The 72,089-nt window shown below is 42.1% G+C and overlaps 1 long non-coding RNA gene and 1 other non-coding gene across 2 annotated transcripts; both read right to left on the reverse strand.

The window, feature by feature from the left end:
- Window positions 1–23,412: 23,412 nt before the first annotated feature.
- On the reverse strand, window positions 23,413–23,485 carry Trnag-acc. Its single transcript has one exon. It is a non-coding gene; the product is annotated as a tRNA-Gly (tRNA).
- Window positions 23,486–26,651: 3,166 nt separating this feature from the next.
- Window positions 26,652–43,299, reverse strand: LOC124596566. Its single transcript, XR_006978321.1, has 3 exons — window positions 43,158–43,299; window positions 33,844–33,988; window positions 26,652–27,363 (listed from the first exon to the last, which is right to left on the reverse strand). It is a non-coding gene; the product is annotated as an uncharacterized LOC124596566 (long non-coding RNA).
- Between the last annotated feature and the right edge of the window lie 28,790 nt (window positions 43,300–72,089).

The following is a 72,089-nucleotide window of genomic DNA, read 5'->3' on the forward strand; positions in this document are numbered from 1 at the left end:
AATTTAGCAACTTCGCTTCAGCCTTGTACAGTTTTGCGATGGCTTCATATTAGCGCAGTTGCTAAATTACAGGGAAAATCTTTTATTTGCCGTAATCAAACATTGTGAACCTATGTTTATATGAACTTTTTTCTTTACTTTTATTTGTAGAATGACATATTAAAATATTTGCATACCTTCGTGAATCACCCTATATATCTACTTGCTTGTTATCGGCTGATGAATAGTTACCGACTTACTCATTTTGTGAGTCGGTGTTCTGCACTTCAGACTGGTACATTTACAATTGCTCATCATTCGTGAAAGTTTGTATTTTCATCAGGCAAACATCCTATAGATGACGTGCCCGTACTAAAAGACACATAGCCGGCCAGGGTGGCCGAGCGGTTCTAGGCGCTACAGTCTGGAACCGCGCGACCGCTACGGTCGCAGGTTCGAATCCTGCCTCGGGCGTGGATGTGTGTGATGTCCTTAGGTTAGTTATGTTTAAGTAGTTCTTAGTTCTAGGGGACTGATGACCTCAGCACTTAAGTCCCATAGTGCTCAGAGCCATTTGAACCAAAGACACATAAAGCTCTTTACTACATAAGCTTAAAAGTTATTTTTTGTTAATATGAAAATGGCGAGAAATGCTAAAGAAAGATTATATTTGGAAAGACAGGTAGCAGTGTGAGCTGAAACGCGCTTAAGTAAAAAGTAAGCTTATACACAAATATTCCATTGTTGAAGATGTCAGGATTTAACTTAGTCTATAATATTTCTTAGTGAGAATGTTGAGTATTAAGTGCTCTGGGACTACACGGGGGGAAGACACGTTGGAAAGAATAGCCAATGATATACTCGTAAATATACGGAAAATGCTACCAACAAGAAGCGACGCGGAGGAATACTTAGATTGTCAGTTGATGCAAGAGTGAAACGGAGAAACTTTAGGAGCAGGCAAAGATCACAATACGTGAAACAGGTTATCGAGGGTGTCGTATGTACTAGATGTGTACAAATAAAATTATTTGTGACCTTTAAAACAATGAACAGAAATAAATATATTCACATTCGCTGTTGTTGCGATATTAATGACCTACAGCGGCAGTTGAGGGGATCTGAGCCCGTGAAGGATTCGAACCCAGGTTTCGTGCTTATCGCGAGCAGTCGTCTTAACCAAACAGTTCCACAAGTATCAAACTTTCAACATCACTGGTGGTTCCGTCCCATCAATACGGAACACTACAAATGTTAATGAGTCAATAGAAAAAGTTGAAAGTCTGGTTATAATAATAATAATAATAGTAATAACATACAGCGTACACGGAAGAATATTTTGAATTTACGTTACTTCTCCTTTAGTGAACGATGGTTTGCTCCTCGCTTGTCTCTAAAATAAAACCTGTCTAAATAATTACGAAGGAAAGACGGTAATTTAACAAAGGATCCGTGACTCGAGTACCGGAAACCCACACGTCAGCGTGACAGACAGCTGTTGCGAGTACGTGGGCGGAAGTTATGATTTCGCCGTTACGTCAGAACGGAGGTAACGAGAAAGTGCTAATTCTGGGAGGTACCAGCGTGAAACATGCTGCTGCCAGATCCTGCGCTAGCGGAGAGGCAAAGAGACAAAGACTATTCAGCAATAGCTAAAAACTTCTCTGTGTCCAAAAAACATGAAGATTGGCGGGATTTTCACCACTGAAGCTTCCATACCATATACTCATACAAAGACTAATTAAACAGCAATGAGCTCAACAGACTTTTTCTCTTGGTCACCGCCTTAGCCAGCTGAAAGGTAGCTTCATCGATGTACTAACGAACGTATTCGGCTATATGAAAATATTCCCCGCCAAAACCGGGGAAAAAGAAGTAAACTTGCACATTGGCTAACGCATGAGTTATAACAACTCAAGAATTTCAGAGGCGCTGCATATTATCATAAAAACTACGCCCTACCCCTGAAAACTGTATTGCTTACAAGCAGAAGTGGAACAAAGTCAGCCATTCTGTGAAACACGCTCGACTCAAGCATGCCCATACATTAACCAACAAAAGCCATAGACAGACACACCTGGTGGAACAACCTGCATGTTCTAGCTGTTGACTATGTACAAGCTGCAGCTGATCCCATTGTCCCGGTCGAGGAAATAAACCAATACTTCACTTTACTGACATACACAATTGAAAAGCCGTCACAGAGGAGAGATACTGATTACCTCACGGGAATAAATGACGCGAGACACGAAAAAATCCGTCTGAAGGATGTTACTTGCAATACTGTCAAAGAAGTCATCATGCTTATGAGATCAGTATTTACTGAACACGACGATATCGCGGTCCAAATGCTGAATCTTATTATTGACCTACTACTGCCCACAATAACGGATAACCTCTACCACTCCTTGACCACAAACGTTTCTCTGAAGCCTGGAAACAGGGAGTTATCAAGTCACACCCAAAAAGGGTTTGGCCGCAGCACCTTCTGATAACCGATCTGTCTGTGTTCTTCTGTCACTGTCCAGGGGCTTACAATAAATAGCCCACAACCTGGTAAACACCTTTTATACTATAAACAACGTGCTAGACGAATACCAGTCACGTTTCCGCTAACATCGGAGCACATCTGCTTTTAAAAAAGTAACAGATTTCCTGAAAAGGGAGCTATCGTGTGTTTTTTAGATTTTAGCAAATCCTTCACAACAATCGGCTTCGATGTTTTACTTGCCAGACATGACAACCTAGTTAAGTACGACGCAATGATTTCACTCCTGCCTGATGCCTCGATAAGAATCTGTCACGTCTGGGACCATCGAGACAGTGGAGACAGGCAGTGTTAGAAGTCCCTGAGGGTCGATATTAGGTCCCATACTCTCCTCATTGTACGTCAGTGATGTGCCACCAGTTCTGCCATACTGTAAATATCGCACGCACTGATGACCTCCAGTTACACCCAAGTAAAAACCAGTCAGCCTGAGGGCAGCTATCGAAAACTGTAGAACCGGCCTGAGTGCATCATCAAAATGGACACAGCATATAGGGGTTAATCTTCAATCCATCCACAGCACGGGCGATTCTGGTCGCTGATTATAAGCTCATTGGTCCAAAACATCGGACTCCCTACCGCATTGAAAATTCTAAATGCGAGAAATATAAATTTATTTCCCTTAGCAAAGAGCCTAAAAGCAATAATAGATGAAGTTCTGAACTGTGCTGAGCACCTAGCAACAATACGCATGAAGACATCAGCATCTCTCTGAGCCCCTACAAAAATAGAGAAAGGTCTTCCCTTTTGAGCTAAAACAGAAACTCTCACAAACGATCGTACTTCCAGTTGTTGATTACAGCCGTGTTATTCTGCAAGGTCTTTCTCAATGTAGCACAAGGTGTTTGGAGCTGATGATGAACGCCTGCGTACGACATACCTGTAACTTTCGGCTTTTTCGTCGTATTTCACCATCATACGCAAAACTATCCTGGCTAAGTGATGACAAGGGCAGAGATTTCCATACAAAGTGTCTCATCTGTTATCTAATCAATGTATACAGCCCCTCATATCTGTCCTCGCTCTTAACGCTCTTGTCTGAACAACACAGCAGAAACAGTCGTTCCAATCAGAGCAAAATCTTTTCTGTCCCACTCTGTCCCTCAGCCACCTTCTGCAAGCCCTTTTCAGCAGCAGTAACGCGACTCTGGAATGATGTAATTCGCTGTACCAGACAACTGAATAACATCTGCAGCTTCAAAACATAACTAGTCACTTATGTACCTAGACAACAATGTCTGCCTTTATTACTGTACGCATACCTTACCCCATTATAAAAAAATACCTTTCTTACCATTAAACCTTCCTCATTTCTCAAAGTCCCTAGCTGGTGCAGTATATCTAATTTTTTCTCCCTTAGAACTCTTTATGTCCCTCTAGTATTAACACTTTTAGTCCTTCGCCAGTGCCGTTGTTCACAATTGTCATTACATACATTGAAAACATGTTCCAAATCATTTTTAATTTTATTACTGGTATTTTATCATTATTTATCATATTAAAATTATTATGATTTTATGTAGCGTATGTTTTGGATGGAGTTGAGTCGGGGCTGCGTAGAGAGAGAGTATAGTAAATTTCTTCTAGATGGGGAGGTATTGAATAGAATTGGGGAGAAGAGAAATTTGTGGCACAACTTGACTAGAAGAAGGGATCGGTTGGTAGGAGATATTCTGAGGCATCAAGGGATCACCAATTTAGTATCTGACGGCAGCATGGAGGGCAAAAATCGTAGAGGGAGATCAAAAGGTGAATACACTGAGCAGATTCAGAAGGATGTGGGTTGCAGTAGGTACTGGGAGATGAAGAAGCTTGCACAGGATAGAGTAGCATGGAGAGCTGCATCAAACCAGTCTCTGGACTGAAGACCACAACAGTTAAACTAATCATTACATTACAACTTATCGGTGAATAAGAAAATTAAAATCTAGGCGCACAATTAAACAAATAATGAACTGGAAAAGCTGCTGTTACCAGAAATACAACACTACTTCGCCCATACCGATATGTAATAATTCTTAACTCAAATAACAGCATATTACAGAACGTATCCTAAAACACGTCTATATAATACTTAAATTAATCTTTCTCTGTGCAGATAACCAATACAAGCCGACATCAACTAAAATTATAACTTGATTAAGTTCGTAATGAACTTTACAAGCAGGCACAGAGCATCACTGTCACAAACAACTGCCTCACTGTAATATCTACGATCGATGTCCACGATCTAATGCTACCAACCTTCATCATATGTTAGACCAGCTCTAAAAGACAACACAAGCACACAGAACCAACCACTACATGGATCGTAGGAAAATACAGTACAGAACACGGTAACTTATTAACAGTACACAATTAGGGAATCACTCGCCGTGTATATTACTTCACCATCAAAATATTACAGTGTCTTACACGACGGCAATTCTGGAATTCACTTCACAATAATCCCCACGGCCTCGCCGTGCTTCTATGCAAGCTCACTTACCCCACGTCGGCACACGCCGCTGCACTGTGATGATGTTTGGTTTGTGGGGCGCTCAACGGCGCGGTTATCAGCGCTCATACAAATTCCCAACCTTTGCTCAGTCCAATCTCGCCACTTTTATTAATGATGACGAAACGATGAGGACAACACAAACACCCAGTCATCTCGAGGCAGGTGAAAATCCCTGACTGCGCAATTTTCCAATCTGTAGGTACAGGTCTATCGGTGAGCGAGCGGTTGCATATGATTGCTAAGTAGGGGACTGCCCCAACTGGTGCAGTGGCTTGCTGATACATGTGTCCTGTGGTGCAGACACATAGTCTCACCCACACACGTACAACCGGCTGGACGGACGGAGAGAGAAATGTGCCACAGGATAACAATTTCATAGCACAGTTATTACAATGAAAAAAGTACAGTATGTGTAAAATCCTGTTCAGTATGAACTCTTGGACAAATGACTGTACCAGGTGTAGAAGTATGAAACCGGAATTTCCCTATAGATGGTGCTAGGCGTCAGTGTAGAGCCCGTGAGACCGCGTCCGCAGCGCCATCTATTTCCTGTAACGGCTGACGACGAATGTCAACACACAGCAACCCAAGTTCCATACATCAGTATCTGTTTCAAGTCCGTAAACATGTCGAGTTTTGTGCCTACGAACTGCGATTTGCCGACAGCATTGGTTATCTATTATCATTTGAAGAAAACTGTAGCAGACTCGCATCGAATGCTTGTCGAAGCTTTCGGCGAACATGCTCTCGGGAAAACACGGTGTTTCGACTGGTTCAAAAATTCAAAAGTGGTGATTTTGTCGTGAGAAACGACGAGCGTGGGAAACCACCACAAAGTTCGAAGACAACAAATTGCAGGCCTTATTGGATGAAGATGATACTCAAACGCAACAGGAACTCGCAGAACAATAGAATTTGACGCAGAAAGTCGTTTCTCTTCGGTTCAAAACTATGGGAATGGTAAAGAAAGTGGGAAAATGGGCTCCGCATGAACTGAGTAAAAGACAGCAAGCAAGTCCAAAGACCACTTGTGAAATGCTGTTCGCTAGATACAAAATAAAGTCGTTTCTTCATCGAATAGTGACAGGCGATGAAAAATGGATATATTTTGAGACTCCTAAGCATCGTAAATCATGGGTGAATCCAGGCAAAACATCGACATCCACTGCAATACCAAATCACTTTGGAAAGAAGACGATGTTCTGTGTCTGGTGAGATCAGAAGGGTGTCATCCATCATGAACTGCTAAAACTTGGTAAAACCGTTAATACTACATCTACGTCTACATGATTACTCTGCTATTCACGGCCGGCCCGTGTGGCCGAGCGGTTCTAGGTGCTACATTCTGGAACCGCGTGACCGCTACGGTCGCAGGTTCGAATCCTGCCTCGGGCATGGATGTGTGTGATGTCCTTAGGCTAGTTAGGTTTAAGTAGTTTTAAGTTCTAGGAGACTTATGACCTCAGAAGTCCCATAGTGCTCAGAGCCATTTGCCATTCACGATAAAGTGCCTGACAGACGGTTCAGTGAACCACCTTCATTCTGTCTCTCTACCGTTCCACTCTCGAAAGACACTTAAATTTTTCTGTGCCCTGATTTATTTTATTTTATTGTGATGATCATTTCTCCACATGTAGGTGGGTGCCAACAGAATGCTTTCGCAAACTGAAGAGAAAACTGGTGATTGAAATTTCATGAGAAGATCTCGTCCCAACGAAAAACGCCTTTGTTTTAATGAATGCCACTCCATTTCACGTATCATTTCTGTGGCACTATCTCCACTATTTCGCGCTGATACAAAACGAGCTGCCCTTCTTTCAAAACTGATCGCTGTCAACAGCGCCGGCCGCGGTGGTCTCGCGGTTCTAGGCGCTCAGTCCGGAGCCGCGCAACTGCTACGGTCGCAGGTTCGAATCCTGCCTCGGGCATGGATGTGTGTGATGTCCTTAGGTTAGTTAGGTTTAAGTAGTTCTAAGTTCTAGGGGACTGATGACCACAGATGTTAAGTCCCATAGTGCTCAGAGCCATTTGAAGCTGTCAACAGCAAATGATCAATTTAAATCGAACATTACGTGAAAAACAAGCGGAATATGGAAAAAGGCAACACAAAGGTATATTGCTCCGTGACAACACCTCATCACACAGAACAAAACTGATCAGGGAAACGATCGAGGCGTTTAGTTGGGAAATACTAGGGCAAGCGGCTTATTCTCCAGACTTGGCTCCGTCCGATTATAATCTGTTTGCATCACTGGGAAACGCTGTTCCTGAACAACGCTTCAATTCGTATGAAAATGTACGAAAGTGGCTCACTGACTGGTTCCCTTCAGAAGAATTGTTATTCTGGCGCGGCATTCATAGCCTGCCGGAGAGGTGGGAGAAATGTATAAATAGCAATGGACATTATTTTGAATAAGATATTGTTTATCAGTTTCAAACAACAGACGTGTAGTTATTGCAACCAAATTCAGGTTTCATTCTTCTACACCTGGTATGTACATATGAGGTATGGCTATAAAGCAGGAGTATTGCTGTAAAACATGAAAAGAGTCCACTGGAGTACATTTGTATGTGGCATCCGAATATGATAATAACACAATAAACCATGTATGTCTCTGATAGGCTTTATAAAGCGGATCGCTGACTGTCCACCTCTGAGATTTTAGTGTTGGAGTAAGAGAGCGCTTGGTGCACAGTAGTGGGTACCTGTCGGTGAGCGAAAGAGGATGAAGTGGGCAGTTTTTGTGGTGGGCTCGGTAAAGCCACCAAGTGTTAGATTATCATACAAATTACGAGAACGTGTAAGCAGAAGTCTTCTCGCAAGCAAGGTAAAGATATTAAATTAATATGACTCTCGTTTTGCCAGCGCGTTAGTGTTGATGAGTTAGATGATAATTTGTAACTGTTGAGTAACCCCAGAATGTACGTAATCTGATTTATGAAAGGGTAGTTAGATATTTCCATCTTGTAATGTTTCTAAGATTTGTTAACACAAGTATATGTAATTTGATCATTCGTACACTACTGGCCTTTACAATTTCTACACCACGAAGATGACGTGCTACAGATGCGAAATTTAACCGACAGGAAGAAGACGCTGTGATATGCAAATGATTAGCTTTTCAGAGCATTCACACAAGGTTGGCGAAGGTGGCGACACCTACAACGTGCTGACATGAGGAAAGTTTCCAACAGATTTCTCAAACAGCAGTTGACCAGCGTTGCCTGGTGAAATGTTGTTGTGATGCCTCGTGTAAGGAGGAGAAATGCGTACGATCACATTTTCGACGTTGATAAAGGTCGGATTGTAGCCTATCGCGATTGTGGTTTATCGTATCGCGACATTGCTGCTCGCGTTGGTCGAGATCCAATAACTTTTAGCAGAATATGGAATCGGTGGGTTCAGGAGGGTAATACGGAACGCCGTGCTGGATCCCAACGGCCTCGTATCACTAGCAGTCGAGATGACAGGCATCTTATCCGCATGTCTGTAACGGATCGTGCAGCCACGTCTCGATCCCTGAGTCAACAGATGGGGACGTTTGCAAGACAACAACCATCTGCACGAACAGTTCGACGACGTTTGCAGCAGCATGGACTATCAGCTCGGAGACCACGGCTGCGGTTACCCTTGACGCTGCATCACAGACAGGAGCGCCTGCGATGCTGAACTCGACGACGAACCTGGGTGCACGAGTGGCAAAACGTCATTTTTTCGGATGAATCCAGGTTCTGTTTACAGCATCATGATAGTTGCATCCGTGTTTGGCTACATCGCGGTGAACGCACATTGGAAGCGTGTATTCGTCATCGCCATACTGGCGTATCACCCAGCGTGATGGTATGGGGTGCCATTGGTTACACGTCTCGATCACCTCTTGTTCGCACTGACAGCACTTTGAACAGTGGACGTTACATTTCAGATGTGTTACGACCCGTGGCTCTACCCTTCATTCGATCCCTGCGAAACCCTACATTTCAGCAGGATAATGCACGACCGCATGTTGCAGGTTCTGTACGGGCCTTTCTGGATACAGAAAATGTTCGATTGCTGCCGTGGCCAGCACATTCTCCAGATCTCTCAGCAACTGAAAACGTCTGGTCATTGGTGGCCGAGCAACTGGCTCGTCACAATACGCCAGTCACTACTCTTGATGGACTCTGGTATCGTGTTGAAGCAGCATGGGCAGCTGTACCTGTACACGCCATCCCAGCTCTGCTTGACTCAATGCCGAGGCGTATCAAGGCCGTTATTACGGCCAGAGGTGGTTGTTCTGGGTACTGATTTCTCAGGATCCATGCACCCAGAATGCGTGAAAATGTAATCACATGTCAGTTCTAGTATAATATATTTGTCCAATGAATACCCGTTTATCATCTGCATTTCTTCTTGGCATAAGAATTTAAAGGCCAGTAGTGTATTTATAACTTTCTAGTGAGGTCAGGTAACACTGGCTGTATAAATCTCATTGTTTGTCAATTAACTAGAAAAAATGATGTAGTTTCAACTGTCAGGTATTTTTTAAAAGCCAAACTTAACTTGGAATATGATTCACTAAAACAAATCACTGTTAGCAATTCACAAAATCAGTACCGCCTCCCTGTCCAGGTCATACATTTTTCAAAGACGTTGTTTCTTTCTTAAAAGTTTTCATTTATCAGCCAAAAGAATTTCATGTGCATTTCCTAGTACTACCGCCAGCATTGTACACCGCTGAGCTTGTAGGTATCATAGCTTTATTTTTCGTGAGAGACCACAGTATATCGCGTTCCACCGTTGCTGCTTTAGAGGAAGACAATTCATTTACTTGTTATGTGAAGAGTGGACAAAGTTATAATTTTTTAACAGGGCCAGAGGATTCAGTGCCTAAGGGGCTGAATGTATTTTGCAGTGACTGTATTTCTTTATTGGTATTGGGAGTCGCATTGCCCAATCGCTTCGTATAAAATTTTTGCTAACAGTAACACAGGGTAAGCGCATCACATGCAGTTACAACAAGCTACACGATAACTCCAGTTTCCGTTCATTCATTCGATAGTAAATATCAAAAGAAAGTTGCAGACATTTATTTCAAAAACATACCTATTGAGTTATGGTCACCCTCAGTGTACTCCCGTCCTCTATCTCTGCAACGTTACCTCTGAATTTTCCATTGACAGAAACTGCGCTGGAAATCTTTCTCTGGAAACTCTTTGACGACGCGTGCCGCTTTTTCTTTCCCTTTGTCAACGGACTAAAATCGTGTTCCCTTTAATGTAGATCTGATCTTCAGAATAGATAAAGGTCACAAGCAGCTAGGTCAGCCAGGTGAGGTGGGTAGTCTAACAATGGGACGCTGTACTTCGCTAGGATGAGCTGGTGCGCCCTCTTGACGCAGAACCCATGATGTGTTCTTCCACAATCTGGGTCGCTGTTTTCTTATTTTTTTATGGACTGAGCAAGAACCTCAAGGTAGTAGTGTTGATTAACAGTTTCACCTTCAGAAACCTAGTGAAGGTACACAATTCCATCAATATCGAAAAGAAAACATTCATCATCACTTTGAATCCTAATTTGCTCACTAGAGTTTTTTTTTCCTTTCCGTGAAGATGAGTGCTTCAAATGCAAGGATTGGCACTTAGTTTCTGGATCATAAGCGAAAACCCAAGATGCTCCACATGTTATCACTCTTTTAGAGAAATAAGGATCATTTTTAGTGACATTCAAAGTGTCAGTAGAAACATGAATTGGCGTAACTTCTGTGTCACGACATTTGCGATATGGGGACAGGCTGTGAAACTTGAAGCATTATTCTACACTGAAGCGCCAAAGAAACTGGTATAGGCATGCGTATTTAAATACAGATCTATGTAAACAGGCAGAATACGGCGCTGCGGTCGGAAATGCCTATATAAGACAACGAGTGTCTGGCGCAGTTCCTAGATCAGTTACTGTTGCTACTCGTACAATGCTCTGAGGTAGCGATGAAGTGGGGATTTTCCCGTACGACCATTTCACGGGTGTATCCGGTAAAACATCAAATCTCTGACATCGCTGCGGCCGGAAAAGATCCTGCAAGAACGGTGCCAACGACGACTGAACAGAATCATTCACAGTGGCAGAAGCGCAACCGTTCGGCAAACTGTTGCATATTTCAACGCTGGGCCATCAACAAGTGACAGCGTTGCTAACGATTCAGCGAAACATAATCGATGTGGGCTTTCGGAGCCGAAGGCCCACTCCTGTACCCTTGATGACTGCACGACACAAATCTTTACGCCTCGCCTGGCCCCGTCAACGCCGACATTGCACTGTTGATGACTGGAAACATATTGCCTGGTCAGACGAGTCTCGTTTCAAATAGTACCGAGCGGATGGACGTGTACAGGTATGGAGACAACCTCATGATTCCATGGACACTGCATGCCAGCAGAGGATTATTCAAGCTGGTGGAGGCTCTGTAATGGTGTGGGGCGTGTGCCGTTTCATTGATATGGGACCCCTGATACGTCTAGATACGATTCTGACAAGTGACGCGTACGTAAGCATCCTGTCTGATCACCTGCAACCATTCATGTCCATTGTGCATTCAGACGGACGTGGGCAATTCCAGCAGGACAATGCGACACGCCACACGTCCAGAATTGCTACAGAGTGGCTCCAAGAACACTCTTTTGAGTTTAAACAGTTCCGCTGGCCACCAAACTCCCCAGACTTGAACGTTACAGAGCATATCTGAGATGCCTTACAAAGCGCTGTTCAGAAGAGATCTCCTCCCACCCCCCCCCCCCCACCCCCCGCACTCTTAGGGATTTATGGACAGCCCCACAACATTCATGGTGTCAGTTCCCTTCAGTACTGCTTCAGATATTAGTCGAGTTCATGCCACGCCGTGCTGCGGCACTTCTGCGTGCCCTCGGAGAAGCTACAAGATATTAGGCACGTGTACCATTTTCTTTGGCTCTTCAGTGTATAAATGTGGTTTTCGGCACACATGCCGCCGCACACATACTTCTTTCTCCGATGGGTGTGTACCGGTGTTTGTGCTTCGGCAGCCCAGAAAGGAATAACAGCACGTTGGTCCTGTTTGGACGTCGCCATAGCTCACGTTTCCGCGTTTACCGCTCGCACGTCGGAAAGACACGAATGTCACACTGTGTGAAAAAAATCAAATGTGTGTGAAATCTTATGGGACATAACTGCTAAGGTCATCAGTCCCTAAGCTTACACACTACTTAACCTAAATTATCCTAAGGACAAACACACACACCAATGCCCGAGGGAGGACTCGAACCTCCGCCGGGACCAGCCGCACAGTCCATGACTGCAGCGCATGAGACCGCTCGGCTAATCCCGCGCGGCGATGTCACACTAATCCGTTGCCTACGTGTCGGTGCTTATATACCCGCATCGGAGTCGCTCTACGTTGTCTACACGCTGCAGCAACACCCTCAAAAGGAAACTTTTTGATCGTTCCTTATACATATTGTTATTTGCCCAAAACATACCTATATTTTCGTATTGTTCGTATTACACAAGCCCATACGCGTTTTACATAGCACGTTAATCACTTTATGAATTAGTTAACATGTTTATTTATTTATCACGATCACGTAACGGCTTTTAGGCCGTCTCTTCCGCATACTGTGCTTTTACCATTAACAGCAACTTCGAAAATTATATTAATTTTCATATGGTAAACAGCAACAAAGTCTCAACATTAAAATGAAAAATTATTTGAAACAAGTTTTGAATACATCTAATGAGCTACGAGTGACAGTAGTCACTAAGAATTAATAGCATTAATACGAGTAGTGCCCAGTGGGTTCTGAGCTCATCAGGCGTTCTACCCACGCACCAGTCCTGCAGGGGTAGCGGACCATTAGTGCCCTCTGCCACGCACCGTACAATGGGAGACAGCACGTTGTGTAGTTACAGAAACCGCTGCCTGGGAGTGACTCGAACCTCGAACTTTCTATTGTCAGTCGGGCCGTGATCTGTTCGGTTTGCTCAACTGGCGCAACGTTGCTCGCCAAACTCACGAGTTCCTGCTTCGAGACTCAGTTTTGTACTCAGGTGCTAACGACGGTAGGGTCACTGTGACTACTTTCATTTGACACCGCTGCTGTGTCTTATTTAGTCTCCGCTAGAGGGACAATATCTCCTGTTAACGTCCGCAGAGGTAACTGTCCCGCTCGTGCTTTTGTACCTCTCCTGAATTACGCATTCCCTCACTTTATTCTCTCCGCTGCATACAATGGACCTGATGAATTACGCCCTCTTTTACACGCATGTCGTGTCTCCTAATTCTTCTGTTCTATTATTCTCGCGGACAGCTGCCATTGTTAACATAGCTTACAGATATTCCCTGAAAGAGACGCAGAAAGAAGTACAAAGAGAGAGAGAGAGAGACAGACAGAACCACTTCAAAGTCGTATGGACCGCGTGGACCGCCGAAGTGCGGTGCGATACAATTATTGTGTGAAAAAATAAAAAGAAAGTCCCCCCCCCCCCCCCCCCTCTGTAGCCGCATCGTGCAAATGAGCTTTATTCAGCCGTTGTCACCTTGATGTGTGTCTCTCTGTGACAGATGCGGGTGATGTAAAACTTTTGTATCCAAACACTCTCCACTTGTCATTCTCTCGTGCTGGCATATCGATGCCTTTGTTCTCGGCGATCAAAAGATAACGAGTTGCTACTCTGAGGGCATCAGTTTTATCTGAAGGTGAAAGGACTCTAATCGACATATAGGAGATATTTTGTGACTGCTTTTCAAGTTGAGCGCTGTGGTATAGCTATCGAACTCGAACCAGCGGGAACCCGATACAGCTTTCAGAAATCCCATCTCAGTGCGTTGCAGCAAGTGATACGGCCGTCGTCTGTTTGCTAGTGGATAATATTAATTTTTCCTTGTTTCATCACTCGAAAGGTCATCTTTGTATGTTCTGCAATTGAAGAGTTATCATGCTAAAGAGGATAAGGGCCAGTTTGGCATCAATAGTGTTTCGCATTTCGTTAGGTGGTATGTGAACAGAGCTTTTACACACTAAAGGGGTTATCTCTAATGATGGTTGATGTAGGAGGTATGAGAGGTAACTCCTATGACTTGTTCATGCTAAGTGGGGGAATGTGCAGAATGTGTTACACGAGTTGACTATACCAGACACAGAGATCATAAACTTTCGTTTGTTCCTGCTGTTTTGTAGCCCGTCTCCTGCGTATCTTCATTGGCGGTACAATGGTTTGTATAATTCAGTATAATTCAGGAAAGACAGTAACAGAAAAACTAGTAACTCTGAAAGAGGTCGTTGATTGATAAAAGAAGTAACGGTGAAGAAGCATTTTGTTCGTAGTGATGACATTAATACCATAGCAAAAACTCGCAACACGCAACCTTTCGGTTGAGGTAGTTATTTTGTGGACTTTCAGAAAGCACCTGATATGTTTATTAACACAACTTGTTTGGCGGACTTAACGCCGTTCAGCATTTCAGCGCAAATTTATTCCGAAGAGCTTAAGGCCAAAGTGTTTTTGTTACGAGGTGCACACGGGTTCTTTTGGCTTGTTACGTAGGAAAACATGGAACAATACATTGTGAGTACAAAGCAAGTTTTTAAGCAAAGCAAATCATATGAATGTATCACCAACTTTTCCTTCTGAAATTAAAAAAATATAGAACTCCTCTCTAAAATAAAAGCTCATTTTGATCTTGTTTCCGGCAGGGTACTAAAGATTTGTTCCCATATAATAATCCCAGTCTTATATGAAATATGTAACTCATCACAAACTCAAGGCATTTTGCCAGAGAGACTGAACTGTGCCGTTGTGAAACCCCTCTTTAAGAAAGGTGATAAGAGAGATGTCAATAAACTACCAACCTGTTATACTGCGGACATGTTTTCCCAAAATCTTTGAGGACGTGATGTTTTCTAGAAGAGTATCTCACCTTATCAGAAGTAATATCTTGAGTAAATCACAGTTCGGTTCCAGAGGAGTTGCTTTACTGAGAATGCGATTTGTAGATTCGTTCACCAGATTTTACAAGCATTCAATGATAACATAGTGCCGGTTGGTATTTTCTTCGACCTATCTAAGGCTTTTGACCAACGGCCTTGCCGCAGAGGCAATACCGGTCCCCGTCAGACTACAGAAGTTAAGCGCTGTCGGGCTTGGCTAGCACTTAGACAGGGGACCGTCCGGGTCTTCTGAGCGCTGTTGGCAAGTGGGAAGAACTCAGCCCTTGTAAGGCCAATTGAGGAGTCATTTAGCTGAAAAGTAGCGGCTCTGGTCATGAAAACTGACAAGGGATAGGAGAGAGGTGTGCTGATAACGTGTTCCTCCATATTCGTATTCAGTGACGCCTAATGGCAGAGGATGACACGGCGGTCGGTCGGTACCGATGGACCTTCCAAGACCTTTTTGGACGGAGAGAGAAAACCTAACACATTTATCAGTGTGAATCACAGTATTCTCCTAGACAAACTGAACTTTTGCGGAATTAATGTTATAGCCAACCAATGGATAACGTCCTTTCTGAACGAAATAATGCAGGAAGTTGTACTTAGTAATGCAACCAATATAGCCCGTGGACTTAACTCTTACTGGAGAGAAATCGCGCATGGGGTTTCGCAAGGCTCAATCTTATGTCCACTATTGTTCCTCGTACATATAGATGATCTTCCGTCTAATATACGACGAGCAGAAATATCTGTTCTTGGAGATGCCACTGGTATTGTCATCGATCCCAGCATACGTACAGAAACAGAAGAAATGCTAAAAAATGTTCTTAGAAGTATTATTGACGGATTTTCTGTGAATGGTCTCACCCGAAATTTTAAAAAAGCACAACATGTTCAGTTCTGCACATCTAGGGGTACTACACCAGTGATGAGTGTAACACATGGTGAGCAAATTATAAATAGCGTGGAAACTTCAAAGTTCTTAGGTGTCCATATTGATGAGAATTTAAGCTGAAAAAAAAACAGATTTTGGAACGCCTAAAACAACTTAGTTCAGCCACATTTGCACTTGGAATCATTGCAAATCTTGAAGAGAAACAAATAAGTAACTTGACTTTATTGCATCTTTTCCTTCGTTTTTCATATTTTCATTCAATAATGAGATACGAAATAATGTTCTGGGGTAACTCATCTTTAAGATAGAAAGTCTTCATTGTGCAAAAATGAGCTGTAAGAATAATATGTGGTGCTCATCCACGATCATCTCGTAGACACTGTTTAAGGAGTTGGGCATCCTGACTATTGCTTCCCTTCATGAAGTTTGTTGCAAATAATCCACTACAGTTCAAAAGGAACAATTAGGTACATAAGTACAATACCAGAAGGAAAAAACACATTCATTATTGCACATTAAGGTTATCTTTAGCACAAAAACTGGTGCACAATACTGCAACAAAAAATATTTTATGACTTACCAAGTTATATAACATTTAAAAAAAACGAAAAGTTTCTCCTTGTTGTTGTTGTTGGGGAAGGAGACCAGACAGCGAGGTCATCGGTCTCATCGGATTAGGGAAGGACGGGAAAGGAAGTCGGCCGTGCCCTTTGAAAGGAACCATCCCGGCATTTGCCTGGAGCGATTTAGGGAAATCACGGAAAACCTAAATCAGGATGGCCGGACGCGGGATTGAACCGTCGTCCTCCCGAATGCGAGTCCAGTGTTTAACCACTGTGCCACCTCGCTCGGTGTGTTTCTCCTTGACAACTGCTTCTGTTCCGTAGAAGAATTTGTGTTATTGTAATGTGTAAAAAGTGGTGCGCAGGAATTACTAACTCACATCTGTATATTTAAAAAAAAAACATACATGTTCAGCATGTAGCCATATTTACAAATTAATGTGAATGTAAGATGAGTAGTTCGACATGATCACGATGATCCATGGTATATAAAACTAACTAACTAGCCTTGATTACGTATTTTACAGATATAGAAGATTTCGGCAGAAGTAGGCTAACTTCATTTTATTACCTAAAATCCAAGTAATTTGAAAGTAATACGTGATAGAAATTATAAATCCATATAGTAGATTACCTAAAATATCTGTAGCAGGATATGAAACTTCCTGGCAGATTAAAACCGTGTGCCCGACCGACACTCGAACTCGGGACCTTTGCCTTTCGCGGGCAAGTGCTCTACCATCTGAGCTACCGAAGCACGACTCACGCCCGGTCTCACAGCTTTACTTCTGCCAGTATCTCGTCTCCTACCTTCCAGACTTTACAGAAGCTCTCCTGGTTTCGCAGGAGTCTTCGAGACATTCACATATCTGCGAACTTATTCCACATGCTCGTACCTTCGTTAACAGCCTGCAATGGGGCACCGTGTCAAATGCTTTCCGGAAATGTAGAAATATAGAATGTGCATGTTGCCCTTCATCCATAGTTCTCAGTATATCATGTGAGAAAAGGCCAAGCTGAGTTTCGCACGAGCGATGCTTTCTGAAACCATTCTGATTAGTGGACATAAGCTTCTCAGTCTCGAGGAAGTTTATTATATTCGAACTGAAAATATGTTCAAGAATTCTACAGCAAACCGAAGTTAGGGATATTGATCTGTAATTTTGGGGGTCCGTTTCATCACCTTTCTTATGTACAGAAGTCAACTGCGCTTTTTCCAGTCGCTGGGGACTTTATGCTGGGCGATAGATTCACAATAAACGCAAGCTAGGTAAGGGAAAAATGCCGTAGAGTACTCTTTGTAAAACTGAATTGACATTCCATCCAGAGCTGGTGATTTATTTGCTTTCAAATCTTTCAGGTGTTTCTCTACGTCAGGGATGCTTATTACAATGTCGTCCATATGGGAGTCTGTTCGATGGTCGAAAGACGGACGGTATGTTTGCATGATCCTCCAGTGTGAACGATTTCTTGAACGTGACATTTAAAACTTCTATCTTCAACTGCCATACCAAACTGGTCAACAAGGGACTCAATGGAAGCCTTAGACCCGCTTAGCGATTGTACGTTAGGCTAGAATTTCCTCGGACTCTCTGCCAGATCTTTTGCTAAGGTGTGACGGTGGTAGCTGTTGTATTGCATGCTTCGCGCACACATCCTTTCACAGACGCACGAATCTCTACTAACATTCGCTTGTCGTCATTTGTGCGTTCTCGTTTGAACCTAGAGCGCAACAGCCTCTGCTTCCGCAGCATCTTCCGTATTTCGTTAAACCGTGGTGGATCTTTTCTTTCCTTTACACACTTACCAGACAAATAACGGTCCAAATCACGTTTTACAATCTGCTTGAACTTTCCCCATGATTCTTCCCAGTTCACTCTCTAAGTAAGATGTTTACAACTCCTTCTTTACTCCTTCTAGCAGAAACACTCCCCTAACCTTCTTGACGGATTTAGAAACTTTCGTAACCGTAGTTGCAATAATGAGAACTTGACCGCTACTCCCCGTTCCTATTCTGACATTGTCGATAAGGCCTGGCCTATTTGTAGTTACAAGATCTAAGATATTTCCACTGCCTGTGGGCTGCCGAGCTAGCTGCTCAAGACAGTTTCCAGATAACATATTTAAGAGTATTTCGCATGACTGTCTGTCTGTACCCTCCCCCCACCCTCCCCCTCCCGCAGTGAATCCATAGACACCCCAGTCTGTACTCAGTAGGCTAAAGTCGCCTCCAACTAATATTGCATAATCTGGGATAGGACGAATTCCTCAGAGAACTTCTGGGAAAGTATACCGGGAAATGAGTGCATCTTTTACATGAACGGAGTCTTTCAACGCCGGACTGGTAACTTTTCCCCTCGTACTTCTCAAAGAAAGAAATTCCTGTAGTAACAGGTGCGAAACTGGTGTGATAGACTGTACGCGACGCACGCGAAACCTGGAAAAATTTAATTTTCGTGAGCACCATGTTAAACTCGAATGCAATAAACAGATACGGGCTCGTAGCAGGCATGTCCTGTGGGATATTAATCGTACATGAAAGCGGATAATTAAAACTGTAATGAAAATCCAACGTCTGACATTCTGCGATAACAAGGAGTATTTGTGGAGTCGCTGATCAATACAATTAACTTTGAAAACGACGTATTGCAGTGTGTGTATAAATGTACATATTTAAGTATACACAGAATGACAAGAAATTTTTTAGAAAATTCAGTGTGTCAGGGGTATAAGTGCGGATATTTTTATTAGTGACCGGGGACAGTGTACTGAACAACATTACATCTGTGTTTACTTCATTTGCATGCTAATAATTGCAACTATTACGAGAAGCATATTTTAGGCTACTTGGTACCTCCAGGTACTTGTGGCGAGAGTGAGCCATTAATGTTTATTTTCCCCTGGGCAGCAGGTCAGGTGCTGAAGTGTGGACATGCGGATGCATAATGGTTAGACTATAGTGACAGGCGAAGTCCACTTAATGGCGCAGTTACTACCGTGCAGAAGACACCAGGTAGTAAATTATGTGACGTGTGTGCGTGTACGGCAGTGCAGCGTTCAAACCAACCCTGAGCATCAGGAAGGCTTATACGTTTTGCATCAAAACAAAGATAAGATGTATAGCAGCTGGTATAAAACGCGGAGAAGCAAACAAATCCATTCTATTTACAGTTCCTGCTCCGTATGTACATCTACATCTATACTCTTAACACCACTGTGATGTGTGTGGCAGAGGGTACGTCCCACTGCACCAGTCAGTAGGGTTTCTTCGCAGTCTAAGGCGCTGCAGTCATGGACTGTGCGGCTGGTCCCAGCGGAGGTTCGAGTTCTCCCTTGGGCATGGGTGTGTGTGTTTGTACTTAGGATATTTAGGTTAAGTAGTGTGTAAGCTTAGGGACTAATGACCTTAGCAGTTAAGTCCCATAAGATTTCACACACATTTGAACATTTTTGTTTCTTCGCATTTCATTCACGTATGGAGTGCAGGAAGAATGATTTTTTTCAGTGTCTTTGAACATGCTGTAATTAATCTAATCTTGTCCTCACGATTGCTATGTAGGCGACACATACGGGTATGTAGTTTATTCTTAGTGTCATAATTTAAAGCCGGATCTTGAAATTTTGTAACTAAGTTTTCTCATTCTGCCATTCTCTGTATACGTTTAAATTCCCTGTTAGTCCTGTTTCGTATGGGTCCCACACACTCGAGCAATATTCCAGAATTGGTCACACGAGTGATTTGTAAGCAGCCTCCTCTGACTCCATGTCCCCAGTATTTTAACAATAAATCGAGGTCTGCCACCAACTTTACCCACGACTGCGACTGTGTGATCATTCCATATCATATCCCTACACAGTGTTACACCTAGGTATGTGCATGAGTTGGTCGATTCCAATTGTGACTTACAGGTATTATACCCATATCAGAACTTGTTCGTTTTGTCAAGTGCACATTTTTACAATTCTGAACGTTTAAAGCAAGTTGCCAGTCTTTGGACCATTTGGTAACCTTGTCAAAGTCTGACTGAATACTTATGCAGCTTCTTTCAGGTAGTATTCCAACATCTGCAAAAACTCTGAGGTTACTATGAATAGTATATGCAGGATCAGTAATATACAACATGAACAGCAAGGGTCCCTGGGGCACATCTGAAGTTACTTCTACATCTGATGATAATTCTCCACCCAAGAGAACCTGCTGTATTCTCCCTACGAAAAAGTCCTCGATCCAGTTTCGCTTTTGACAAGCGTAGATGTGTTACACAGTCAAATGCTTCTCATAAATCAAGAAACACTGCATCTACCTGACAGCTTTGATCCAAAACTTCCAGTATCTCAGTTGAGAAAAGTGTGAATTGGGTTTCGTATCATCGATGTTTTCGGTATCGATGCTGGTTGGGATTGAGTAGGTCATTCTGTTCCAAGTACCTCCTTATATTTGAGCTCAGAACTTGTTCTAAGATTCTATTACGAATCGATGTCAAGTATATTGGACAGTAGATTTGTTGATCACTTTTACTACTCTTCTTGTGAACAGGTGTGATCTTTGCTTTGTTTTAAGATTCTATAACGAATCTATGTCAAGGATATTGGACAGTATATTTGTGGATCACTTCTACTACCCTTCTTGTGAACAGATGTGATCTTTGCTTTCTTTCAACTACTCGACAAGGTTTGTCGTTCGAGGTATCTACGATAGATTATAGTTAAAAGAGGAGCTATCTCAGCCGGAAACTGGGTATAGAATCTGACAGGAATTCTAATGGGCCTAGAAGCTCTGTTCAGTTTTAACGATTTCACCTGATTCTCAGCACTACAGACACTAACATCTGTTTCACTCTTTAGTGGTGGCAGTTCTCTTGGGTTTTTCCTTTGTAAAGGAACATTTGAAAACGGAGTTAAGCATTTCAGCCTTTGTTTTGCTTCACTCAGTTCCCATCTCATTTGCGTGCGACTGGACGCTAACTTTGGAACCACTATGTAAATCGACTAGTTCCTCAGTGGAATCTGACACTAGTTTTTTTTACCTAATTTACTGAACATGCAACTGGCTGTATCCAGTATTTGTTTCCTCGTTACACAGAAAAACAAGAATTTTTATTGTTTTCAATTAATGTTTCCTGCTTTCCGTATCAAAACTACAGACATTCCTGTTTAAACTCAATCACGATCTTCGAACCTCTCCATTCACTTCTGACAATTTCATCCTCTTGTAAAACATTATCTACTTATATCCCACCAACCAAAAAGCTAGTTTTATAGATAAATCACTATTCTGAATTTAGACGTTTCATTCGCATGCATTTGAAAGGTAACAGCAGATTTTTTACACTTTTCTTCTTCTCAACATTTTAATCCCTCTGAAGCACATAAAATAGGATGATTGGTGATAATTTTTATACAGAAACGTACCAAAACCTTCTGACGAAAACCGGAGGCACCCAGCTACATTCACCTATATGAATTTCCAGCCGTTCCTGTCTAACCGTACCAAGTCCGAGGCTGCTACCTGGAAAATTCTCTCCGCTGCTCGCATTTCGTTTACGTAAATGTAGTTGCATATGAGTTTTACCTGAGTTAATTTCCGTAATGATGTTGTTTCACGCGGTCACGGTGCACGGGAATTATGTCAGTAGACTTTGTGCCGTCATACCATGATTTTTTTTCTCGTTAGTAGAGGCTCTGTTCACAGTTAGCCCATTTTTTTTCTTGAATGGAATGGGATCGACATGCTGTTTGTTGAAGATTGCTCTTGTTTTTAAAAACGTCACGAGCAGTGAGTGTGTATTTAGAACAGAGTTTCAGAAACAAAATGAATAGAACACTAGAGAATCAAATTACTGCGAGAAACAAACAGAACTGAATATGTGTCAAATGCAGATCAGCTGGCGTTTCGTCCGTTCTGCTCCCTGTGAATGACGTGGGTATTCCTGCGTGGCACACGGCTACCAACCCCGTTCTCCTTAAACTGTAGAATTACTGGGCAACTCGTCGAATACTTTATTGCAAATATCAAACGACGATACTTTTCTGTAAGTAGAATACCGTCAGTTACAGTTATTTGTTGCAGAATCCTCGAATATATTCTGAATTCCGAGAATGTGGATCACGCCTAATACAATTCGGGCTCTTTACGAGCGGTATCCCCGATATACACCGGAAATCAGGTTAATTTGGGGGTAGTAGTCCTTCGAAATACTGTTTAATCACTACCACATGGACACCATCTAAGAAAAGTACGTTCCTCTGAGATAGCTGACAGGTTTGCAACTGGTTCAAAAGTTTCCTCGCAGGCAGCACGTTATGCTGTATGGAGAGCCGAACGGACAGTATACGAGTATTAACATCTGGTGTATCCCAGGAGATTCGAATATGAACGTTGCTGTTCATGTTTGTAATGGGACACGCTCTTCTGACATTGCCTTTTTTATAGAAATAACCGATACCATTTATATACTATCGATTCTTGTATATGTGAACATTATCTCAGTTGGTTAACTAAATGAATTTCATGTGATTTTATATGTGATGTATTATATTTCAGACTAAAATGTATAAAAAGAAATTAATTTGTTACACTCTGTATGTACGGTTAAAATTATTCTTCTTTTATAAATAATTGAAATTACGAAATATTTGGCATAGTTAAATTCATACTGTTAATTGCGCAGTCTAACGCTAAATATTAAATTTATTTCTGGATTCATTTGTAAAATAATGTGATATCTTGGTGATGATTCTTCTTTTGTCAAGAAAGTTTGTAAACTCTTTGAAATATTGGGAGTAACGCCGAATGCTGGGAGTAGTAGCCATGCCTCTGATGGAAACAGACGTATTTATAACTGTAACATTGTGCATTTGTATCCTGAAGTGAAATGATCGTATGGCATTTATTGGCCGCCGCATTGCAAGTCTTTTTAGATGACGCCACCTCGGCGACTTTCGTGTCAATGACGATGAAAATGATAATGAAGGACACACAACACCCAGCCCTCTCCCGGGAATCGAACCCGGGCCCCCTTGCGTGGTAAGCAATAACGCTACCGCTGCGCTAGGGAGGCGGACTAATTTGAAGTGGATATTGTAAAATCGGTGTGTTATTGAAAAATGTGACAAAAAATAAAATTCAAGAGTAAAACAGGCAAATCCTCAAACATTATTCAAATCAACAGGAACCTACAAAATCAAAATTTCAGCCTCAAGAATATACCCCTACACGCGAGAACTGCAGCCAACAACAATACAAAATGAAGATAAGTAAAAAGTTTTTCTTTTGTATATATTACGCCTCTCGAAGCTTTCGAAACTTTTAGAGACAGAAAAATTGAATGGTGATGTGTGGGAGGATAAGATCACTTGTTATACTCTAGTGACTTGACGGATAGTGCTGGCTGCTATCTCAGACTTTTCGCAGATCTGTCAGGAAATTTTGTCTTCTAAAACGCATCTTGTTATATTTCGATAAATATCAGAGTTTCTTGCAGTCTGATGTAATCTCCCTATCCTTTTTTTCCGGAATACTATATTTAATTTAATTTGATGCCAATCGGATCTCTCGAAAGGAGGCAACTAACAAACAGTTCACACTGGGTAAAATGATTAGACTGTGTGCCTACTACCCGTGACGCGCCTGTAATTAACTGCCACATAAAATGATGTGATGATGGGATTCTCTACAATGAAAGACGACTGCCACTGACGTAGTTTATTAATTTTAAATATTATAATGCACCAAACTACGTCCATCTGACTCACACTGATATGATTCACAAATCGAATTTATCCATTCCAGAGAAGCAATAAGTAGTGGGTTACTGTGCATTCTGGCCAAGAATGCTGACACTGTCTACTCGTTCCAGTATCCCAAGGCGTAGTAGCCTCCCCCTCCCATTCCCCTCCCTTCCCTCCGCCCCCCCCTCCCCCAGGCCATTGGCATGTGGTCAGATGCAATGATGCTGGTGACATAATTCCCAGAGTGGCCTCGAGAAAATAAGAAAGTGCTGATGCTGTTGTGGTATGACACGCAGACCCCCTCCCCTCCTTGGCCTGCTCATGTGGCTGGATGTCATGATTCAAAAAATGGTTCAAATGGCCCTGAGCACTATGGGACCTAACTTCTGAGTCGTCAGTCCCCTAGAACTTAGAACTACTTAAACCTAACTAACCTAAGGACATCACACACATCCATGCCCGAGGCAGGATTCGAACCTGCGACTGTAGCGGTCGCGTGGTTCCAGAATGTAGCGCCTAGAACCACTCAGTCACCCCGGCCGGCTGTCATGATTCCTGGAATGGCCTTGGAGGTAAGGAAGTTCTGGTGCTGACATCAGCGAATATAACATGCGCAACTGAGTCACTTGTCAGTAGCTGAAAGTGCTGCTTGAAAGGTAATTTGAAGGCTGGCTCATGCTGGCAGTGCCCTACAACTAACACATATCATTGTGAAGCAATGATATTTGTAAAGTAGTACCTCGATTGGCAAAATGTCAGCATTACTAAGCAGAAAGCGTTCGAGATGGGAATGTGTTTGCAACTGTGACCAGAGTGAAAGTATATTGACCATAGAATCAGCAAGAAAGACTTCAGAATGGAGCTTGAAATTACTGAAATCTAGCAAAAAATTATTTGACTGTCCCTATGGTTCGTCTCACTGTCACTGTTAGATTTCACTATGTTAATCTACAAGTGGAGGTTGAACTGGTAGCAAAATCAGTCATTAGTTTCATACGAACAACGTGCATCTCTGGCTAAGTTCAACTCTGCCAGAAAATTTTTCTAAGTCCCCCCATCCATCGGCTTGAAAAGGCTTGCGGCTACAGGCATGCTCAGCTGATGAAGAGAAGAAGAAGAGGTCTGATGGAGACAGGTACTGCCGCAGAAAAGCATGGCCGAGAGGTGATATTGTACTGTCTACTTCCTAAAAGGAAAACTCATGTTTTCATATGTTTCGTTCGTCTCATCATTTCGTTTGGCTCAACTATTGATATTCTGAATGCCGATCAGTAAAAAGGTGTCATGGCTCCTGTTTCAGGTGGTTAAACAATAACACACTCCCTAAAACGGTACTGAAACACTGTGACCTGCTCTCTCTCTGTCTCCGTCCATAGCCTGGACCTAAACAGCACATCAGGTTTCCCTCTCTAACTTGTAAATTATTTCTGTTAGCCAGTTCTGACTGTTCTTTCATTGTGTTAAACATTTGGTTTTTGCAGTGCCTGAGGTTGGAGGCATTCCACTCCTTCAAAAGTATGCCATCTTCAAACTTCTCACTACTCGTTTCAGTGTTATCAATTGTGTTCAGTATATTTCAAAGAAGCTCTACTTGCTACGTTCTGTTCATAAAAATATTCTTTGGTCGGCATCAAAAATAGCACAGCTCCTCCTTCCACATGCACGTTGTTAACACAGGCTCTGCCGGTGGCTCTGCTCTACAGGTGATCATACCCGCATTGTGACTTCCGGCAAGTGACGCCCAGGGGCATCTCTTCAAAGCAAAGGCTAGCCCAACCAAGTGGCATTGGCCTCCACAACAGCCAGTAAGTCCTTCTTGGAATTTTCCTAGGGCAACCTCCCCTATCCATCTAACATGACCTGCTGCAGGCCCATGTGTCTGCAGCCCAGCTAAGTAGACCTTCATAGTGGCCTCTTATTTAGGTGAGCCATGCAATCCACTATAAAAATGCGATCTACATTAAGTGCTAGCAATCATTGGTACTAATACACCTCTCATTATCAGTGGGGATTAATTGTTCTGATTCGACTGGAATTTTCAGCTCTGGTTTTATGTCAGTTGTGAGGCAGGTTTTGGAAAAACAGTTCTGTAGCATCTGCTGTGAAACTGGTGAAACTTGGGTGTGGTACTGCTTGTTACAACACTAAGTTCGTCATCTGTTGAGCACCGAGCAGCAGTCATTCAATCTGCTGAGCCTGAAACTGAACAACGTTGTTTAGCGATAGTACACGTGGAGGCTTAGACATGGCTAAATACTTTGTATTAGGTACAATACACAAATCATATGCTGCCGTAACTAGCGGTACACCAAGCACATACGTTTAGGTGGTATTTCGTAGCAAACCTAGTGACAGGTCAACAGTTTTGCTTCTGGAGGAGCCCTTGCAGATAGTACAACACAAATAAAGAATATTAGTTCATTTTAGTAAAACTCTTTAATACAGAATACTTAACTTGGGTGAAATTCATGTCCACATGAATGACAATTTATTTTTAGTATTGTTGCAGAAGACAGTGATAACTGTTTATTGCTCTGAACAGTGCTGAGTGACAGTCACATATCATATTGTATTTAAGTATTAACTTTGATACACAGTTCTGACTAATGACACTAACACTCCTATATCTGAGCTATGCTGATGCTGCTGTTAGACCAGGCTATCAAAGAGTCGGCGAGCAGCAGTGCACTCAGACTTCCAGCAGCAGCTGTGTACGGAACGTCTTGACGGCCGGTCTTTGTTGACATCTTCCATTCATGGCTGGTGTCTGGCAGTGACTGTCCTTAGCTTGTGGTTCTGCCATGAGGTACCAACTTTACTGCAGGACCTTACTCTTCAGACCAACCAAATGGAGCAATCTTTGTATATGATGCCAGTTCGGCAATTTGCATGTAAATAACAAGCAGATGAAATGATTAGAGCAACAAAAATACCCAACCCCCTTGCAAGGAAAGTCTCTGACCCAATTAGTAACCGAACCCAGAACCCCATCATCCACAGGCAGCGATGCTAACAAGTTTTTTTTTTTTTTTTTTTGTTCTATCTATTTGTTTCTTTACCATCAATCTTCAGCAGTTCTATGCAGTTGTTGCTTGGCACCTCTCAAACTCCACCACTGAACACTTCAATTCGTCTTTTTTTCTTTTCAGAGGTTGAGCATTTCCTTGACCGAACATGCTGAGCCACCACGCCGACCCAGTCATATCATCTGAAAACACCATGAAACATATTGTTATGAGGATAATTAACTCCACACTTTCAATCAATTAAGTGTATAGCGTTACATTAAATTTTGTCCCTTAATGTCTTGTATGAAAATTAAACATGGGCATTTCGTATTACAAATATTTTAAAGAAGCCTGTTGCGAAAAAAGAGGAAAAAAGCCAAAAAGGGGTATTAATCCGACCAAAGCACTACACCAACAGCTCTGAGTGCACTGGTACAGCTATTGACGTAGAATAAGCTGTTTTTGGCCATTTTTGAGTTTTCGTTTATGTGTAGAGAAGACTTTCACACTCGTCTTACAGTTTCTCTGGATGTACCTCATGTTACTTTCCCTTCTGTTTGATATTAGCCGAGAAGTACATTAGAGGTGGATGGTTCACGATGAAGGGGTCCAGAGAAACGGTTCGCTAAAGTGAAAGGACGGACCGAGGAATTCTAATGAATGGTTGTTCACCATTCACTTCGGTCTTGGCCGGTCTCATTCCTGGAACGGAATGTAAAGAAAGATAGGAAAAAAAAATATTGCTTAGCAAGGCTGACAGGATAAAAACCGCAGAGTCTTGAACAGTCAGCATCAAATATTCAGAGCCTAATACGAAGATGGAGAAAATTCGAAAGCATCCTTCATTACATATTATGAAAGCTATTTGCCTTGACTCGATCGTTCGTTCGTTCAAGAGCATTAAAATGTTTGCTTGGTTTTTATTCAAAATTGAGTGTACTGTCCTCTGCTATAAAAAGATTGAACTGAAGTTACTGCTGCGAAACAGGGTGTCTCAGTGTACACATTTACATAAAGACAACACTAACTGGCGTTCACTGTGCAGGAAATTAAATGAAACTGTTACTCAAAAACCGTTACCAAAATCAAACAGTATACTGCCCAAAACAATTGAAACACTGAAATTACGTAGCAACACTATGAAACACACACTGTTCACTGGCACACTAAAAATCTGAATTACCAAGAAAATGCCTAGAATTTGCGCAATGGAAACGTGAGATGAGGAATGAAAGATTCAACAAAGTATGGAAAGAATCTCACCTGAAAAATTACACCATAATCAGCAGTAATGGCACAGCATGAAGAAATCGCACCAGCTGAAATATGCTAAACTAAAACTAAACTGCTGGGAGAAAGATTAGGATGATTTTCTCACACTAAAAAAACTTCTTACTTGATATGAAAATACTAATCCCTTTAGTATAATGATAATGCTGTATTTCAAACTCTTATCTCACAACAACATAAAACCCACAAAAAACCAAAAACTTTACAAAAGTCTTACAGGGCAATGCTTTAACAATCATGTAAATTGAAATGAATTGGGCTGAAATGACCTAAACTGAGGTGGGGAGGTGGACTGTGCTTTGAAAGAATCGCTAACATTATCAGTAAGCGCCAGCAAAAATTATTACCTTAAAAACATATCCATAATGCAAATTCTTTCTCTCTGTTCCATAAAAGCTGCGTCTGTAAGTCCTTCCATCAGATTAATAATTCCTAACAATTTTCTTCAGCAAAATCAAACTCCAATATGCACTACGCTAAAAGTTCTTCCAGCTTACTCCACGTTCAATACTCGACTACTCTGCGCTCTACAACTGAGCCAACGATACACAAGTCCAGAGATACCACTGTCACTGCCATAAGTCAATTATTCCACAGATGTCACATGCGACTGCTCCGCTATTGTAACATGAAATTCCCACTCATTCTGAGCCTATCCGCAAATAAATGACTAGTCCACCTATATATGTCCACCTTTCATAATCCCACATCCCATTTGATAACATTTTCGTTCGCTTTTATGTTGGCTTACAATTCAAAACTACGAAAATTCGACACAATAAATATACAAAATTTTACAAAACATATAAACTGAAAACGTGTACATAAAGAAATTGAATCTGTGGTTTTTCTTTAAAAGTCTGTGCACAGGTATTGCCAAGTTCTGATTAGGCACACAAATGAAATACTTAATGGTCACACGAAAATATCATTGCAGAATAGAAGTCATTGCAGCCCATATACATTGCTATCACATCCAACATCTTAATAGTCCATGATTTGCTTCAGTCACTGTGCATCACTATATTTGCATATGAAGCTGATATTTCAGTTTCTCCAACTCCACTCGTGAATTAACATCACCAATATTACAGTAGAATGACCAATGATGGTTGGAGTTAATCGAAATGATCAGCAAGAAATGATCTTCAAGCGGAACATCGAATAGTGTTTGGAGTCTGGGAAAGCGACCAACGGAAACTCCTCTTACAGAGAAACGTAGCTGACATCTGACCAAGCGACCAGCATAGAAAATTGTCTTCTGCTGATCGTGACCAATGTTGTTAGCAGTGGTGAAGTTTCAAGATCAGGAATGTTACAAAAAGTCCTTCGCTGACAACATAATATCTTCCCTAACAAATTAACATGTTGTCCAATATAAATTCCTACACTCATTGAAAACTGTCTCTTGCAATAACGATTGAGGTTTTTGGCTAACAAGCAAACACTGTCTCTTGCCTGGTAATGTCACAAATTAGATAAAAAACTAAGTACTGCACAAAAAATCACGGTGCAGATAACGACACAATCCTTCATTCATTAACAAAACCGAAAGTTGTACCTAATCTGAGAAAAGTGTGCACTAATTGTTTTATCCTTGGCACTTACAAAAATATTACAAAGTATGAAAATAATATACAATATACAATCTTTTTACATGACACAGAATTGCATCCACAAAAAAAGGATTACATAAACACATATAAAAAATTACATAAAACATGACACATATACTTACACAATACACAGATAATAATCAAAATTCAAAAATTCAGAATAAATTGTTCATGATAAAGGAAAAGGTATGACATATTAGATATGCAGGTAAATCACATAAGACATTAATAAGAAATCCACAAAATAAGAAACATGGTAGTGTAATAAAAACAGATTCATGTGTGTTCATAAAAAAAATCGAAGATGTATTAGAAATAGGAATCTTTACATTCAAACCATGAAAAGCAAAAAAAAAAAAAAACCTGTTACTAGAAATATATATATTCTTTCCTACCAAAATAATCACTACTTTAAAATTTCAGATATCTGCCTTGGATTCTTGATCATACATTTAGGGAAGGGAAAAGAGGGCTGAGATAGAGTCATGTGCAAACAAGTTATGTTCACCCAAAATTGTCAAACATCCCCATGCATGCATCAAATATGTACTTCACACCTACACTTCAAAAATTCCTCAAATTATTTCCATGCTTCAACTTCTTAAATCTCCCAGAATCTACTTCCAAAATCTATTATTCATCACTTACATTTTCCTAAAATTTCATGTTTCAATCATATAACTTCCATAGAACTCAAATCATGCCTTAAATATTGCTCAAACTTCATACCGAAACTTCAGGGTATCTATGGTATTAAAACCATAACTTCAAAACCTTTCTCAAATGGGGACTTCTCAGATCAGCACTTCATATAAAACCATTTTCTTTCATCAAAACTTGTATCTTGTAACATCACTTGAAATCATTTCCTTAACTCTAATTTTCTTACTCATGCTAACCATTATCTTAACATATACGCCTGGTAACTTATTGCTAACTCATGAGTTTGTATCTTATATCTATTACTTAAAGTAGGGAGATCTCACTAAATTATAGTACAAAACACACTCATTCACACAATATAGGAAAAAACAAAGCATCTAACTACAAGCAAAAGAAGCATCAACCAAACAATACAACATATCTGAAAGAAATTTCATCACTAATGCTATTGCACTCGGAAGTGCAAAATCATAGACAAGTAAACTGTCAAACCTCATCCTAGCAAAAAATCATGTAACCAATGCGAAATGTATTGCACGCCAACATAAATTAATCTCCCTGTCAAGTGAAGAAGGATGACATTGAAACATAAAACAAGAATATACGATTATCTACACTAGCTTGCTTAGACTGGTGTACCATGTACTGCTTGTACTAAATATGTGTTATATAGTAAGTTAAAAGTGTTGGCTGAAAAAAAGCTGTTAGTAATCATTAAAATTTTGCTCTTTTTTCTTTGTGACATATTTCCTATCTCATTTCTCGCAGTTTTGAGTAATTCTCTCCCAAAGATCTTTCAGAATGTAAACATTTTCAGTAAAATTTCTCACCATGAACTTTCAAGAGGTTTGGTGATAAGTGCAAAGTGGTAAAACTATTTTGAAGTTCACAAAGTTTCTAAAGAAAATTTGTAAGAAATACTGCTGTCATTCTTCCAACAACATGTGTCAACAGAAAACAAAACCTACAACAAATCACTATTCATCATTGGCCCTAATATCATCAACATATGTCATGCTACTCATCAAACTTCGTCATACATCGTCTTCAAAATATAACACCAGCGGCTTCAATGCACAAATAACATATCTCATAAAAGTTCATTACTTTTCCAGTACAACTCTTGTTCTCTGCTCAGTCTTCACAAATTGGCAAATTTACATACTTCATGGAATTGTATACAACACTGTCAATATACATGTTATCATGTATCAACTTAGTAGTTCATTGCATACCTAATGAATAACATAAAATTACATATGTATCACTATCTACAGTATCACACATTGTCAACAGTATTTACTCATCAAATCGCTTTATGTGTGATATGTGGTGCATTCCTTTGGATTTCAACGCACCCAGTGTTTCAACCTCAGTTGCATTATTGTGCACTATTCATTCAATTCTGTAGGCTCCATTGTAGAGAAGGAAGAATTTCTGACTAAGAGACTTACATTTTCTTGATATCGGATGAGATTAAACTAGAACTTTTTGTCCTATGTGGAATTTACTGTCTTGTGCCTTCAAATAAGGTTTTGTGCGTTTTTCAGTTGTATTTGCTATTTTTGTTAAGGCTAGTTGTATGAGATCTTTGTGTCGTAATTTTCTGGTAAGAAGAAACTGTACGAGTTCTTTGACTTTGTCTGGCAGCTGTTGTTTCTATAACACTAAGACTGGTGGAAAAGAAGTTGAGTCATGAGGAAGCTCATTTAAGATATCTTGAAATAAAGTGGTATATCTGTCCCAGTTTCTTTGTCGATGGCGGCAGTAGAGTCAGCACAACTTGTTAAACTCTTTCATTATATGAGCCACGCTGCCTCTACAGCCATCCATGACTGCGAAAGTGTTGACGCTGCAGAACTTTGTGCACCAACTGACCTCTCGATTATGTCCCATAAATGTTCTATGGGAGTCATGTCGGACGATCGGGATGGCCAAATCATTCATTCGCACTGTCTAGAATGTTTTTCAAACCAACTGCGAACAGCTGTAGCCCAATGCCATGAACCACTGTTTCGGAACGTGAAGTCCATGAACGGCTGCAAGTACTCAAACATAATCATTTCCAGTCAGTGATAGGTTCAGTTGGACCAGGGGACCCAGTCCATTCATGTAAACACAACACACACCATTATGGAGCTACCACCAGCTTGAACAGTGCCTTGTTGACAATTTGGTTCAATATCTTCGTGAGGTCTGCACCACACTCGAAACCTACCATCAGCTCTTATCAACTGAAATAAGAATTCATTTCCCCAGGCCATTGTTTCCCAGTCTTCTAGGGTTCAACCGACATGGTCACCAGTCCAGAAGAGGTGCTGGCTGTAGGCAATGTCGCGCTGTTAGTAAAGGCACGCGCGTCAGTCGTCTGCAGCCATAGCCGATTAACGTCAAATTTCGCCGCACTGTGCTGACGGATTCGTTCGTCGTACGCCCCACATTTATTTATGCGGATTTGCTTGTCTGTTAGCACTGACAACTCTACGCAAAAGCCGCTGCTGTCGGTCGTTAAGTGAAGACCGTCGGCCACTGCATTGTCCGTGATGAGAGGTAACGCTTGAAATTTGGTATCTCGGATTATTGAATTCCCTAACGATTTCCGAAATGGAATGCCCATTGTGTCTAATTCCATTCTGCGTTCGAAGTCTGTTGCTTCCCATCGTGCAGCCATAATCATGTTGGAATCCTTTTAACATGAATCAGCTGAATACGAAGACAGCTCAGCCAATGTACTGTCCTTTCATACCTTGTGTACCCGATACTAGCGCCTTCTGCATAAGACCATATCGCTATCCCATGACTTCTGTCACCTCAGAGTATTCAAGTAGTTACCGCCGTTGCCGATATAAACTTAATTTTAGTGTGCAGAATCTTATATCCTGCATCAAAAGTTCTTAATTTTCCAAACAAATTTTTACATCCCACACAATATGAGACTTTGTTGCGTAGTTAATTTACACACCCGCAAATTGTAAAAGAAAACAACTGATTAAACTATTGATAGTTTACTTTCTGTTATTTCTTGCTAGTAATGCCCGCACAATAATAATATCATTTTCTTCACACGAAGTGAAAACCAAAACATTTCACTTGCTACAAGTACGAGCTTACCTCGAACGTGAATGGCGACTGGGGCTGTCTGCGCTGGGTTGTAAATAGGTTCAGTAATCCATACATCCACTCAGGTGTCCCTGGCTTCTCTTTGTCTGGCTTGCTGTCACTGGTCTGTCGCATCACCCAACCAATGCGATGCTTGCTGTGAGCATATTCAACTAAGGAAACCGAAGTAAACAACATGTCTTCATTAGGTGATGAATTTATCAAGCAGAAGTGGTGTGTATGCGTACTTGATCATTTTTTGTGGAAATTTGTCTAAAATCCATACAGCACACATTTAGATAAAAAAGCAACGGTGAATGAGTGAAAATGAACAGGTCCCAAAAAGGAACAATGGGATTGATGGTACAGCCAAGCAATGGATAATGCCATAGCTGACCAAAATAATGCAGAAAGTTGTTTTTAGTGATTCTATCACTGTAGCCCGGAAACAGTGTGATTAAGAAGAAAACATGTATGGGGTTCCCCAAGGCTCAGTCTTAAGTCCATTATTGTTCCTCATACACTCCTGGAAATTGAAATAAGAACACCATGAAATCATTGTCCCAGGAAGGGGAAACTTTATTGACACATTCCTGGGGTCAGATACATCACATGATCACACTGACAGAACCACAGGCACATAGACACAGGCAACAGAGCATGCACAATGTCGGCACTAGTACAGTGTATATCCACCTTTCGCAGCAATGCAGGCTGCTATTCTCCCATGGAGACGATCGTAGAGATGCTGGATGTAGTCCTGTGGAACGGCTTGCCATGCCATTTCCACCTGGCGCCTCAGTTGGACCAGCGTTCGTGCTGGACGTGCAGATCGCGTGAGACGACGCTTCATCCAGTCCCAAACATGCTCAATGGGGGACAGATCCGGAGATCTTGCTGGCCAGGGTAGTTGACTTACACCTTCTAGAGCACGTTGGGTGGCACGGGATACATGCGGACGTGCATTGTCCTGTTGGAATAGCAAGTTCCCTTGCCGGTCTAGGAATGGTAGAACGATGGGTTCGATGACGGTTTGGATGTACCGTGCACTATTCAGTGTCCCCTCGACGATCACCAGTGGTGTACGGCCAGTGTAGGAGATCGCTCCCCACACCATGATGCCGGGTGTTGGCCCTGTGTGCCTCGGTCGTATGCAGTCCTGATTGTGGCGCTCACCTGCACGGCGCCAAACACGCATACGACCATCATTGGCACCAAGGCAGAAGCGACTCTCATCGCTGAAGACGACACGTCTCCATTCGTCCCTCCATTCACGCCTGTCGCGACACCACTGGAGGCGGGCTGCACGATGTTGGGGCGTGAGCGGAAGACGGCCTAACGGTGTGTGGGACCGTAGCCCAGCTTCATGGAGACGGTTGCGAATGGTCCTCGCCGATACCCCAGGAGCAACAGTGTCCCTAATTTGCTGGGAAGTGGCGGTGCGGTCCCCTACGGCACTGCGTAGGATCCTACGGTCTTGGCGTGCATCCGTGCGTCGCTGCGGTCCGGTCCCAGGTCGACGGGCACGTGCACCTTCCGCCGACCACTGGCGACAACATCGATGTACTGTGGAGACGTCACGCCCCACGTGTTGAGCAATTCGGCGGTACGTCCACCCAGCCTCCCGCATGCCCACTATACGCCCTCGCTCAAAGTCCGTCAACTGCACATACGGTTCACGCCCACGCTGTCGCGGCATGCTACCAGTGTTAAAGACTGCGATGGAGCTCCGTATGCCACGGCAAACTGGCTGACACTGACGGCGGCGGTGCACAAATGCTGCGCAGCTAGCGCCATTCGACGGCCAACACCGCGGTTCCTGGTGTGTCCGCTGTGCCGTGCGTGTGATCATTGCTTGTACAGCCCTCTCGCAGTGTCCGGAGCAAGTATGGTGGGTCTGTCACACCGGTGTCAATGTGTTCTTTTTTCCATTTCCAGGTGTGTATATGTAAACGATCTTCTGTGTAATATACAACAACCAGAATTAGTTCGTTTTGCAGATGATGCTAGTACTGTAATCAATCCAAACAGACATAGAGAAACTGAAGAAATGGTAAAAGCGCTCTTAAAAGTATCATTGAGTGGTTTTCTGCGAATGGTCTCAATTTTAATAAGATACAGCACATTCAGTTCTGCACATCTAGGCGTACTACATCAATGATAAGTGTAACTCATGGTAAGGAAATAATAAATACGGAGGAAACTTTAAAGTTCCATATTGCTGAGACTTTAAAACTGAAAAATAACATTTTGGAACTCTCAAAACAACTCAATTCAGCCACATTTACACTTAGAATCATTTAAAATCTTTGAGAGAGACAAATCAGTAAGTTGACATATTTTGAATATTTTCATCCCACGGTGGCATTTTAAATAATGTTATCGGGTAACTCATCTTCAAGAAAGAACGTATTCATTGCTCAAAAACGTGCTGTAAGAATAATGTGTTGTGCTCACCCATGATCATCAAAGAGTTGGACATACTGACTACTGCTTTAAAGTTTATTTATTCCCTCATGACGTTTAAGGTAAATAATCTGCTGCAGTTCAAAAGGAACAATGATGTACATAATTACAGTACCAGAAGGAGAAATGACATTCATTACTCCACATAATGGTTGTCTCTAGCACAAAAAGCGGTGCACAGTGATGCAACTAACATATTTGATAACCTTCAGGTAATATAAAACGTCTGACAGACAGCAAAGTAAAATTTGAAAACAAATTGAAAAAGTCTCTCCTTGATAACTCCTCCTACTCCGTAGAAGAATTTCTAGCATTGTAATGTGCAAAAGGTGGTGGGCAGGGATTACTAACTCACATCCGCAACATGAAACTAACCAGTGAACTATACTCTGTTCACCATAAGAATAAACCTGACGTAAACATTAGGCCATGTATTCTTCCTCGTTTGCTTGAATCTCATTGGATTTAGTTTCACGTGTAGTGGTAGCCAAGCTGCGACCAGTACAGTCAAGTACGATCATAATGATGCGTTTTATGCACATAGAATGTGCGGGACAACAGCTTAACCTGCGCATTAGACTGGGACAGCACAACCAGCGATCCATCTAGCATGCAATAGTGTGAACAGTTGCAGTTCAGACGTAAAAAGAGACGGGCAAAGAAACAACATCGCTTTGAATTCATTTAATTTTTAAAGAGAATGAAATAATATTTTTCAAAACTTCAGCATTACCGCGCACTTCCTAGGTGGCCAGACGGAAGGTATAAAATGCTCTCGTTCTCACTTGACATAGTATGATAATAACAAAGAAGAGTGATGAAAATTCCTAATGTATAAACATCGTAACTTTTCTGAGTGAGCTGTGTGTGATGCAAAAGCACACTGCAGGGATTTCACCGTACTGTTGAATACTGAACCCACTGATGGTATTAATTACAGTCAGTCGTCTGGTAGTCTCTTAGCTCCTTCCTTAGCCGACTTCGAGAAGGATCTGTCATCTGCTACGTTGATAATGAGTCGATCAAGAACAGAATCCACGGAGCCACCCAGGCGCCGCATTTTCCCCTCGTCTTTTATGAAGTGCCGTTCTACATCCCGCCAACGTTCGACAGTGACATGAAAAAGCTGCGTGCGTTAGATACAGTAGGCTACGTCTGGCAGCTAAACAGTCTCGTTATTTCTCGGGCCAAATCCTGGTCAGTTCTGTTGGGTTCATATTGTAATGGTATAGAGGCAAATGCAAAAATGCAGCATTTGTATGGTGTGCCCGATCCTGGGAAAATGATTGCTTTCCATGTTTGTACGACACATTTGTCGTATAAAACAATGAACACAGTCCACATAAAGAGTATTTAGATTTTCATTTATGCTTTAAAAAATTAAATTGTTATGTTTCCTTAATTTAAGCAACCTTTTTTTACAGTCATTCATAAAATACCGATGGTTGAGAATTTATATTTGAAATGAAAACAGGAATTTCGCACGCAATAAGTAATTAAAACCAAGAAGACGTGTATTATTCATTAAACATGATGATGAATTTTACAATTACGAGATGTAGGTCATATTGTACGAGAAAGAAGATTGACTCAGGCGTGATTTGAAACTAACGAGCCATGTGCTGCACTAAGTCATCATGCTATTACACAACCGATTGCGCTGCATAATAACTGCATTTTCGGTTCGACTGTACCTAATATAGGCCCTTGGAAAATTTCAAAGCCGATTATACCTGTAAATTTATGAGAAATGTTAAGAACAACCTACTGCTCGGCACTTTTTAACCGTGTTCCTCACGTGTGTTTCACTACGGAACAGGAAGAAGCCTTAGCCATTTTCATACTGCGTATTAACAGCGTGACAATCAGAGCTCAAGTGTACAGAGTCTGTGACTATACACGATTTTTGAAATAAAAACTACGTAACCAAAGCGTAATTAAGAAAAACTTTGATGGCTGTTAATACATTTGAATATCTTAAAGTTTCATTTAACGTAACTTAGTAACCCTCTAACGGTAAGGTGAAGTTTCCTGACATAAACGGTAAGGTGGGGTTGGATCAGACCCCACCCTCCAAATATCCATTTTTCGGGGTAAAATAAAAAATTAATAATGGGAAAAAGTTTTATTATCAATTAAACACACATATTTGTTGTAGCAACAAGTTTTTTATTTTTATAGTCAGTAAGTAAGAATATAAAGTACTTTGTAAAAAAATTGGAACTTGATTACAAAAAAAATTACATTAATAGAAATATTCTCTATAAAATTATTGAAAACATAGTAAAAATCAATAGATTCAGTCATAAACTAGGAACTTGAGTGCTTTAGAAATTCTAAAGATAGGAACTAAATGAGAAACATCTCTTACTAATTGTAGAAAATAAATACAGTGTCAGCAGTTTCGAAATATAAAGTTCTCAATAATAAATGTCTTTGTACACATAATGTAATAGGAACAAATAATAAATGTATAATTTTATCCTGGAAACGATCACATACTGCTCTGAAAATACATATTTGGCACTATTTATCACATCTCAGTTTCTTTACAGCCAGGGCATATAATAACTTTATGCTCCCCACATATAGAACGATTACACTTACTACAAAAAGCATTCCCCTTCCTATCCTTTGATCTGTCACAAAAATCACATCATCTTTTCTTTAGTGGCTGTGCTTGGGTAGGCTTATCTAATTCGATTGGTTCTTTTTCTAAAAGTTTTCCAATAGACGAACAGAGCTCAAGGGGAAGATGTGCGTTATTCAACCTCTTTTCCATAAGAGGTTTTGTCAAAGAGAGCGCAAGATTTTTGAGAAATGACATTCTCGAGTCATTTGAAAAGCTGCCCATTTTTCTATTGCTTTTGTAAATGATAAAACTATTTATAGCAGCGATGTCTAAAATAGCATAAAAGTACTGCATGGGCCATCTTCTCGATTCTCTTTCTGTGGTCCTGCTGTGGCAAAGCATATGTAATACATCGACCCCTCCTTTAGTTAGTTGTAGAACTCCACAATTTCAGGCTTATTTGATTTTTCCTTTATCTCTCCAGAGAAGTGCATAGACGATATCAGTAAAACTTTTTTTTATTTTTCTTTGGGGTAAATGACACCAAAGTTTTGTCGTCCTGATACATAAATGTTGAAAAGCCTACTGGAGCGGAAAGCAGCATTGATGGTGGTATTTGCGGTTTGTTCCTCCTCAACGTACCTACAAGTGTGAGTTTCATTTGGAGGAGGGCGTCAGTCACCTCCAGTGAGGAGAACCAATTGTCCGCTGTAATGTTTCTATTAGAACCTCTGACAGATTCCGTCAGGCGCAAAACATACTGGGCAGGTAAAGGCAAACCTCCAGGTCTCCTCTTTATTATGTTGTCCTTGGCAGTTTATGGAAAGCCACGCAAAAAATAGAATGTCCTTGCGTCGCATAGTGACATTATTTTCAACCCATATTTGTCGGGTTTCTATGGGATATACGTTTTGAATGGACAGGCACCCCGAAAACTCAGTAGAATTTCATCTACTGTGACATATTCAGATGGACTATAATTTTTTTCGCTGTTAGATTCAAACATGTCCCACACATCTCTGAAAGCCGCAAATTTGTCGTCGACTGTTCTGGCCTCTCTGGTGGCTTTATCATCAAAACAGAGGTTTTATAGAAGAAGAATAGTGCAACGAAATACTTGAGGTCCATAGGTTGCTGAGAACATCTCATGTACACTGAGCATAAAATTTTTTAGGACACCACTCATGAAGAGAAGGCCCATCAACCCTTTTATTTCAACGCTCTCTGTTGGTGAATGAAACCATTGGACCGTATTGTACTTTTACCTAAATTTCTCGATTTCAGTATTTGTGTACAAATCAATTTTTTCTATAATTTTCGAATCTATAAATAATAAAAATATTTCCAATTCGCTAGTGACTTCTCACGTGGACCAGGGAGATGAGTAATAATATTTGACGCTGGTGTCCTAGAAAATTTTGAATGGATGGGTTTATTGGTCCATATTGTCTCTAAGTCTTTACCTAGCTCAAAATTTCTCTCATCATCTACATCTGACTGAGAACTATCAAACTCGACTGCTCCTGCCGAACAATGAAATACTTCATCCTCGGTTTCTGAACAGTTTTCTGCATCGATATTTTCACCATCCTCTGACTCAGCCTCCTGTCGGAGAAACTCGTATATCTCATCAGCGGTTGTAAGGAGTTGATGCACCATTTTAGTAAGATACTAGAAGAGAAAACAAAACTTAGATGTATTGTGGTGTCACCGCCAGACACCACACTTGCTAGGTGGTAGCTTTAAATCGGCCGCGGTCCATTAGTACATGTCGTCGGACCCGCGTGTCGCCACTTCAGTGATCGCAGACCGAGCGCCACCACACGGCAGGCCTCGAGAGACTTACTAGCACTCGCCCCAGTTGTACGGACGACTTTGCTAGCGATGCACACTGACGAAGCCTCGCTCATTTGCAGAGAAGATAGTAGGAATAGCCTTCAGCTAAGTCAATGGCTACGACCTAGCAAGGCGCCATTAGTAACATTGCATGTATCTACAGAGTCTCACTTGTATCGTCAAGAGCGATGTACAACAATGATGGATTAAAGTGAAGTATTCAAGCAGCTACGTACTTTTCTTTATAGCATTCATTACGTATCCTGTTTCAGACCTATCTCTAGCCTGCGTGGGTTAACGCGTGCATATCGGCTTCCTCACTCAGGTAGTGGTCGTAGTGTTGGCTAACTGCTAACACTACATGTATCATAAACATCAATATGGGGTTGAATCCTGCCCACAAAAGAAACTAATAAGTGTGACGTAAACAGTAGGGTGGGGTCGGATCCAACCCGAGCGCAGGTAATGTACGTTTCGGATAGAGAGGACAGCTACAGGTCACTCACCAGACTGACGTGGCCTCCTCGGCGTTCTCGGGACGACTGGCTGGTAGGGTAGCTGGAACCACAGCGCTCTCAGAAAAGGGAGTGGGGAGTTATAAACAAAACAGACTCGCTGGGGTCGGATCCAACCCCAACCTTACCGTTAGAGGGTTAATAATGTCTAAAACATAAGTAGGACCTGCTTCCCAGTTCTAAGCAAAGAAGGGAAAGCAGAAAGGTGGAAGGAGTATATAGAGGGTCTATACAAGGGCGATGTACTTGAGGACAATATTATGGAAATGGAAGAGGATGTAGATGAAGATGAAATGGGAGATACGATACTGCGTGAAGAGTTTGACAGAGCACTGAAAGACCTGAGTCGAAACAAGGCCCCGGGAGTAGACAACATTCCATTAGAACTACTGATAGCCTTGGGAGAGCCAGTCCTGACAAAACTCTACCATCCGGTGAGCAAGATGTATGAGTCAGGCGAAATACCCTCAGACTTCAAGAAGAATATAATAATTCCAATCCCAAAGAAAGCAGGTGTTGACAGATTTGAAAATTACCGAACTATCAGTTTAATAAGTCACAGCTGCAAAATACTAACGCGAATTCTTTACAGACGAATGGAAAAACTGGTAGAAGCCGACCTCGGCGAAGATCAGTTTGGATTCCGCAGAAATGTTGGAACACGTGAGGCAATACTGCCCCTACGACTTATCTTAGAAAATAGATTAAGGAAAGGCAAACCTACATTTCTAGCATTTGTAGACTTAGAGAAAGCTATTGACAATGTTGACTGGAATACTCTCTTTCAAATTCTAAAGGTGGGAGGGGTAAAATTCAGGGAGCGAAAGGCTATTTACAATTTGTACAGAAACCAGATGGCAGTTGTAAGAGTCAAGGGGCATGAAAGAGAAGCAGCGGTTGGGAAGGGAGTGAGACAGGGTTGTAGCCTGTCCCCGATGTTATTCAATCTGTATATTGAGCAAGCAGTAAAGGAAACAAAAGAAAAATTCGGAGTAGGTATTAAAGTCCATGGAGAAGAAATGAAAACGTTGAGGTTCGCCGATGACATTGTAATTCTGTCAGAGACAGCAAAGGACTTGGAAGAGCAGTTGAATGGAATGGACAGTGTCTTGAAAGAAGGATATAAGATGAATATCAACAAAAGCAAAACGAGGATAATGGAATGTAGTCGAATTAAGTCGGGTGATGCTGAGGGAATTAGATTAGGAAATGAGATACTTAAAGTAGTAAAGGAATTTTGCTATTTGGGGAGCAAAATAACTGATGATGGTCGAAGTAGAGAGGATATAAAATGTAGACTGGCAATGGCAAGGAAAGCGTTTCTGAAGAACGTCGAGTATAGATTTAAGTGTCAGGAAGTCGTTTCTGAAAGTATTTGTATAGAGTGTAGCCATGTATGGAAGTGAAACATGGACGATAAATAGTTTGGACAAGAAGAGAATGGAAGCTTTTGAAATGTGGTGCTACAGAAGAATGCTGAAGATTAGATGGGTAGATCACATAACTAATGAGGAGGTATTGAATAAAATTTGGGAAAAGAGGAGTTTGTGGCACAACTTGACAAGAAGAAGGGACCGGTTTGTAGGACATGTTCTGAGGCATCAAGGGATCACAAATTTAGGATTGGAGGGCAGCGTGGAGGGTAAAAATCGTAGAGGGAGACCAAGAGATGAATACACTAAGCAGATTCAGAAGGATGTAGGTTGCAGTAGGTACTGGGAGATGAAGAAGCTTGCACAGGATAGAGTAGCATGGAGAGCTGCATCAAACCAGTCTCAGGACTGAAGACAACAACAACAACAACTTCCAAGAGCGTAACAACACCAGTGTACGTGTGATACGGCTTCTGACCAATCATCCTGTTTATGTTTGTTTACATCAGGTTTATTCTTATGATGAACGGAGTATAGTTTCCAAAGAAGAACGAATTTGCTCACCTTTGTAGTGCCTCGTACTGGTTTGGCTCGAGCAGTTAGAATTTGTTTCGTCAACGTTGCAGCTGCGTATCTCCCGGTACGTGCTCTACAGCCTCACGTACGAAGTAATTTCGAGAACAGTAGCCGTTTCAGTGACCAGCGTTGTGCGTGTAGTACGTAGTGAATGCAACTTGTCTCGGCGAGCGGAAGCAGGCCTGCTCGTGTTTTCGTTGGCCTCCTGCCCGCTGCGGTCCGCTGGTACGTGGGTGGGGGGGGACGGCCGCCCCCCTCCCCCCTTATCTTCCCCTCCACCCCACGCTCCTGCTCCCGCACAGACCCCCTCCAGCGCCGCTAGCCGGCAGCCGTCCAGTGCGAGCGCAGCCGTGCTGCAGTGAGGATGTGCATGGGTTGTGTCGAGTAACCGCTACGGACTTCCGCCGTTCTACATACATAACACACGCGACGACCACAACACCATGCTGCCGGATTACGATGGTAAGTACCGTCTTCCAGAGCCCGCGTGCGGCGCAGGGGACCGGCGGACACGGGAAAACGAGCGCCAGTGATGTGAATTACGCCCCGCAGCGACGGTTGAAGATGACGTGTTACTCGTTTTGAAAGTGAGAAGGCGCACGTGAGTCAGGAATCACGCGCGGTGGTTACTGTCCCGTGGCGTTAGCGTCACTGCTTTGACAGTTCACCGTTCTGGTGCGCTGGTGGACACAATAATGTGGAAGATGTGTTTTGTACAACGTGCGAAATCGTGCAAGAGTGAGAACGAAAGTAAAAGTTGTGTGCGGCTGTCTTGCTTGAAGTGAACCATCTGAAAGATGAGGTTTTGAATGAGTGTGCGCGTTGTCTTTGGTGTCCCGTTGAGCAGCTGATGTGTCAGGCACTTATCTTTATAGTTGTAGAGCAGTTAATTTATTTATTTATTTTGTCCTGTGGTAGTGTGCTAACAAACTGTTACTTCAACGAACATTCGAAATCACGTTGATGTGGTTTCGTGAAACATAGCATGTGTTTAGGAGAAAACTGTGTCAACGAAATCTTTCAGAATCTTCATTTGTATTGTCAGCAACATTTATGTAGACGGCAAAACAGCTTAGTGTGCGTCTTCCGTTAGCTTTTAATCGCGTAATAAATATACGAATTTTACAAGTGTTTGGAGAAACAGATGTTTCACATTGCGGATATCGGCATACCCGCGTCGTTCTAGAAACCTGTCCAGCCTTCGACTGGTTTCGTAATTCGTAATACAATCACTTACGGTGATAGTCGTTTGTTTGTAATGGTTGGGTAAATACCATTGTTTACCTGCTTTCCTGCTTTTTATTTTTTTCATAATATTCTCCATTATAATATTTCTAATGCTAAATGTTTATATTCAGTTTTTTTACAAGATAGCATATATTGTGACGCATTACATTAGTGCTGGTAAAAGTATGCGGTTAATTGTGTTCATAACAGTACATTTCACCATGTTTTCGGAATGTTTGCTGATAATTCACGGAATACGTGCGCCTGTTAGAGATCTTCGCAATTCCTAAACAGTGACGGAGGTTGCCTTGTATTCATTGTTTACAAACGTACTATGTTTTGAACTTCCGTAAACTCAATTTCTGTGAACCACTGATTCTTCAGCGAAGCTTAATTGGAGTTTGCTTAATAATTACAGACTAGATTCAGGACATTACTTATGGACAAAAGTGCTCGCAATACACGTTTATGCTATATTTAGAAAAATACCTGTGGTTTTGATGTCGAAATTTGAGTGACACAGACATTTTTGTGATTCATTCATGAGGACCTTCTAAATTCGCATGTCAGGCCGTAGTTCCGTACGGAAAGAGACATTGCTACCATTCTGCCTCTTTGTCAAGTTTCTTATTAATGATCATGTTGGCTCGAAATCTTTCTTCCCGTCATATATGTAAACAAACGGAAGTGTGTGGTTCTGAATGCATTGATAGCACAGAAGTTCTGTTTACCTATTTGTAAAGTTCGGAACTTGTAGATTGTTACGTGCATTTCGTTGCTTTTCTTTCAGGCGCTGATATTTTCGACTGGTTGTCTAATGTACTCTTCACCGCTCGGTTTCTGAACGCACGCGACGCTTCTTAAGCATTCAAGATCGTAATAGTTAGCAATATCGTGTGAAAAACTATCTTAGTGCTCCTCCATGACAATCGAACAGAAATGCGTGATGATTGGAGCGGTACAAAGTTGTGTTTTCTGTCAAACCACTTTAGTAACTCCTTGACAGCTGACACATTCAGGAAGCCATGCGCATTGTTTACTTCGAGCGTAGCAGATGTCAACAAACGCCCGTTTAGCTGCTGGGCTCTCTGGGTTAGAAGGGCGAAACTGGTCACAGCGTTGGCTTATTAACCATAGTAATACAATACCAATGCAATTTTCATAATGCTTACTACCGCTAACAGGTACGTTTAAAAAAAATTCGTGAATTGCTGTTGACTTTTATTAATAACATCCATTTTAAACAATTATTGACGTTTAAGTTGGATCCTGAACCTGAAAATATCTTTTAGAGAATCATAGCAGCACAACGCATTTTCCAAGGGTGACGGGTGCTTTATAACCATCACAAAAACATTAAAAAAACAGGTTTCGTAAATTGTCACTGACGTTTGTAACATACTTTTTATACATATATAGTTGTAGAAGAAGGTTGCTGAACTTGAAAATATGAATGACATTGGTTGCCAAAGGTGATGTGACTTAGATTTTTGGTTTACGTCTTACTGAAAAATTTAATAAGACAGTTACCGAATCTGGTGTAAGACAGTTACCAAATCTGGTTTAAGGGATCATTGGAAACAATAAATATTTTCCAAACTTTTAATTAGAGTACATGACTATAGCACAATATTTTCAAAAGGTGGGCATGAAGTCCCGCTCATGGTATTGTGAGGGTTAAAGGCCTGTGCAAATGAGATGGGGAAACTACTTTTGTACAATTGCCTGTATAGTGTGCACTATTTACAAAGTTTCTTCGCAATCATTTCAAGGGTGAGGGCTAATAAATCTTAATGCTCATACATCATACACGTACATCCGTCTGTGAGTGGTCATTGTCTTTTTCTTTACCATGCCGATATTTATTGGTGCGGTTTTTTTCCGGGGTGTGGGAAGAGTGGCCTGTACCTGAATTAATTACTGTCAGCTGGAAGCTAGGCGTAATTGATTTTTCGTATGAACCCCAGAAGTCAATGTTGAATACACTGAGACGGCGCAGCTGTCAACACACTGGACTCGCATTCGGGAGGACGACGGTTCAAATCCGTGTCCGACAGTTCAGATTTAGGTTGCCTTGATTTCCCTAAATAGTTCCAGGTAAATGTCGGGATGGATACTTTGAAAGGGCACGGCCGATTTCCTCCCCCTTTCTTGTAACATTCCGAACTCGTGCTCCGTCTCTATTGAGCTCGACGTCGACGGAACGTTAAACCACATTCTCCCTTCCCTCCTTTCATGTTAAAAACGTTGTTTCACACCTATTTGAATATGATACGTTTCGCATATAATCCAGCAGTATTCGAATTAGGCTGACAAACATTTTTATCAGCAGCCTATTTCACGGAAGTGCTGTAACATCCTCGTGTCTTATCAGTAAGTCAAACTTTGCCAGTTGGCCAGCCCATCATGTAAATCAGTTTCATTGGTCCGGATAGAATCTCCAAGCGTCTGTACAACGAGGAATTTTTATGACGTGCATTACGTTTCTGGAAATCCGTAGTTGTACCATTTGTTTCCGTTAATTCTTACAGACGCGGTTTGGCAGCATGCAAAGCCCTGCATTCATCGTGAGGTTTCTTAATAAAGAAAAGGCAGTACCTTCTTAATATTACGAAGGGTCAACCATTTGCTGATGGTGCGGGAGTTCCATTGTGAGTAGGGGTAACGAAACATTGTAAGCAAACATTAGCAATAACATATATGTAAAATGTTTGAGAAAAGATTGACACAGATACTGGAACTTCACGCAGTACCCTTCACTGTGACCCTGTCACCCTAAAAAATTGTTCAAATGGCTCTGAGCACTATGGGACTCAACTGCTGAGGTCATCAGTCCCCTAGAACTTAGAACTACCTAAACCTAACTAACCTAAGGACATCACAAACATCCATGCCCGAGGCAGGATTCGAACCTGCGACCATAGCGGTCTTGCGGTTCCAGACTGCAGCACCTTTAACCGCACGGCCACTTCGGCCGGCCCTGTCACCCTACATCAAGTTTGTTACGACTTCTAATATTATTTAGTAAGCTGCCAGTATACTGCTGTAATAGCTTGAAGGTGCCACGCGATAGAATTTTCCTGCAAGACTGTCGATGACGCTGCACCTAGGATAACGAGTTTCCTTCCACTGGGAGGAAATTTCTAAATACAGACTCATTAAGGTATCGCGTGTAAGTGTGTATGCTTTAATGAAGAGCTTTGCGATATCTAATTGAATCGTGTTTGGAGAGTTGAGACACCCATGTATCCAGTTTACCTTGATGTGTTGTCGTCGGCGTCTTATTGGTGGAACGCACGGTGAATGTTTTGCAATTCACACTGGTTGTCGCACAGAAGCGTGACGTGTTGTAGATAGTTGACAGCAGCAACTTGAGGCTCGTTTCGCTCCATGGTTCACCTCAAGCGTTCCGTGTATGTGTGGTCTTCGAGTGGAGGTGTGAAATGAAGGTTGTATTGAAGTCGCCACGAATGTGGTTGACATTTGTTTTGATTTCTGACAAACTGTGCGCATGTGTGTTGTACCTCCAACTATTATGTCGCGCAGTGCTCGGCAGAATGCAGTTTATCGTGTGATGAATTATTTATGTTTAAATTTCCAACTCTTTTTCACTAAAGAGTGTACGCGTTCGCCCTATTTACCTCCCCCAAATAAAATGTACTCCTGGTGCACAGCGCTGTGACATTGTTCTGACAGCTTTCAATATTTGACACCGTCGTATCATGTGAAAAAATTGCTGTTTTCTTCTTTCTATCATCAGCATTTCACTGGATTTGCGTCCTCCCATATCACACCCGTTTCCGAGGCTGTTCCTTCAACGTCGTGCAAGTATTTTCAAATTTACAGGAAATCATGTTGAAGCTGATGGAGTTACGTGTATTTAACAACACGCCAGGACATGTTAATTGGCATTATGATTAACATGTGGGAGCTTAAGGCTGAATTAAAGAACATTCTATTCGGCCGTCGTCTAATCTATTGGAGATATCTTTACAGAAACTCTTAATGTTTTTACCTACCAGCATTGGCGCTGTAATAAAATATTATTTCGTCATGTTATCTTATAGTATTTCACTAAGATAAACTGTCATCTTTGACCACGTTCCACATCTCAGCGAGCCCTCCGACAATATACAAGGAATACGATTCAAGGAATATAACTCAATTCATTAAAAAAAAATTAAATAATTCAAGGTTTTTTTTGGGGGGGGGGGGGCGACTTCAGCAACTATTCTTCCTGTAATGAGTAATCATGATGGCTTCCTGAGGCAAGTATTCTCCTTTGCAATTTGTGATACACGATGTCGGAGAAATGAGAACAAGGTTTTTCCGAGGTTTGCAGACACCACCTGTAGAAAGAATAAAGGAAAAAACAGGTACACGATGTACCCCGTGTTAATTTGCTCACTGAAACCCGATGTCTCTTTGCGTACGAATAATTATTAATGATGTCCCGGGACAGAACAGGGAAAGAAAATATGCTAATTAGGGAGGAAATTACAGTTGCAAAAAGACTGGCGTGATTGAAATTTCTGCCAACAGGAACTCCATTTGAGTGATGCTCAGCGTTGTAATATCGGCATAAGCCAGCAGTATAACTGTTCAAAGCAATTATGTCTGCTGCGCAATAACGCTTTTAGCTAATTAAAGGTAAAGAAAGAAACAGAATTTTCTGATTATTATCCTGTAATATATTAGATCGATGCTACTGTAGAATAACATGCGAATATAAACAGATACGGACGAAGTCTAAATATAAACTGTTTCAGATTTTCATCAGCCCGTAACTAAGTGTTGCTACATCTGGCTGCCCATATTCCTTAATCATTTGTTATCATTTCGTGAGACTGGCGTGCATTTTACAGACTATCTCTTATTGCGTAGAAGTTCGAAGTGAAGCAGTTTTCCATAGCTGCAATGTAGACTACCGCTGTAACTTAATCCAACAAGCGGAAATTGTGTTTTAATATTTAAAATGGAACCAGTGCCGCAGAGAATCATTTATAAACCACATTCCGAAATGGGAAATATTATTCTTATATAGACTTACGCTTCGTCAGAATTTTGCATCACAATTCTATTCAATAAGTTGCACTCTGAGGTACTAGTTTTTTTTAATATGTAGTAGAAAGATACGAATGGATGCATGTAGTGCTATTTCAGGCGTATTCTGAGGCCAAACAACGTCTTCTGCTTGTTTATAGACTAGAAACCATACAGTATTAAGGGGAGCTAGAACGAAAAACTTTTTTCACATTTTCATACTTTTATCTCATTAGATAATTTGCAATTTTCCGAATAAAATAAAGGGTATAAAGGTTAAATTACGTGTTTGTATTGGTAGCACTGTCTAAAACAGTATCGTATCGTTTTATAGTATACACACGCGCAGTGCTAACGTTGTTCCGAGGAAAAGTGACGAATAGATTTGTAAATCTCTCAAAAAGTGAAGTATGAAGGCAAAACGAAGTGGTTTTTAAGAAATGTTGGTTAAATGGTAATAGGGAAACAATGTGTTCAACATGTGGTGTCTGATGTTACAGACAATGAAATTCAGGCAAACTCGCCAGTATCCAGAGAAACATCCATTAGTGCTTCGAAGATTAAAATAAAACGTTGTGATACACAGTTTTCTCAAAACTAAAGTGATATAAATGGTAGGTTAGGCTATATTCCGATATTTACATATCCTAACAAGGGTGTTAAGTGAATGTGTGTGTTGTAAAATATGTGGAGGGTCAGTTAGTTTACATGAAGACAGTGTGGTATCAAATGGAGTAGCCAGGAAACTTAACATTAATTGTGCCAGTTGTAGATATACTCATTCATTTTGGAATTCTGATAAGTGTAAAGATAATTATTTTGAAATAAATTTTAGGTGCTTTTATGGATTGAGAGCTATTGGCAAAGGACACACTGCAGCAGAAACAATGTGTGCCATGATGAATATGCCACGCTCACCTTGTAAAATCGACAAGTGTGCAGGATTTATTGGAGCTGCTGTGGAATCTGTTGCATGTGAGTCAATGAAGGGTGCTGCAAACGAAGCTGTTGAAATAAATGATGGTATTACTGACATACTAGTAGCTTTTGATGGCACTTGTCAGAAGTGCGGCTACAGTTCTAAGAATTCTGTTGCTACGGTGACCAGTGTGGATACTGGAAAGGTAATAGATTTTCAGATTGTAACCAAACATTGTTGTAAGTGTAAATCAGGGAATGAAGAAGGGGATATCTGTGACAGAAATTATGAAGAAACAAGTGGAGGTATGGAGGCGTCTGCAGCTATTGAAATTTTTAGTCGATCTGTGAACGAAAGGGGAGTGTGTTACACTAAGTTCTTAGGTGATGGAAACTCAAAAGTATATAACAGTGCAGTAGCCGCTCAGCCTTATGGTGAGAAGATTATCACAAAACTGTAATGTATTGGTCACGTGCTGAAGAGGATGGGCACCAGGTTGAGGAAGTTGCAACAAAGTTTGAGAGACAAGACTGAGGGTAAAATCATAAGATAAGAGGCAGGCTGACAGACAAAATGATTGACGAACTACGGCAGTATTATGGGATGGCCATTAGTAATAATACTGAGGATTTGTGGAAAATTAAGCAGGCAGTATGGCTAACTTCTTCCACAGACTGTCAACTGAGTACACCTCCTTTGGCCTCCTGGACGTTATTCATGGTGCAATAACCGCAATGCTCAGTACTCAAACAGTTCATACAGCCATAAACATTCCATCCCAGCAGCAGTCATGGATATCATAAAACCTGTTTATAGAGACCTGGCAAATCCTGAGTTACTGAAGAAGTGTCTGCATGGTTAGACTCAAAACCCCAATGAGTCGTTCAGTAATCTCATATGGACTCGCTTACCAAAAAATGTTTTTGTTAAATGAAGACACTAAAGTGGGGGGTCAGTGATGCCGATATTGCTTTTAATGATGGAAACATTGGTAGGGTGAAAGTGCTACAGCGTATGGGGATTAATCCTGGAGCAAACTGCATCAGAAAACTTGGACAGATGGACAAGGTTCGCATTGATAAAGCAGAGTATGCAGAACAGTTGGCCACTAAGGAGTCCAGAAAGAAGAAAAGAAGAAAAAACTTGGTAAAAGATCAAGAGGATAATAAAAAATATGGTGCATGGTGCTTCTGAGTTACCAAAATAAAAAATTAAGCATATATTGAGTTAAAGTCTTTTGAAACTTTAGAAGCTGTTCCTGAAAATTTACATTTTCTGTTGCATTTTTCTCTAAATCTCAGAAACCACTTAGAGTAGAGTATTCAAATTTTCAGGGAGTAATTACATATATATCCTGAGACTACTGAACTAAAAGAAGAACACAGTGTTATGCATAATTAAAATTATTTAGGATAACGTACAAAAAAAGTACACAAATATTTAATTCTGTAATTAAAAAATTGTATTTCCGAAAGCAGTGGCTGAAATGCAATTATTGTAGTTCAGTAGACTCAGAACATACAGTTTAATGTCCTATAAACGTTTCATGTCAATGGCTACAGTGGTTCCTGAAATACAGGGAAGCCAAGTCACTAAATTTATCATTGTCGGGATAGAGCGTTCCAACTCTCCTTAGTTGAACAATTTGCCTACATTCTGTTGAAACACCACCATGTCGTGCTCTTCTTTCGGAAGCAAAGTAAGCACGGAGATCTGTTTTTCATCTCGCACAACGTTCACACAGCCCCTGTGGGATGGTTGGGGGGGGGGGGGGGGGGGGGGAGGCAAAGTAACGGCCGAGAGGCGATTATCCTCAAAGTCCCCGTGTCCGCATATGTCCGGCGAATGCCGCGACAGTTGCTCATTTCCTATTGTGACTACTATGACTTCAAAGTTGCTGTTCATTTAAAAGAATGGTTTTGCGTCGTCTGTGTTATAGTTCTCCCGTGCAGTAATTTATCCATTCATTAATGATGATACTTTTTAAAATTTGAAAAAAAGATAAATCAGTCAACCTGTCGAAGTAAAATGTGCTTTATTTTGAAACTTAGACATTGCGGATATGTTCTGAATAGGCTTTGAACACGCTGACGCGCACAATGGCTCCAATTGTTAATCACTCTATCCAACAATAGTTGCGTTATGTCTACAGTAGCCTGGCGTATGTTCGGCTCCAAACGTTTCAAAGTGAGTTTTAGCCAAGCGTGCCGGCCGGAGTAGCCGAGCGTTTCTAGGCGCTACAGTCTGGAACCGTACGACCGCTACGGTCGCACGTTCGAATCCTGCCTCGGGCATGGATGTGTGTGATGTCCTTAGGTTAGTTAGGTTTAAGTAGTTCTAAGTTCTAGGGGACTGATGACCTCAGATGTTAAGTCCCATAGTGCTCAGAGCCATTTGAACCATTTTTTTAGCCACGCGAACGTGGCGGCCAATTCACACATCCACATCTTGGGATGATCCGGTCGCCAAACGTCTACCTCAGCAAATCGAACGTATCCATGAGCTGTGTGGCATGTAGCGCCATTATGCTAGAACCACATGTTTTCAATGTCTGTGGTCTCACGACCTGGTCACAGAAATTCTCGTGACGTGGATCTGAAGTGGTTGCCATTGATGGTTCTTCTCGCATCATCTCCAAAGAAATTAGGTCCACGGTTTAACCCGCACTACACATTGAGTTATTCAATGGTACCTGATACACCACTTGTGGGTTCTTCTAGCTCCAATAACGACGATTTTGCATATGACGAAGCCACTAAGATAAAAATGCGCCTCACCTGAGAATATGATTTTTCCACTGAAATCGTGATCAGCTTCCAATTGCTGTACGGCGCAGTCAGCGGACTTCACGGCGCAATCTGTGACATTTTGGCTTCAACTCTTGAGTCTGTACAACTTTGTAAGGCTGTAGTTCCCAAACCTTCCGCAAGATTCGCCAAGTCGATGTCTCAGCTAGCCACAAGCGTTGAGATTGTACTCATAGTGACACAGTCGGCTCTTCCTCAATACTGGTCTCTATTGCGGCAATATTGCCCTCACTTGGCGCTTCATGTTGCCATCTTGGTGGCGTCTGGTCGTCTAGAGTAACATCCCGCTCAAACTTGGCCGCATTGCGGCGTATAGCCGGGGTAGAGAAACGCCGATGGCGACCCAGTTCTCTACTTGACAAACGATGATCGCCCACAACTGAGCTGCCACTTCGGTGAAATGTTTTAATGATTTCTCGACGTCCAGAAAGCACGAGTCACTCGCTGCATGATGAAACTGCAAATTGTACTGGATATTTTCACACGTGGAAGCACAGAAGAAATATATTAGAAACTGGAAACCACAATTTTAAAAAGTATCACTCTTAATGGAAGACCCTTCGCTAGAATGGCGCAAATTTAGAAGCGATAATTATTTCTATCGTCAATCGTCTGCCTTATGTAGTGGAAAATAGTAAAAGGAGGCTGAAATATTGAATTCCGTTTATAAACGATGTTTGCTATAGACCGTTCTTTAGCCATCTCTGGCATTCTAACGCTTGTCATTCCCAGAGCCGTGGCGAAGTGATCCAGCGTCTCTAATAGCTGCTCCCTCCACCATGCCGTACCCATAGTAAAACTACATTTTTTGCAATTTTTCCTACAAATTTTTACAATTTTAAGCAGCTTTAATGAAACAAGCATTATTGAAAATATTGCGTGTTGATCAAGAATTGCACACAACAAATTACGTGTATAACAATAGTAAACAAATTATAAGCTGTATAAACTTTTAATACTTTAAAATTAACGTAAACATAGAAAGTAAAAAGAAATCCATGCCTTTTTCTTTATTGCAGCTACTGTGCATTGGTTCTCATGGGTACGGCTGGCAGGTACCAAGAATCGACTGTCTGTGACACCTGATAAAAGAGCTATATGGATTAGACGTTTAACACCGTGGTTTACAAAGAAACTTATGACATTCGATGCTTTACTGTGTGTGAGTTTCTTTCTCGCTATAACAACAACAAAATTCCTACATCCATACACAAGTACTACTTCCAGTAGATTTACGACAACACACGCATGAGTATTGCAGTCGATGACTAATGGCAGGGATGTTCACACAGGGAATGAGTTTATTGTTAGACGAACAGAGTATACTTCTCTACAAGTACGAGTAAAAAATCACCTATAGATGACTTATTCTTTAATTCTTTGTTCATTTACAAAGCAGATCAAACCGGAACTGGGGAGTAGCAGAAGTACCATCAGGAGGGACGAGTAAATTACATATCCTCCGAACATTTTTCAAGAACTCCATTGCCGAACATGAGCGCACTGTGTGTGTGTGTGTGTGTGTGTGTGTGTGTGTGTGTGTGTGTGTGTGTAGGCGGCCTGAGTGAACCATGCGCTCTGGTGTCACACAGACCATGTCAGCTATAGAAGTCTATTCGGTAGCAGCGGTTTGTTAATGATATTACTTGGACGAAATGTTACTGCGACAACGTGGTGCCTGCTAAACTAGCATACCTTTCCAGGTTCATCCAAAGACGGTTTGTCTTTCTATTTTTTTTCCGGTCAGTTTTTGCGTCCCCTCTGCGCCCTTGGCAATGGTCTGCCTCACCACCCCCTTGCAGTACGGCGCCCTCGCCATTCTACTGCATGAAGTCTCTCTAAGGCTATGTAGTTAATGACACGGACTCGTCGAAAAGGAACAGCCACGTTTCAGCATGGAGCGCTAGGCGCGTAGGCAGTTTGGACTTTGTACAACCTTTCTGGTCTGCTCTGGACCGTTCTGCGGGTTTCGTTATCATCAGGACTTTACTACAACGGAAAAATTTTAGTGATGAAACCCTATATTTTCACATGTAATTTGAAAGGCTTCCTTGTGATATATTCCTTTAATTCTACACAGTAGGTCTTTGCAGCGTCACGCTGTAATGTTTCACTTAAGAGGAGTTAGAACGGATTTTTTTTTACATTTTCGGATTTTTATCCCATTATAAATCGTGCATTTTTCGTAACAAAATTTGTAAACTCGAATGGGAAGCATTTTTTTTAATGTCTGGACCTGTTCAAAAAATTAAAAAAATAATTCGCATTACTTCTAGATCAAATGAAGTCAGTAACTTTTTATGTTGAAGGCTATGAACTGCAGTATTACAAACGCGAAATTGCGTTTATTCTGTAGGTAGCACCGTCAAAATCAATAAGTAGCTTTTCATAACAGAAACCCACGTAGTGTGTATAAGTTCTAAGAATTCTGTTGCTGCAGTGTCCAGTGTGGATACTGGGAAGTCCAGATTCTGGAGAAAAAAAAATTATAATAAATCAGTGGACCGAGCAGAACATATCTGTCTCACATAATTTGCAATTTGTTACGGCGACTAACGTTGCAATTAGTAATATTAGAAGCCAAGATCGCTTGGTGTGAAATAGTGCATTCCATGACTATTTTCAACGGTAACTAGCTGTCAGCTTCAGATCTCTCAGAAATATAACTACACATCAGTGCCGTCGACATACTGAGAAATGCTCCAATTACAATAATACAGCTCCACACTGGTTTGTCAAATATATAAAACTTCCGAAATAAAATGTCCACAGTAGCACCAACAAGGAGTACAGGAGCAAAAACAGGTACATCAGTAAATATGATGCGTCGATGCATGACCATTATAAGACTCATGTAACATGTACCATATATAAAAAGAAATTTTATTTACCAGCTCATCAGTTGATGAGATAGTCCCGAAACGCGTCGTAAGAAGAAACAATAAAGAAATTCATAAGAAACGAGCGAATATTTTTGAGCAACTGTGCAGCATTTTTAAAGTCTGTTTCGTAGTTACTGTGTAAAGGTCGCCTTCCTCTTTAAGGATTTTTGATCCAATGTAGATGTATTCAGTGACTTTTAATCACAACTTTAGAAACAGTTTCTGAAAATCTCTGTAACCGCTTGGAGTAGAGTAATCAAATTTTCATGGAGTTGCAACACATCTATACTGAGTCTACTGAACTAAAATAAAAACAGAATGTGAATTATGATTAAAATTATTTTGCAGAGCGTACAAAATATGCAAAATTTTAACTATAGGTAAAAAATTGTATTTCCGAAACTACTGGCTGAAATGCAGTGATTTTAATTGAGTACACAAAGAAAATAACGTGTAATGCCCTGTAAAAATCTCATGTCCATTACTACAGTGGTTTCTGAAGTACAAGGAAGGCAAGTAACAAAATACAACGTTGTCGATATAACAGCACCCACATGTATATCTTCCGCAAGCCATGGTGGAGGGTACCATGTGCTACCACTAGGCATTTCCTTTCCTGTTCCATTTGCAAATAGGGGGCTCCAACTCCCCTAGAGTGAATGTACTTGAGTTATCTTATCTTTCGTGCATACAGGATGGCGCAGATAAAAGTACACCGTATAAGCCGGTGGAGGTGGCCGAGCGGTTCTAGGCGCTACAGTCTGGAACCGCGCGACCGCTACGGTCGCAGGTTCGAATCCTGCCTCAGGCATTGATGTGTGTGATGTCCTTAGGTCAGTTAGGTTTAAGTAGTTCTAAGTCTAGGGGACTGGTGACCTCAGAAGTTAAGTCCCATAGTGGTCAGTGTCATTTGAACCCCGTATAAGTACAAAGAAAATGCAATGAAATTACAGAAACGAAGAGCTGTAATGTACTTAACATTTATTCGTAATGAAAGATATAGTGAAAAATAAATTTATAAATGTTGAATGTGACCCCCTGCAACATTGGTACACAGCTGTGCACGGACTAAGTATTTTCACATACACCCGGCATAAAGTTCAAATATCGATGGTGGCAACTTCACAGTTGATGTTGTCTTTCAGTTCCTGTATTGTGTGTGGATTTGTTTCATACACTTAGTCTTCAGGTGTCCCGACAGGAAAAAAATCAAATGTTTTTAGAACCGGCAAACGCGGTGGACATAAATGTTCGCTGACAGTTCGTTCCTCGGTGAAGACATTTATGGAATCGTTGCAGGGATACCTTAGAGGTGTTGCCCCATCTTGCTGGAAGAAGCAGTATTGTCCTAAATATTCAATGAGTCGAGCACAAAATGTATCAAAAATTTCCATACACGCAACCGTGTTGAGAGTAGTGTAAAGGAATATCGGCCCAATGACGCGCGTTTCTGTTACACCGCCCCAAACGCCGATTTTTTTCATCATGGAGTGGCTGCTGACACACAATGTTAGGACTCTTCGTTGCCAGTACCTCGTATTCTATGAATTCACATGGCCGGAAAGATGAAACCTAGCTTTACCACGCATGATGTCATAGAAAGGGTCTAACAAATTGTCTTTGGTGTTGTTGGGCTCCGAATAATACTTCGGCGAATGTCTGCAATAACTTATGGCGTGTGAACTGAAGGAATTCTTTGTCGTTTTACATTTTGCACAGATCCGTAGGTGTGCCAATTTTTATACAGACTTTGTATTGCTCTCTGTACTGGTAGTCATTTGTCTGGACACGACCCAGAAAGTTCTCGAGTTTTCTTAATCGAACCTGTTTTCACAAATACTGCCACAATTTCAATTCATTCTTCTGTCAAGAAAGTCGCTTTCAGAGCCCAAGGAGAAAGGTCTAACTTCACTGATGAAATAAACTGAAATGCTGACACAAGAATGCTAACAATAGATTACTGCATAAAGCTGTGCACTACTGTAGCTGTTTATTTCAGTAGTCGAAATATTTCATTCGCATTCACATGGAAGGCGGGGTATTTTTAACTGCGTAACCCTTTATTTTAGCTTTAGTGCTACTCTCTCCGTATTAATTATGAAGTCTTCTTCTAGCTCTACTGTTACTTTTTCTCAGTCTCATTATCTACTTCCCTTACTTTCTTTTGAAGTAGGCAAGCGCTATAATGAGGCACACTACACCCGCCCGGATGACCGTGCGCGTCTGAACGCCGTTTCCGGGTTTCGGGGAGAAGGTATTATATAACGAGGGTGGCCGGTGTGGTGGACAGCCTGGATGTGGTTTTTAGGCGGTTTCTCACATCCGACTTCGTGATTAGCAGACAGGTACCCACGTCCCGACTCAATTACACGGTTCACAAACATTTCGAAAACTTTTTCACGTGGAATAACACTTGACGCAGACAGTAGGAGTACACAGATAGGGTGGAGGGAGGGGGGTGGGGTGGTAACAGGAAGGGCATCCGTCCACTGCCAGTGCCACAACCAAAAATTGACATGTCGGCACCTTGAAGATACGAGACGAAGGCAGCAAAAGAGAACCAAAGACACGAAGGTAAAACCCTTGATCGTAAAATGTCTGGTCTTTGCTGGTGATATAGCCATCATAACAAATAAGAGGAAAGTTGTCAAAGAAGCTCTAGAGACACTATAAGAAATCTCAGCCAAAACAGGACTACAAATCTGGTACGAAAAAACGCAGTACGTGGACACAAAATACATAGACAGGTACCCTCTGGTAATAAAGTATGGAAAGGTAACACAAGTAGAAAGTTTCAAATACTTGGGAGAGAGTATACAGAAAACAGGACAGAACTCAACATCCAATAAAGAATGAATCAGAGAACTACAAAAAACATACAGACTTACATGGAACCATAACAACAACAGAAGTATTTTCCTCAATGCCAAAGCAAGACAGTACAGTGCAGTAATCGCACAAGAGGCCTTGTATGCCTCAGAAACAGCAGTAATCCCGGGAAGATCGAAAATCAGGAAAACAAGGGGAAAGGTCTTCGGACACATACATAGTATGAACGAAAACAGACTGAACTAGAAGAGTCTTAACGTAATGACAACTAATGCGATGAAAACGAACTGGCTAAAGGAATTTCGGGAAGACCTCAAGAAATTGAACATCTCCACAGGCGACGACAGACAGGGAACTAACAGAGAAAAAATTCAGGAAACAGAAATGTCAGCAAGCGCCCAAAGAGAACAGGAAAGAAGTGGACAGGAGCGAGGATGAAGAAACTCAGTGAATATATGGGGGCTGGTTTTTCGGAAGAAAAAAGAAAGAAATAATGCTATGTAAATTGTGCTTTAGCACTCTCCTTAAAGGAGAATTAATGATGATGATGATGATGATGATAAAAACAAGGGCAAAATTCCGACACAACAATACTGTTATAAAACCAACAATCATCTACGCAAGTGAAACACTAACCCTTCACAGAAAACAACAACTTGAAGGCATCAAAAAAGAAGAGAGAAAGAGCATCAGGAAAATTCTAGGGGAAAGACGTACCCAAGACGGTTATAGGCTACAATCAGTTAAAACAATAGAAAAGTTTTCAAACATCGAAATTGATATAAGGAAATGGCGAATGAAATTCTTTGGCCACCTCTGCCGACTACCAGAAAGTCGATTGACGGAGAGAATAATAGCTTATGTAACCTCACTTAAGAATACCACACCTTGGCTAGAGGAAATTCGAAAGGACCTAAATAATGCAAGCCTAAGACCAGCCGACATTCTAGGAAGAGACGAATGGAAAGTTATATCACAGCAATCAAAAGAAAAAACAGTACAGACCAAAGTGGTTGAACGAGCGTAAACAAGCCTTTTCGGAAAGAATGAAAGCCTATTGGAAGAACAAGAACAACTCAGAGAAAAATTGATAGTTACTTGCTTAACGTCTTCCATTTCTGGGGAGAATTCGCCAATACTACTACTACTACTACTAATACGAGGTGCATTCAAGTTCTAAGGCCTCCGATTTTTTTTTCTAATTAACTACTCACCCGAAATTGATGAAACTGGCGTTACTTCTCGACGTAATCGCCCTGCAGACGTACACATTTTTCACAACGCTGACGCCATGATTCCACGGCAACGGCGAAGGCTTCTTTAGGAGTCTGTTTTGACCACCGGAAAATCGCTGAGGCAATAGCAGCACGGCTGGTGAATGTGCGGCCACGGAGAGTGTCTTTCATTGTTGGAAAAAGCCAAAAGTCACTAGGAGCCAGGTCAGGTGAGTAGGGAGCATGAGGAATCACTTCAAAGTTGTTATCACGAAGAAACTGTTGCGTAACGTTAGCTCGATTTGCTGGTGCGTTGTCTTGGTGAAACAGCACACGCACAGCCCTTCCCGGACGTTTTTGTTGCAGTGCAGGAAGGAATTTGTTCTTCAAAACATTTTCGTAGGATGCACCTGTTACCGTAGTGCCCTTTGGAACGCAATGGGTAAGGATTACGCCCTCGCTGTCCCAGAACATGAACACCATCATTTTTTCAGCACTGGCGGTTACCCGAAAATTCTTGGTGGCAGTGAATCTGTGTGCTTCCATTGAGCTGACTGGCGTTTTGTTTCTGGATTGAAAAATGGCAGCCACGTCTCATCCATTGTCACAACCGACGAAAAGAAAGTCCCATTCATGCTGTCGTTGCACGTCAACATTGCTTGGCAACATGCCACACGGGCAGCCATGTGGTCGTCCGTCAGCATTCGTGGCACCCATCTGGATGACACTTTTCGCATTTTCAGGTCGTCATGCAGGATTGTGTGCACAGAACCCACAGAAATGCCAACTCTGGAGGCTATCTGTTCAACAGTCATTCGGCGATCCCCCAAAACAATTCTCTCCACTTTCTCGATCATGTCGTCAGACCGGCTTGTGCGAGCCCGAGGTTGTTTCGGTTTTTTGTCACACGATGTTCTGCCTTCATTAAACTGTCGCACCCACGAACGCACTTTCGACACATCTATAACTCCATCACCACATGTCTCCTTCAACTGTCGATGAATTTCAGTTGGTTTCACACCACGCAAATTCAGAAAACGAATGATTGCACGCTGTTCAAGTAAGGAAAACGTCGCCATTTTAATTATTTAAAACAGTTCTCATTCTCGCCGCTGGCGGTAAAATTCCATCTGCCGTACGGTGCTGCCGTCTCTGGGACGTATTGACAATGAAAGCGGCCTCATTTTAAAACAATCGCATGTTTCTATCTCTTTCCATTCCGGAGAAAAGAAATCGGAGGCTTTAGAACTTGAATGCACCTCGTAATAATAATAACAGCTGTGAAACACGGCCTGAAGTTGCTACTAGGGTGCAGGTGACAAGTAGAAACAGTAGCAGATAAATTAACAGATTAACTAACACCATTTTAGTTTTCAAGCTTTTTCTAATTTTTTATTTTCTTCTGTCACTATTAAATTGATTCGTAAATAAGTTACGTCTTCCATCCAGGCGGGAGACCATACTCCCTTGTTTTGATCCTTTCTAGAATTTTGACACCCGCCCCCGTAGCCGATGTCGCTGACGGACTCTAGTGCGGTGGCGCACGACTCGACAATAATTCGCAACCGGATTTGGCAGTGGATAATTTCCGCTTCCAGTATTTGCCCGGTAAGGGAGGGAGAGATGCTGGTGGCGTAAAGCCATTGCGACAGTGTCCTGGTTTAAATACGGAACCTTTCCGCAGTCTCTCGTGAAGTATGGGTACGGGACACTGTGATCCGCCCAACCGCTCAGCTAGCCTCTTGGTGCTATTAGAGAGGGGAAGGCTACGTGCCAGCAGCGGGTTTCACCCTCCCCCTACCCTTCATACGTAGCAACAGAAGACTAACACAACACTATCCAAGCACTCATCCACGCGACACAGATACACACCAGACAGTTCGTAACAGGACGCAGGAAGGAAACGGCGAACCAACTCCATTGGGACACTGCACAGGACGCCGATGCAGGTTTCATGTATCTGCTCCCCAGCACTTCATTCAGCAAGTATGGGACGCTATATATGTTAGAATTTTAACCAACTCTTCTCGTCTGCAGTGCCCCATCTTCGCAGAAGTTGTTAACATACAGCGTACATTTTTTTGTCCTGACGAATACAAAATTCTAGTGAACTATGGCCACAGGACAGCGGTATTCTAGTTAAGCAAATGCAAGACATTGTATGAGGTCTGTTCAAAAAAATCCGGACCTTTGTCCACAACATTTTTTCACGGGTACCTTTCACTTATTGTGATTGGTCTCTTTCTAAATATTCTCCTCCACAATTGATACAAATCTCCCTACGTTGTTTCCACTTCCGGAAGCAGTCTTGCTACGCCTCTTGCTAGATCGCGCGAAGCGCCGTCTGCGAATTTTCCTTTATCTCGTCTAACGTTGCAAATCTTCGTTCTTTCAACGGGGTTTTCAATTTTGGAAATAAAAAAAGTCCGCAGGAGCCACGTTTGGAGAGTACGGAGAATGAGGCAGACAGTGATATCGTTTATTTTGCAACAGTCACGCACCAACAGGGAGAAAAATGCGGCTGCGTTGTCGTGATGCAAAAGCCACGAATTGTCTCGCCACGTTTCGGGCCGTTTCCTTCTCACATTTTCTCGCAGGAGTCGCAACACGTCCCGATAGAACCATCGCTTAACAACTGTTTGTCGCTGTGGCACGAATTCATGGTGAACTAATCCTTCAAAGTCAAAGAAAACTATCAACATGGCTTTGACATTTGACCTGACCACGCGAGCTTTTTTTCTTTGTCTTCGAGAACCTTTCGCGACCCAATGTGAAGACTGAACCTTGCTCTCAACATCGTAACCGTTGACTCACGTCTCATCACCAGTTATGATTGTCTTAACAAACATCCCGTTCTCATTTGCGTGATCCAAAAGCTCTCCACAGATTGCGAGGCGAAGGTCTGGTCTAGGGTTCATCAACCGTGGGACGAGCTTGGCGGGAATACAATGCATTCAAGATGCTTTGTCAAGATTTCGTGACATGATGCAACTGAAATGTTACATTCTTCTGCAGTCTCTCGGACAGACATTCTCCGATTGGCACGCACAATTTCGTTGACGTTCCTGACAAATGAACGTCGTCGGCAGTTGTTGAATGGCCTCTTGAACGACGGTCATCTTTAACTTCCGTCCGAACATTTTTAAAGAGTGCCAACCATTCGTAACGCCTGGTACGGCTTAAACACACATCACTGTAGGCTTCCTGTAACATTTGCTGTGTCTCTGTAAAGGTTTTCTTCAGTTTCACAAAGGATTTAATGCACACGCGTTGCTCCTCTAACTCTACTGTCTCGAAATTCGCGAACTGTGCGACATGACGTTTTACTCAATACATCAGTGAACAATAACTAAAAGACATACGACAGTGAAGCTTCCGGCAGTTACACATTAGGCACAGGCGTGTGCAGGGATGCCAATCACATTTCGCTGCAACTCACCATTGGCGCGAAATTACGAATGTTCCGGAATTATTTGAACAGACTTCGTAAATGGATTAGAGGGCTGGAACACAGGACGTAATGGAGCGGTAAAAGGGTAGAATATTCGTTGTGTTTCGAGCCTTGTGCCGTGGTTAGAGGGTATCTGTGCGAGCGCAAGCCATTGTCCGTAATTGGCTCGTTGTCAGTCGCGGCCGACGCCTTGAGATAGCGGTTCGCGTCAACAGTATTCTAATCTCGTTATTCTGATCTCTGACGTCTGTAGGTGTGTGCGCTAGAGGACTTGCAATCATTGGTCACGTGAAAGTCCAGCTGCGACAAAAATACACTACTGGCCATTAAAATTGCTACACCAAGAAGAAATACAGATGATAAACTGGTGTTCATTGGACAAATATATTATACTAGAACTGACATGTGATTACATTTTCACGCAATCTGAGTGCATAGTGCCGGAGAAATCAGTACTCAGAACAACCACCTCTGGCCGTAATAACGGCCTTGATACGCCTGGGCATTGAGTCAAACAGAACTTGGATGGCGTGTACAGGTACAGCTGCCCATGCAGCTTCAACACGATACCACAGTTCATCAAGAGTAGTGACTGGCGTATTGTAACGAGCCAGTTGCTCGTCCACCATTGACCACACGTTTTCAATTGGTGAGAGATCTGGAGAATGTGCTGGCTAGGGCAGCAGTCGAACATTTTCTGTATCCAGAAAGGCCCGTACAGGACCTGCATTATCCTGCTGAAATGTAGGGTTTCGCAGGGATCGAATGAAGGGTAGAGCCACGGGTCGTAACACATCTGAAATGTAACGTCCACTGTTCAAAGTGCCGTCAATACGAACAAGAGGTGACCGACACGTGTAACCAATGACACCCCATGCCATCACGCTGGGTGATACGCCAGTATGGCGATGACGAATACACGCTTCCAATGTGCGTTCACCGCGATGTCGCCAAACACGGATGCGACCATCATGATGCTGTAAACAGAACCTGGATTCATCCGAAAAAATGACGTTTTGCCATTCGTGCACCCAGGTTCGTCATTGAGTACACCATCGCTGGCGCTCCTTCTGTGATGCAGCGTCAAGGGTAACCGCAGCCATGGTCTCCGAGCTGATAGTCCGTGCTGCCGCAAATGTCGTCGAACTGTTCGTGCAGATGGTTGTTGTCTTGCAAACGACCCCATCTGTTGACTCAGGGATCGAGACGTGGCTGCACGATCCGTTACAGCCATGCGGATAAGATGCCTGTCATCTCGACTGCTACTGATACGAGGCCGACGGGATCCTGCACGACGTTCCGTATTACCCTCCGGAACCCACCGATTCCATATTCTGCTAATAGTCATTGGATCTCGACAAACGCGAGCAGCAATGTCGCGATACGATAAACCGCAATCGCGATAGGCTACAATCCGACCTTTATCAAAGTCGGAAACGTGATGGTACGCATTTCTCCTCCTTACACGAGGCATCACAACAACGTTTCACCAGGCAAGGCCGGTCAACTGCTGTTTGTGTATGAGAAATCTGTTGGAAACTTTCCTCATGTCAGCACGTTGTAGGTGTCGCCACCGGCGCCAGCCTTGTGTGAATGCTCTGAAAAGCTAATCATTTGCATATCACAGCATCTTCTTCCTGTCGGTTAAATTACGCGTCTGTAGCACGTCATGTTGGTAGTGTAGCAATTTTAATGGCCAGAAGTGTAAGTTTCACAATCGAAAAGTTTTACGTTCGTATAGATTGGAAATATACAAATACTCTTTAAGCTACATTCTGGATTACGCAAGTGTATACGTTAGGGAGTTATCACTAAAATCATTTGTAGAATACTTGTTTTTGATCACTGTCTGAAAGGGCAGATGCTGGTATATTTTACAGAAGGATTTTAATGATTACTAACCAATTGTCCGGATACTTGTTATACCCCGTTTTTATAACTGATAGGGAAAGAAATGGAGTCTAGAAAGTTACATACGGGTTAAATTTTCACAGAACTGTGACCAGTCAGCGCAGCGACCCACGAAATTATGTCTTCAACACAACTATCGGCCTTTTTTGGGTATTTTTACGTATCACCTTTTCAGTCCCGCTCTCCACTCCTAAGCGTGATAGGGGTGTCATACGGCAACAGTATTTTTCCACATAGTCGTATAGTACTAAGTTGGGATGAAATCACCCCAGGCGTTCATGTTACCCCTTCCTGCCACCATCTCCACCCTTAGCGGTTAAAGTATTCGAACCACTCACATGTCTGGAAACCTACTCCGTATCCTCGGACCTTACAGACCTTCCTTCGTTAAAAGGCTGTTCCGCAGTGGAGCACCGTGTCAGATGCTGTCCGGAAATCTAGGAGTGTGGAATCTGCCTGTTGCCATTCATCCGTGGTTCCCAGTACACTGTGCCAGGGCAAGCTGAGTTTCGCCGTACTGATCCGTGGGCAGAAACTTTGCTGTCACAAAGAAATGTGTTGTGTAATTTGTTGTTTATTTATAGACGCAATCACGTTCTTATGACGTGTAGTTCATAGTATTTCGCATAAATTCAGTTAGATTACTAATAAGCCTGGTTAAATATTGCACTTGTTTTTAGGTTTTGATATAAATTTTCTTTTGTTATAGAATCTGAAGATGGTCATTGTATGGCCGAAACCGGTTATGACTGTGTCATAAGAATGTGATTGCGTCTATAAATAAACAAACAAAAATTTACAAAATAATAAATCACTCCATTGACAAAATGTCGTTTTTTCCAAAAGAAATGTGTTATATTCGAACTTACAATATAGTCCAGAATTGTACTGCAAACAGACGTTAACGATATTAGTCTGTAGTTTTTCGGGTCCATTATTTTACCCTTCTTATAATCGAACGTCACTTGTGATTTCTTTTCAATCGCCTGGAACGCAAGAGATTAGCTATAAATGCAAACTGCGTCAGAGGCCACTGCCGAGGACTACTCTCAAGCTGCTTCTCATCATCATGAATGCCTATTACTGTGTCCTCCACATGAGAGTCTGTGCAATTCCCGAACATTATGGGCAGTAGCTGGCGCCCGCAAGTGACCTGGATGTGCTCCAGGTGGCCGAGACATTGGCGATATTTCTCCGACGTCCTTTCCAAGCTGCTTGAGCACGATTCTGACCTTGTTGTCGTGAAAGACAACAAGCTGAAAGGGATGCAGGTGCTCTTCAACAGTGTTCACGTATGCCACTCTCTCATGGTGCTTCCGATTAATGCCAAAGAAAGCCCTGGCGAATGTTCCCTATAGCACAGTCCTGCTCCCATCGCCGTGCGTTCTTGGCGTGGTATATACACTGAAGGGCCAAAGAAACTGGTACACCTGCTTAATGTCGTGTAGGGCCCCCGCGAGCACGCAGAAGTGCCGCAACATGACGTTGCATGGACACGACTAACGTCTGAAAAACGGCTGTCCATAAATCTGTAAGAGTACGAGAGGGTGGAGATCTATCCTGAACAGCACGTTGCAAGGCATTCCAGATACGCTCAGTAACGCTCATATCTGGGGAGTTTGGTGGGCAGCGAAAGTGTTTAAACTCAAAAGAGTGTTTCTGGAGCCACTCTGTAGCAATTCTGGACGTGTGCGGAGTACATTGTCCTGCTGGAATTGCCCAAATCCGTCGGAATGCACAGTGGACGTGAATGGGTGCAGGTGATCACAGGATGCTTTCGTACGTGTCACTTGTCAGTCGTATCTAGACGTATCAGGGGTGCCATATCACTCCAACTGCATACGCCCCACACTAGTACAGAGCCTCCACCAACTTGAACAGTCCCCTGTTGACATGTAGGGTGCACGGATTAGTGAGGTTGTCTCCATACCCGTATACGTCCATTCGCTAGCTAGATACAATTTGAAACGAGACTCGTCCGACCAGGCAGCATGTTTCCAGTCAACAGTCCAATGTCGGTGTTGGCGGGCCCAGGCGAGGTGTAAAGCTTTGTGTCGTGCAGTCATCAAGGGTTGACAAGTGAGTCTTCGGCTTCAAAAGCCCATATCGATGATGTTTCGTTAAATGGTTCGGACGCTGTCACTTCTTGATGGCACAGCATTGAAATCTGCAGCAATTTGTGGAAGGGTTGCACTTCTGTCTAGCTGAAAGATTCTCTTCAGTCATCGTTGATCCCATTCTTGCAGAAGCTTTTTCCGGACGGAGCGATGTCGGAGATTTGACTTTTTACCGGATTCCTGATATTCGCGGTACACTCGTGAAGTGGGCGCACGGAAAAATCCCCACTTCATCGCTACCTCGGAGATGATGTGTCCCATCGCTCGAGCGCCGACTACAACACCACGCTCAAACTCGCTTACATCTTGAAAATCTGCCACTGTAGCAGCAGTAACCGATCTAACAACTGCGCCAGACACTTGTGTTATACGAGGTGCGGCTAGAAAAAAACCGGACTGATGCTGGAAAAACATTTATTTACAATTATTTACAATTTCATGTTATCTCCTTCAATGTACTCTCCTCCTCGGTCTCTACACCGCTCCATACGAATTTTCCACTGTTCATAGCAATGCTGCAGATCATTTTCGGTAAGTCCATACATTACTTCCGTCGCTTTTTCTTTTACTGCTTCAACAGTCTCAAATCTAGTTCCTTTCAAAGCTGACTTGACTTAAGGGAAAAGAAAAAAGTCGCAGGGGGCCAAATCAGGTGAGTAGGGTGGATGATCTAAGATGGGAATGTTGTGTTTTGCCAAAAACGTCTTCACTGACAACGCACTGTAAGCTGGGACAATGTCTTGGTGAAGGATCCATGACTTTTTTCTCCACAAATCGTTCCGTTTTCTCCGTACTCGCTCACGTAGGGTAGCCAGGACGCTAATGTAGTAATGCTGATTCAATGTTTGTCCCTCTGGTACCCAATCAATGTGCACAATCCCTTTGATGTCAAAAAAAAACAATCATCATTGCCTTGAATTTCGATTTTGACATTCGTGCTTTTTTTTGTCGTGGAGAACCAGGAGTTTTCCAATGCATCGATTTTGTAAGAAAGTGGGATCACTTTCAATGTTTTCCAGGATGTCAGAACAAATCATTCTTCGGCGTTCCTTCTGTTCAATTGCGATACACTTTGGAACCATTTTTGAACACACTTTGTTCATGTTGAAACTTTCATGAAGAATCTGCCTAACACTTTCCTTGTCAACTCCTGTTAACTCAGACACTGCTCTGATTGTTAAACGGCGATCTTGTCGAACAAGTTTACCGATTTTTTCAATGTTTGCATCAGTTTTTGCTGACAATGGTCTGCCAGTGCGAGTGTCATCACTGGTGTCTTAGCGGCCATCTTTAAATCGTTTAAACCACTCAAACACTTGTGTTCGCGATAAACAATCATCGCCGTACACTTGTTGTAACATTACAAACGTTTCACTTGCAGATTTTCCTAGTTTGAAACAAAATTTGATGTTAACACGCTGTCATTTCTGTACACTCTACATTTTCCGACGCACAGACAAAACGTCAACTACTTAAAACAGACGCCACGGGCAGACTGAGTGCAGGAGGCAGATGAAACTCGAGCAGTAGGCGGAGCGAGAGTCACGTGACAGGCCACGCGACTTTCAGCCTTATTGCATTCGTTTTGTTGTTTCACCAGTACTAGTCCGGTTTTTTTCTAGCCACACCTCGTATAGGAGTTGCCGACCGCAGCGCCGTATTCTGCGTGTTTACATATCTCTGTTTTTAATACGCATGGCTGTTCAGTTTCTTTGTCGTTTCAGTGTGTTTCTAGCAGCCGATCGCCTAATCGACTAGAAACGTGATTAATCCGACCGGACGACACGTTGACATTGATTCAGAGTGCAGTCTAGATGATCCTGTGCCCACTGCAATCCTGCTGATTGCACTATCTGACCAAAATTTTCTGGACACCTATTAGCCTTTGACGTTTTGAACTATGCTGAGAACACTTTCAGTCAGGTGGAGGAATGGTAGCCCATTCTTCCTCTAGAAGCAAAACTAGAGATGTTGGTAATGATAGTCGCTAAGGTCTGGAGCGAAGTAGACGTTGGACCCACACCAAAGGTGTTCCCTAGCGTTCAGGTCGTCACTCACAAGTGCTTCTCTGTGACAGGCTCCTTTATCCTCGTCACACGACATTTCATTTCATTTATCATGCTGATAGAATCAACGATAGTCTCCGAAGTGTTCCTCTACTGTACGCAGTACACAATGATGTGCAACGTGTTCGTATCCTTCCGTACTTAGCGTTTTCATAAGGGCAGTAAAGGGACCACACTCTAACCACGGAAAACACCGTCATATCGTAACACCAGCTCCTGAGTGCTTCACTCTTGGCACTACACACGATGGCAGTGAACTTTCTCCAGCAATTCTGCTTGGTCTTGGTTTAGCTGCGGTTGTTCTTTCGCATTTCCGCTTCACTGTCACATCACCAACATTGGACTTGCGTAGCTATGGAATTGTTGAAATGTCCCAGATGGATTTGTTACCCACATGACATCTAGTGACCAGTCGACGTTCGAAGACACAGAGTTTTTCTGACCTATTCGTTCTGCTGTTACTGATTGTTTGCTGACAACGCAATTCTCCTCACCCGCTATTTCACATTATGGTCAGATAACGCGTGTCGTCGAGCCAACAAGGGAAAACGTAAGGGACGTCTGCTGCGAAACCTCGCGTTCAAACGTGTGCGACGGACTGTGCGCTCCGGAACACTTGACCTCCCACCATTATTGTACTCTGCCGTCAGATCTGTCACAGATCGCCGTTGTTACACAGCAGGCGACATTCCGACGTCCACTGTTTGTGACGAGGCGTCGACGACCAACACCCGGTCGCCTACACTTTGTCCCTCCCTCCTTCAACCACTTACCGTAAATACTCACGACTGCAGCTCACCAACAGCGACAGTCGACCAGTTTCGCAATTTCAGAGGTGCTCCTTCCCAGGCACAGGCCCGTAACAATCTTCCCTTTGTCAGAATACCTCATATTGGTTCATTTCCTCATTTAATACCCATATGGAATGATTCCCCACCCTTCATTGCTTCGCTTACATACTTTCCCTACCGTGTCACGTGTCCGCAATATCAACAAGCTGCTTTCAGTTTCGCTGTGGGCAGCGGCGTAATACTTTGGCGCTTGAGAGTACAGTAACGAGTCTGGTTGAAGCTACTCCAGGTATTCGACGTTTGTACTTGCCATTCACCACGTCCCCACTCACCAGAAGTAATGTTGCTAGGGGTGCCTTTATCGCCACTCCCGCCAAGTCATACGTTTACCATATTTGATGGAACTGATAAATTTCAAGAGACATTAAATACGGTTGAATGCCCCAAATTTTTCGGTGTACATAGACTTGAACTGGAAGAAGTAGGGTTGAGAAAAACCTGAGTGTTAAGAAAAAGGACCCAGTGGATATTATTGGGTTTTTGGGATTTTTTCGTATTCATGATTAAATAGTTTAGTTTCAAATTCATATGATTAATTTATTCAGTATAGTAAACCATTCCTACAACTACTGTATTACTGCCTCATTTCTTGCCCTGCCAACACTGTATACATTGACAGAATATTCTCCATCTACAGGCTTGTTTGGTCAAAATTAAGAAAGAAAAAGTTCAGCTACGTTTCTTCGTATACAGTAAAACTCCCTCAAAATGGAATCCAATGGGACTAAAATAATTTTCTACATTGGGCATGTTTCCGGATCACACAAAACTCACTAGGCTACATAAAATTTGTCAGGTATCATGCACAAAGGTATAAATTTATAAACGTGTTTACGTAGTATGTGCACTCCTGCACAATAGATGTTCGTTTACTGTATATTGTACAATAGAACACTAGACTATTACACTAACTGATAAATAATACGGCATTCCTGTATTTTTACTCCAACTTTAAATTCGTTTATTTTGTTGTATCTAATACACTTTATTCCTGTGTTTGTTTGCTTTACATTTCACTTTTTTGCCACATATCAAGGAGGGAAATCTGTATGAATTTCCCTTTCAGAATTTTTTTTTCTACGCAATGTTTTGCACTATACTATAGTTCCAACAGCATGGGAGAATTTCTGTGGACTGTAAATTGCTATCATCGTTTACGCTTGAAATAGCGTCTTCGGGAAATTAATTTTTCTAGGGACACGGAAATGGAAATGCCTTGTGGCTAGGGCCTCCCGACGGGTAGACCGTTCGCCTGGTGCAAGTCTTTCGATTTGACGCCACTGCGGCGACTTGCGTGTCGATGGGGATGAAATGACGATGATAAGGACAACACATCACCCAGTCCCTGAGCGGAGAAAATTTCCGACCCAGCCGGGAATCGAACCCGGGCCGTTAGGTATGATATTCCGTCGTGCTGACCACTCAGCTACCAGGGGCGGACGTTAGGGACATAATTTTGGTCCTTTTCTTCGTCCTTATCATTTTCTGTGTTCCGGATTCCTGTTAAATTTGTTGCTGACGTAAAAGTGGAGTGAAATGACAGAAAGTCATAACTTCGAATGTTGTCATCTGCACTACTCCTTGAGCTTCGATGGTCACAAAA

Source organism: Schistocerca americana, chromosome 2, assembly GCF_021461395.2.
Source record: "Schistocerca americana isolate TAMUIC-IGC-003095 chromosome 2, iqSchAmer2.1, whole genome shotgun sequence".
NCBI lineage: Eukaryota > Metazoa > Arthropoda > Insecta > Orthoptera > Acrididae > Schistocerca > Schistocerca americana.